This window comes from Triticum aestivum, chromosome 7D (genome assembly GCF_018294505.1).
Source record: "Triticum aestivum cultivar Chinese Spring chromosome 7D, IWGSC CS RefSeq v2.1, whole genome shotgun sequence".
Lineage (NCBI taxonomy): Eukaryota > Viridiplantae > Streptophyta > Magnoliopsida > Poales > Poaceae > Triticum > Triticum aestivum.
Genome location: NC_057814.1, coordinates 177,939,546 through 178,011,634, shown reverse-complemented (window position 1 = coordinate 178,011,634; position 72,089 = coordinate 177,939,546).

Here is a 72,089-nt window from a genome sequence, read left to right as displayed (position 1 = left end):
TAGTTCCAGTGGCCGTCCCGCCGCATGTTCAAGCCCGACGTCGGCGAGAAGTACACTGACAAGACCCATCCGTCCGAGTTCCTCAGCATCTACACCATCGCGATGCCGACTGCCGGAGCTCGCGACGACAAGGTGCTTGCCAATTACTTCCCGTTGGCACTGAAGCCCAATGTTATGTCCTGGTTGATGCACTTGCCGGCGGATTCCATTTCTTCTTGGTTGGATCTGTGCCATGAGTTCGTTGGCGCCTTCACTGGAGGCCACCAAGCTCATGGCCAGGCTAGTGATCTGCATATCATTCCCCAGAAGGAAGGGGAAACCCTGCGCAAGTACATCCAGAGATTCAGCCGGGTGATGTACAACATCCCCGACGTTCATCCCGCCGCTGTGATCAGCGCGTTCCATCAGAACGTGCGCAACCGCAAGATGCCCAAAGAGCTGGCGATGAGCAAGGTTAAGGATGTGGCCGAACTCTATGTTCTGGCCGATAGGTGCGCCCGGGCTGAAGAGGGAAGGTGTCGGATGTGGGGTTCCGGCAAACCCTTAAGGTTCGAACACTGGGGTGCGCGCGAAGTCTCTCCCTCCTACCGATCTACGCTCTAGCTCGCTAAGATCTCACGGACGAACTCGACGAACTCACAACACGGAAAGACATGGGGTTTATACTGGTTCGGGCCATCATTGTGGTGTAATACCCTACTCCAGTGTGGTGGTGGTGGATTGCCTCTTGGGCTGATGATGAACAGTACAAGGGAAGAACAGCCTCCTGAGGTTGAGGTGTTCCTGAGCTTGTGAACTTGTGGCGTGAGGATTCGATGCCTCTACTGTGTGGTTAACTCTACTTATATAGGCCCTGGTCCTCTTCCCAAATATCGAGCGGGAAGGGAGCCAACAACGGCGGGCAAATTTGAAGGGGGGCAGCTAGTACAAGCTATCCTGACAAAAGCGGTCTTCGCCTGCGAAAAGCTCTGGGGTGACACTGTCTTGGGCTCCACGATGACCTCCGCCTTGCCGTCCTCCTGGTCTTGGTCTCGTTGCACCAATATGGCAACCTTTGCCTGATGCCTCGGTACTCTTCGCTTGCGCTGGCCTCCTTAGCACCAAAGAGGAAATAAGGACACTGCGCGCACTGGCGCCCGCCTGGCACCCGCTTGGTGCTGTTCGTCATGGCTCACGTCACGAGAGCCTCGTGAGGTTTGCCTTGCCTTGATATCTCCGCTCCTCGTGAGCTTTCCTGGCTAGGCCGCTCCAGAGGAGGTCTTGCGTCGTCCGCCTCGCGAGGCTTGGACTCTCGCGAGGGTCTTGGGTGCCTTGTTGACGAAGATGGGACGTACGGCCTGCTGCTTAGCCATGCTGTGGGCCGCAGGCAGGCAAGTCTGGGGACCCCCATTCCCAGAACGCCGACAGAAGGAAGTACCCCGGTGAGGACGCCAGCGCGGAAACCGACTCTACGGATGAAGACACCGCCGCCCCGACAAAGAAGGGCCGGCGTCGCAACAGGAAACGCAAGGGCAAGGCTGTGCTTGCCGTTGAAGGGTCTGACAACACCGGCGCTGCCAAGAAGGTCAAGGTAGACGACCCCGGCAAGGAGATTGTCGGGTGCGTCGCCTGCCGGGCCTTAGCAGCAGCCGACAAGCCAGGGGGCTCCGGCAAGCAGTACTGCAAGATCCACCGCACCAAGGGCCACGACCTCCAAAACTGCTGGCAAGCCGAGCTGCTTGCTGAAAAGCAAAAGGCCAACTATGAGAGGCGGGACAAGGAGAAGGGCCAGGATGGTGCCGAGGGATCCAGCAAGAAGCGTGGTGGCCAAGGAGGCCGCCGCAACAAGGACAGCCAGCAAGAGAGGCCCGCCCGGGGCTGTGACAAGAAGCAAGAAGACGATGATCATGACGAGGACGACGAGTCCGGCGAGCAAGAGTTCCAGAAGGCTACAGAGGCCATGTGCGTCGACGGCGGTGCATCGCTGCATACTTCTCACCGCCAGCTCAAGCAGTGGGCGCGTGAGATTACAGCAGCGGAGCCGTCGTTCGACGCTCGGAAGCCGCTGAAGTGGTCCAGCACGCCCCTCATCTTTGACACCGAGGACCACCCTGACCGCACAACCACGGTCGGGTGTTTGTCGTTGTTGGTCTCGCCAACGATACGCAACCTCAAGGTGAACAAGATGTTGGTCGATGGCGGGGCCGGCCTGAACTTGATCTCGCCCATCGTGATCAAAAGGCTGCAAATCCCTGATGGAAACCTCGAGGAAACGGGCACGTTTCAAGGGGTCAATCCGGGGAGGAGCCAGCCGAAGGGGAAGGTCATGCTGCCCATGACGTTTGGAGGTGTGTTGAACCACAGGACGGAGAGGATCGTCTTCGATGTGGCCGAGATCCCCTTGCCCTACCACGGGATCCTCGGCCGCCCGGCACTAGCCAAGTTCATGGCGGCGTCGCACTACGCCTACAACATGCTAAAGATGCCCGGGCCGTTGACCATCATCTCCGTCCCCTCCGACAAGAAGGATGCGCTGATTTGCGCCGACCAACTCTACCAGGAAGTAGTTGCAGCAGCTGCCGCCAAGACACTTGCTCCTGCCGCTGAAGCCCCGGGAAGGAAGAAGAAGCTCGGCAAGACCTCTCGCACCCACTCCGGCAAGCGCACCTCCTCGGAGTGTTGTGCTACCATCGAGGATGTGCCAGAGAGCTCTACCGGCAAGAGCAAGAAATCCAGAGCTGAGCCACCGCAGACCAAGAAGGTGTCCGTCAGGGAGGATGGCACGGGAGGGGCTTTCACCATAAGCTCCACCCTCGACAGCAAATAGGAACGCGCGCTCGTCACCTTCCTGCTGGCGAATGTCGATGTGTTTGCGTGGCAAGCATCCGACATCCCCGGTGTTCCCAGGGAGGTGATTGAGCACCACCTAGCTGTCTGTCCTCATGCGCGGCCCGTCAAGCAGAAGGTCAGGAAGCAGGCTCTGGAGAGGTAGGAGTTCATCACAGAGGAGATCAGGAAGTTGGAAGTGGCGGGTTTGGTGAGAGGAGTGCTCCATCCGACGTGGTTGGCCAATACAGTAGTGGTGCGCAAGGCAAACGGGAAGTGGAGGCTGTGTATTGACTACACAGATATCAATAAGGCTTGTCCTAAGGACCCCTTCCCATTGTCGCGCATCGACCAGATTGTCGACTCCACGGTCGGGTGTGATCTGCTGTCATTCCTCGACGCCTACTCGGGCTACCACCAAATCTTCATGACAAGAGAAGATGAAGAGAAGACAGCATTCATCACCCCATGTGGTATGTATTGCTTTTTACGGATGCCTTTCGGGTTGAAGAGTGCTGGCTCGACGTTTGCAAGAGCAGTCCAAATTGGTTTTGAACCCCAGCTCCATAGAAATATGGAGGCATACATGGATGACATAGTGGTCAAAACCAAGGACAGGGCAACTCTTGTGCAAGATCTGGAAGAGACATTTGCCAACCTGCGCAAGATCAACCTTAAGCTGAACCCTGAGAAGTGTGTCTTCGGCGTTCCGTCCGGCAAGCTTCTCGGATTCTTTGTGTCGCAGCGGGATCGAGGCAAACCCAGACAAAATCAAGGCTATTGAATAGATTGAGGCGCCCAAGCGGACCAAGGATGTGCGTCAGCTCACCGGCTGCGTCGCCGCCATGCGCCGATTCATCTCCAAGTCCGCCGAGTGCGCCCTTCCCTTCTTCAAAATCTTGAAGAAGGCAGGCCCGATGGAGTGGACCCCAGAAGCTGAGGCAGCGTTGCAGGATCTGAAGAAATACCTTTCCTCCACGCCAATACTGGTTCCGCCTAAACCACAAGAACCGTTGCTGCTGTATCTAGCGGCAACGAATCAAGTGGTCAGCGCCGCACTGGTGGCACAGAGGGAGGTCGACAAGGAGGCAGTGGCGACGACAGAACCAGCGGATGGCGAGCCCAAGATGCCCCCGGCAGTGTCTGACGCCATCAGGGCAACGCGCGCACAGTCAAGCGAAGTGGTGCAGAAGAAGAAGATGATGCAGCACCCGGTTTACTTTGTCAGCTCCCTCTTGCAGGGGGCTAGGTCGAGGTATTCCGGTGTGCAAAAATTGCTCTTCGGCCTCCTTATAGCCTCGAGGAAGCTGCGTCATTACTTCCAAGCCCACGAGATCACTGTCGTCACCTGCCTCCCGCTACAACGGATACTGCACAACCCAGATGCAACCGGAAGGATTGTGGAATGGGCCTTGGAGTTGTCGAGCTTTGGGTTGAAGTTTGAAAGTACCTCAACAATCCAGAGCAGAATCTTGGCAGAGTTCATTGCAGAATGGACCTCAACACCTGACGAAGAAATCCAAGAGATCGCTCTCCCCGGCAAGGAAGCGGACCGCGACTGGATCATGTACTTTGACGGGGCTTTCTCGCTGCAAGGCGCCGGTGCCGGTGTGCTGCTTGTTGCACCCACCGAAGAACACCTCAAGTACGTGATCCAGATGCACTTTCCAGGGAGATGTCCACAAACAACACTACTGAGTACGAGGGGCTGCTTGCCGGTCTCAGGATCGCGGCAGACCTCGGGGTGAAGAAGCTCATCGTCAGGGGTGACTCGCAGCTTGTCGTCAGACAAGTCAACAAGGATTACTAGAGCCCATTGATGGAGGCCTACATAGATGAAGTGAGGAAGCTGGAGGAGCGCTTTGACAGTATCCAAGCAGAGCACATTCCCCGAGCGGAGAACGACATCGCCGATTACCTGTCGAAGCGTGCTGCATTCAAGCTACCTATGGAACCAGGTACCTTTTTGCTCCGGTTAACTCAGCCATCTGTCGAACCGTCAATGGGGCGGAACAAGTGGAGGAAATCAGGTCCCGGCAAGTACTTTCCCGCCGAGCCCCCTGGGGCTACTGGCAAGGATGCTGTGACACCCAAAATTTCATTTGGATTTTTCAAAAAATTTACTTGACTTGAGGGAGGTGATTTAAAAAATTTCTTCAAAAGAACCCTCCCTTTCAATATATTGTTTTTGGCAAGAGTTTTATTTGGATTCACCCAAGACTTGTTTTGGTCTTGGAGGTTCTTGTTTTTTTTTGGACTCAAACCAAAATACTTTTCACTTGGGAAAAATGTCTTTTGAAAATTTCTTTGAAAATGCCCTATAGCTTTTGGAATGATCTTTTCCCACTTTCAACAAATCTCTCTTGCCATGACCTTAGTGCAAATCCACTCTCATAGACCTTTCCTCACCTTTAGATCATGTTTTACTTCAAATCCAGCAAGTTGAACCTCTCCATATAAATTTTCCCATTTATTTCTTATCAATAACAATTTCTGCCATATATCTTGATCCTTGGAGGTTTACATAGGAACTGCTCCTTCTACTTTAATTTTTGCCCCCAAACCTTTTTCCCTTCCTAGTCCTTTGAACCCTCAACCAAGATCCATGAAGATCCACTGGTCTCCAGTTCAAAATTTTCAAACTATACTTGCTGCAAGTTTGGACCAGATTTGCCAAATTTGATGAAATTCATTCAAATCCTTCTCCAAAAATTCTGAGTAAAATCAGACAACCTCTGGGTGCATTGAGTGGTCACCTCACCAAGCCCCGGCTCCAGGAAAAGTTTTCTTCACACCATATCATTTCATTGAACACCTTCAGACTACTGTCAATATCAGGTTCAGTCAAATTCAGTTAACAGTGACTGAACCACTGTCGTTTCTTCAGTGTCTGTTGTCAATCACACCAGTGCCCCGGCGTCGCCGCGTTCCCTGTCCCCTCCCCATTGTCCTCTGCGCCGCACGAGCACCTGGAAGCTTGCGGACATCGGCGACGAGCAGCAGAAGGTGCGTCGCCCCGTGACCGACGCCAGCGGCGGCTTTGCGGCCGTCAGAAGAGTGGCGCAGCGCAGACGGCGCCGTCCGGCGCCGCCCAATCCACCGGAGGTCGCCGCGTGGTCTTCCACTCCCCAGTGCGCGCTGCCACCCTCGTCGTGAACCGCTGGGCGTGGAGCGCGCTCTCTGCCGCCGTCGTACCAGTACGGCGACCCCGACGAGGACCGGCGCCATTACGCCATGCCCGACCGAGTCTAGCAGTAAAACGGGACCAGTAACTCCCACTGATGCTGCCTGGCCACCTAATACCCCTGCCAATCCACTGCCTCGCCGTAATTGCTCGCCAGAGATTCTCCGTTCATGGCCACCCCCCTCGAGCCGCCTATAAATAGAGGCCCCGAGCTCCAGCTAGTGCCCACACCACCTCTACACTCCACCAAGACCCCGCCTAGCCACTGGAAGAGCCCCGAGGAAGTCTCCTTCCTCAACTCCGGCCGCCGCGACCCGCCACGGGATCCAGCTCAATTCGCTCCCGTGCGTGCACCTCTGCCTCCCATCTCTTGCCAGTAACTCTCTAATGCATCCCTCCTTCTGACCCGCGCTTCAATTCGAGGTTTGCAGCACACCACCGGAGTTCCCCACCATCGCCCGAGCCGCCGTCCGCCGGAGAAAGTGTCGCCGTCGACGTGGTGCTCCCCGACGCCCAAGTCAACCACCCACCGACGCGGAAGGACACGCTGATACTCTTGGTACACTCCGATCCCCCTGACTCGCCGTGGTTCGACGCCGGCGACCACCGCAGCCTTCGGGCGCCGGCGAGGTCTTTCAAACCTGACATGTGGACCCCCCACGTCAGCCTCTCTTTCTTTCCCCGCGAACTGTTTTCTGTTGGCGCCTTCGGGCAGAGTACGTTTTCTCTGTGGGCTTGCGCGTTTCCATTCGAACCGTTTTCTGTTTTCTCAGTTAAACCCCTGGAACTTTTCTGTTTCATTACAGATGAGTCCCTGGACAGAAACCCTTATAACTTTTTAATAAAAAGTGATTTTTGAGTGATTCTTTTTCTAACAGTCTTATAATTTTGTCTAGTTTTTTATGGGATTTATTTGAAAAAAAATTGAGACAACTTTTATGCACGCGTTGGTTTTCACGTTAGTATGCATTTTCGCTATACCGTAGGTTCCGGAAGAGGTGACGGAGCCGCGAACTTCGCCGAGCTAGACTCCGACTTCTCCGAACCAGGCAAGCATGTTTGAACCTTTGATATGATGGATGTTTTGCATGATTTCGTGAAAGGTTGTGCACGACATATGAGCATCGGTGAGTACCTAGTTGCATGTGAGGCAACTACCCGGGTGTTCCTAAGTACTGTGATTTCTGTTGAGAGATGGCCTAGTTATGTGGTGTCATGAAGGGCAGTAAGGTGGTATTGTTGTAGCATGCCAGCCTTACGTCATCCGATAAATTCCGACATTAACGTGGACGGAGTCGCGTTATCGTTCTTCCCCTTCCGTGCTACCACTTGTTTTCTGCCAGAATGCGGTTTAGTAAGTTGGTAACCTCTTTCCGTGTACACACCAAATAGAGGGGCCGGGATGAGGGTTCCATGGCCCTGGATTAAAGCCAGTCATCCGGTCAGGGGGCGTGGGTGTTTCCGGTTGGGACCGAGAGGGGAGCACCCCTTAGAGCGCGCGTATATAAATTTGACCCCATGCTACGTGAGGTTGTAGCCTCCCCGTCTCAAGGTTTTTCTTGAACGTTGCCGAGGGTGATTCCTGGCTTCGGAATGTTGAATGGGTGTGTACTGGTTAGATGTGTTTCTTCCAAAACACCGTAAACGGAACTAGTCCCCGTGACTACAGAAATCCGTTGGCTGTGGTTAAAGTACAAACTCTGCAGAGTCAAATCCTTCCGAGCCATCATATCCATGATCAAGTATAGTGATCAGTGTATCCTTATCTACGTCAAGCCCTCGTGGTTTATCCTTCCTTCCGGTAAGCGAGCATGAGTAGTAAACTGGGCTGAACGTTACTCCTGTGGATGGACTAACCCTGTTGTTTATCTCATGCCTGATTATTCCCTGGATATGATTTAAATTCTTGAGTTACTAAGATGTTAAGTTATGAAGCCCTTTATGTGATGTCGCTCAGACGTCCGACTGTGGCATGTTTGTTATTTACTTTCGTATAAGCCCTTTATGTGATGTCGCTCAGACGTCCGACTGTGGCATGTTTGTTATTTACTTTTGATATAAGCCCTTTTTGCGATGTCGCTCAGACGTCCGACTGTGGCACGTACTATCTTTTATTTTCTATTATAAGCCCTTTATGTGGTGTCGCTCTGACGCCCGACTGCGATATTGTTATTCTTGCATTTTCCTCTCGAGGAGTCATTCAGACCCTCGTTTGGCACCCAGTATTTAATTTGGGATTTCGGGAGGACTACCGCCCGACTTCTCTTTTATTCCCTATGCATTTTTGTCTCTATGTCTGAATGCACTTGTTAATCTGTTCATATGCTTCATGTTTACATTTGTTATATCTTATGTCCGAACTGTCTTGCGAGTACTTTCATAGTACTTACCTGGCTTGTTGATTTGGCCAGATGTTGACGAAGGCGATCTCTTGGATGAAGAGTTTGATAGTGCGTCCGACGCCTAGAGGAGTCCCAGTCAGTCCCGTGCGATCCTGGAGTTTGGTCACTTGTGTTATATACGCTTCCGCCACCCGCAATAAGTCTCCTCGAGCCTCACTCTGACGCTCGAAGAGCTGTAGTTTTCAGGAGTCATATCACCCACTTCGCGGTGATATTTCCACCACCGTTGTTATCGTGAGTTAGTAGTTATGCCACCCTATCCGCCGTTATGTTTTATCGGCGTTCATGTAATAAATTGTTGAGCAGTCTCTGCTCAACCTTGTATTATATTCAGTACTCCTGGTATTTTTCTTCTGTGACCAAGATATTGTCTACCAGTGAGAAGGAATTCTTCTTTACAGGTCCGTAAAAGGGATTGGTCTCTCAATAAATATTTTATTGAAAAACCGGTCGTGACAGATGCTGCCGTGGACGCTGAGCCTGCCAAAGAGCAACTGGCTCCGGCAGGGCATCAAGCCCTGCCGTGGAGACAGCCGCTCCCATGGCAGAGGAAATGCCTTTGGTCCTTGCCGTCGAGCCCGAGGCTCTGGCGTGGGCGCAACATACTGTCTGATTCCTCCAAACAGGGGAACTTCCCGAGGAGCAGGAAGAAGCGGAGAAAGTAGCCCGTCGGTCTGCCCTGTACCAGTTCGTCGATGACGTCCTGTACAGGAGAAGGCCGAACGGTGTGAAATTGAAGTGCATCCCTCGGGAGGAAGGACTGGAGCTGTTGGAAGAGATACATGGAGGCATATGTGGCTCCCACATAGGGTCGAGGGCCCTTGCCGGCAAGGCGTTCCGGCAAGGTTTCTTCTGGCCCACCGCCCTCCAGGATGCGATGATACTAGTAACCAAGTGTGAAGCGTGTCAGTTCCATTCAAAGAAGCTTCATCAACCAGCTCAAGCCCTTCAAACGATCCCTCTCTCCTAGCCATTGTTGGTCTGGGGGCTCGACATACTAGGCCCTTTCCACCATGCTATCGGGGGCTTTGAGTACTTGTACGTCGCAATTGACAAGTTCACAAAGTGGCCAGAGGTGGAACCAGTGAGGAAGGTGACAACACAGTCAGCCGTCATGTTCTTCAAGGGACTAGTCTGCCATTTTGGTGTGCCAAACAGAGTCATCACTGACAACGGCACGCAGTTCACAAGCCATACCTTCATGCAGTACATTCAAGACCTCGGCAACAAGGTCTGTTTTGCTTCCGTGGCACACCCCCAAAGCAACGGCCAAGCAGAGAGGGCGAATGCTGAAGTGTTGCAAGGCCTGAGAACGAAGACCTTTGACAGGCTGCACAAAAGCGGAAGGCGCTGGATTGATGAGTTGCTGGCGGTTCTTTGGTCGATCAGGATGACGCCAAATCGAGCCACCGGTCAGACACCCTTTGCCCTAGTATATGGGGCGGAGGCAGTTCTCCCCACGGAACTCATATACGGGTCACCTTGAGTGCTCGCTTATGATGAGCTTGAGCAAGAGCAGTTGCGTCAAGATGACGCGACGCTCCTTGAGGAAGATCGTCTTCGGGCGGCTGTGAGAGCAGCATGCTACCAGCAAGCCTTGCGCCGCTACCATAGCCGCAAGGTTCATGCCCGAAGCTTTGAGGAAGGCGACCTTGTTCTTCGGCGCATTCAGTTGGCCAAGAATTCCAACAAGTTGACGCCAAAGTGGGAAGGCCCTTATCGGGTAATACGAGTCACCAGGCCTGGCGCAGTCCGCCTGGAGACCGAAGATGATGTTCCAGTGAGCAACTCCTGGAACATCGAGCATCTTCGCAAGTTTTACCCATAAGGCGCGGCTTGCCGGGCCCCCTGACAAGCCACCCTTTTGTACAAGCCTTGCCGGCAAGGCATGTAACCCTTTGTACAAAGCCAGGCGCAGACCCTGAGCACAAATAAATGAAGCGCTGGCGCCCTAAGTTATAGCATGCATGCTAGGTCGAGTATCTTCCTTGGTTAGGGTTGATAGTGCTTAGCGGCGACTAACCCCTAGCCTAGAGGTCGAGTGCGCGTCTCTCTGTTCTTTTCTGCCCTCCTTTGGTTCGCAGGGCACATGGGCACTTCTGCTGAGCTACTTGGAAGAAAGGGAACGGACCGGCGTCCCGACCCCGGCAAACCAGAGTTGCCGGGGGCTGCAAGTACAAGGATCCAACCGCAGCAAGACAAGGTTGCCGGGGGCTGCAGATCTAGATAAGTCTTTCATCCTCTGTCATGCATTTCGGAACGGAACTGGGGCATGTGAAACCTCGTTTTATCTCCAGGCTACCGTGCTCCCCTTTTTCCTATACCTAAGGATTATCTCCTGGGTCCGGATTTGGTTGTAGCCACGGCGGCAAGGAGATAGAACAAGGAGCCTAAGCCCACTTCATCCCTGCCTCCGCCAAGGGCGCGAGAATGGTCGAGCGAAGTGAGGGGGACGGCAAGGCCTGTTGCCGGGCCAAAAACGTTTATCTTAAATAGTAACAAGGATTCGCTCCTTGTCGCGGGGTCCACCCACGAACGGAAAACCCGGCAAACATCCTTTTTATTAAAAACATCCCATACAGGTACAGTTCATACAGAATGAAAAACATGAGCAAGGGGATTACAAGTTCTAAATTTAACGAAGGCCCGAAGGCTTACAAACTAAAAAAGAGATGAGATGCCCGTAATCCCTTTCTTGTCCCTCTCCTCAGGAGGCAGGTCAAGAAGGCGAAAGGGCAAAAGGGGCACCTAGGCGAGCTACGAGCAGCAGAAAGCACCAAGAGAACACCTCGGTGGCTACCCAAGGGTGGGCCGGTGATGACGGTGCCGGGAAAGGAGCTGGAAGACGAGGCCGCAGGTCGCCGGACACACAACGAAGGCGTCGGTGTCCGCGTACTCCGAGTTGACGGCCTTGCCGCCCGCCCTCTTCCTCTTCCGCAGCCTCCCGATGCCAGCCGCCCAAGGAGACGGCCCCGAGAAGTTCAAGGAGCTGGCCCCTCCCCCGGCGAAACTCCACCGGAGGAGCGGCCAGGTGCAGATGCTGCTGCTGCCGCACCCGCCCAGGCGCGGGGCGTCCGATGCCTAGTCGGACTCGTCCCCGTTATCTGCCCCGCTGTCTTCTCGTCACTTTCGCTTGAGGAAGAGCTTCCATCGTTGGAGTATCCGTCGGAGGAGCTCTCCACGCAGCACTTCAGGTGAGTTCCAAAATCTCCGAAGACCTTGACGGAGAGCAACCTGTCCTCCATTAATTTGAAGTAGAGGACGAGCCCCGCCGTCAGGCTGTGGATGCGAGCAAACGTCTTCCATCCACGGCGAAGGTACATGACCCGAGGAGCCGGGAAGTCGACGTCGACCCGCGTGCCCCCATTCCCGCAGCCCCTCATGTGCAACCTGAGGGTCTGGGGCGGGTCACGCTCCATCTCCCGAGCAAACGGGACGAGAATACGAAGATGGCGACACGGAGGCTGGTGCAGCCTGATGAAGAACTCGCGGGGCTGGTCTCCAACGTGGCCCTCCGTCGGGAAAGGCATCATTGGCGGGGGCGAGGCCGACGCGCCGCCCCGTCCTCCTCTTCCCCGAGCACCACGACCTCTGCCACAGCTTCGCCCATGGCCTGCCCCCCTTCCCCTCGCGGCCGGCTCCACCACCGCGGGCTCAAGAGGAGGAGGGACAGGCTGTCAAACGGCGACCCTCGCCGCCACCGTCGAGGGACCGGGGTTCCCCTTCTCCATGGCGGACGAGAGGAAAAAGCACAAGCAGGAGGAGATAGAAGATGGAAGAATGCGGGATGCCATCCCCCCTTCCCTCTCCTTATAAAGGGGCAGGGTCGGGGCTCGGCCACCCCGCTCGGCCAATCCAGCCACCAGAGGCGCAGGGAATCGATACCGACCCGCTGCCCCAACCAGCGACGGCCCGGTTTCTCGTCTCCACTGCCAGCCACCCCAAGCGCATGGAGGACGCGTGGCGAACGTGCAGAACCGGGGGGACGGGTGGTCATGTGGCAACACAGCCCATTGGAGCTAGTTAGGAGCTAGTTATGCGGGTTTAATAGAGGGGTTTGATGGAGGCGAGGAGGCGTGTTCAGCCGGGCGTGCAGCGGACGGCGCAGTACTATTCGATTTGACAGCTACTACTAGTATATTATAAAAAACAAAGAAGAGTAGTAGAGATAGAGATAAGAGTAGAATTCAATGGGGGACTAATCCAACGATATAGTTTTTGTTGACATGCACTAACATTTTGTTAGTTAAATCTTCAGTCAAATTCAATGGGGGACTAATAAACCACGACTGATGTAGTACTAGTGTCGGTGTACAAAAGAAGGGGCACACCTTTGTACCCCTTTACCTGTGCACGGACAGTCAGAGCCGCGCCCGCGGCCACACCAAGCAGACCAGGGGAGGTGAACCGAGGTAAAACCGAAGCCCAAGATAGCCAGAGCAACGCCAAGGCCGAGACCACAAAGAAGCAGAGAGGTGAAGCAGGTTCCCCCGGCAAGATCCTTGCCGGGGGCAGCCTCAGCGGCCCCGGCAAGACCCTTGCCGGGGCGGCTCGTCCAACACCAGCGGAGCGCACCACCCTTGAGCCCACGGTCTCCAACACCATCAACCACGTTGGGCCAGGGCTCAGGAGGCACCTCCATGGTGTCATGCAGATATTTGTCAAGACTAAAGAATATTCAAGATCAGATGAGGATTAAAAGACAACGGTCCTCGGCAAGATCCTTGCCAAGGAGAGCCACAAGACCCCCGCCAAGATCCTTGCCGGGGACGACAGCGCGCCACGGCAAGACCCTTGCCGGGCCACCCGGCAAGGCCCTCACCAGCCAAGTCTCCACCACCGTTCGCATGCAGCTGCCAGCCCGACCAGCTGGGCGGGCACCTGCGTGGCAACATGCAGCTTCCAAGCCAACTCAGCACATGCCTGCGTGGCGGCATGCAGATCTTCGTGAAGACCCTACCACCGCGCCACCTCAGCTGCCTACCTGCCTACATGGCGCCGCACGCATCGCTGGCCAGGGCGCGTGTCGAAGCGAGGAGGAGTGGCGACGGACGGGACGGGCCTCGCTCCCGCCCCCGATAAAGCTAGGGGACACCTCAGCGGCGCATTAAATGTGTCTTGTCCTATAATACGAGCGATAAGCTCGTAGTACTATACGCCTTTCCACCTCCTGTGTGCCACTGTGGCAGCCCCTTTCGACTATAAAAGGAGGCCCATGGCTTACTGGAGGGGGATTCGTCTCTTTGGAACCACTCAGCTACCGTAGCTAGTTCAAGGGCTCAAGCACACTCGATACATCCACCAAAGCAGGACTAGGGTTTTACGCATCCTCGCGGCCTGAACCTGGGTAAATGATCCTTGTGCTGATTACTAATCCTGCTCTTCTCGCAACCCTGCGCCCCGGCAACCGTAGTAGGGATTCTTGTGATCCCATAGGTGTCGTTCCACACCGACAACTAGTGTAGAGGGCGGCGCTGCACGCGAGTCTCGCGGCAGTAAAGCAACCATCACATCCCTCTGTCTTGATTGTTCTAGAACACAGGTGAGGTAGCAGCAGTGTACTGTTCATGCGAATCCTACTGATATTGGCCGTTGGATTTAGAAGATCAACGGTTATGATAGATGTTCTTAGTCCTACTTAAAATTGGTACACTATATAGTAATATATATAGTAGTATAGATATAGATATAGAAACCCGCGTGGAATGCGAGAAACCAACTCCGGCCACACACCTCCGTTCAGGAGCAGGACGCCGGCCAAGCTCCTCCTTCCACCATTTTGTCCACTCTTTCGGCGGCATCCGACGAGCAGGAAGAGCAGTTCTCCGGCATAAAAGCCGCCTGGGTGGCCCGCCAAGCCTGGCAGCTCGCTTCTCCACCTACCTAGCCTAGCCCGTCGGAGGTAGTTGCCGCACTAAGCCAGCGCGTGGTTCCGCAACTGGCCTCTCCAATACAGCTCGAGGAAGAGTGCCGACTTGCTCCACGCCGGCTTGTCAGGGAGCACGGCGGCATGGGCATCGTCGCTGCCCTCGACACCGCTGCGTCGTACATCGCCTCCAGTGTCTGCGACTGCGCCATCCGCCGTTGACGCGCGCGTAGCCGCGACATGCAGGCAAAAGAAGCCACCGCAGATGTTGACGAGGTGATGCGGCTACGCGGATGTGGACGAGGTGACGGGTAGCACATCCCGCCCGCCGCCATCATCGAGGAAAAGTAGAACACGGGAGGCCGCTGCCGATTGTATCCCATGAAGGCCACCGCCGAGGCAAAGCCGGCGAATACAACTGGTGTCTTGCTTGATTCTTCTTCTGCCGGATGCTGGAGGAGGACAAAGAGGTCGGGCAACGACCATTTGGATTAGGTATCTTAATTCTACCAGGCTGGTTGTAATGGGAGTATTATAGGTAGTATCATGCATGCCAACTACTCCCTCCGTTCCTAAATATAGGAGTATTATAAGAGCATGGTTAATAGTATAACCAGCTGATGGCTACATGACACTGCCACGTAATCTATAGCCAACCTTGTAGCCTTCCAAGTATAATACTCCCTCCGTCTAGGTGTCATCTTACGAAAACCAAATAATCCCAAAATACTTAGGCGCAGTGCATTAACTTCTACCTCGTTTCTTGTTTCTTGACATGTCAACCAAAGAGATGTGGGTGTGCATGATTTTAATGACTTGAGACTAGCAAACACGACATGCAGTGGTTAGTTCATTGCATGCAATGCTATTAATTAGCAAATAAACATTAGGTTCTCTCGTCTCTTCCGAAACTCGAACAATGATGATGGTACTACAGTCGATAGTGTACTACTAGTAAGCAAAGCTTCTCCTCATTTGCGAGTAGACCGGACACATCAAAAGTAGTGCATTGTCTCCAAAAAGGGTTGACCATGTCCATGGCTACCATCCCGTGCTCCGTCATTCAGTGTGTGCTTCTCGTCGTTCTGCGAGTTGATGGGACACATCAAATTTAATACGTATTCAGTACTCTCTCCAAAAAGGGCCGACCATGTCCATCAGTCCATGGCTACCATCCCGTGCTCCGTCATTGAGTACGTGCAGTATTCACGTGCCATCGAGGAGGAAAAATATTACTACGTAGTACTAGGTGCCATCGTAGTGCACGACTCACTTACGCACTGCTTATCTCCATTTTCTTGCATGACACGTGCACCTTGATGCTAGATGTCCCGCGTGTTGGCAAAAGGATGAACAAAGCTCATGTCAAAAAAAAGAGTGGAAGAACATAGATTCCCAACGACCGAGAAGGAGCAAGGAACCTCGTGGTGGAGCGTCTGCACTCATAGTATTTTATATATTTAGCAACATAAAATCAACCAATCATGTCCACAGTAGACCGAAAGAGTACGAAACACGGCAGCCCAGTGTAGTTACATCATATTGTATGTGGCCAACCCACTCTATCACCATATTTCTTGGCCTCCGTGCGACACCTAGCTCTAGTAATCCACCAGCCCGTATCGCTTCTCGCTCCTTGTCTCTCTCAAAGTGCGGCAGGCTGGCGTTTTTGTCGTCTATTGAGGACGGTTAACTCATCACATGTTAGCGACATGCCAAGAGCATTCTAAAAAAATTACTGTACTCTATTGTTATGCCAAGAAGAGGAAGCGCTTTGACTGACGGACCAAACGAGAGAGGCGTGCCGTGCCGTGAGTGGGTCCAGTTTCTCATTTTGAACTTGTTTGGTGTAGTAGTAACACTTGGTTTTGACTATTGGTAAGATTTTATATACTCCCTCTGTCTGGTGAATAAGTCATCTTAGATTGTGCACCGTGACCAAGGAAGAGGGGAAAACGAGAGAAATTAATATTTATTTGCTAATTAATAGCATTGCATGCAATGATCTAACCATTGCATGTCATGTTTGGTAGTCTAAGTCATTGAAAACATGCACGCCCCACATCTCTTATTGGTGGATATGTCAAGAAACAAGAAACATGGTGGGAGTTAATGCACCGCGCCTAAGTATTTTGGGATTATTTGGTTTTCGTAAGGTGACTTATACACCTAGACGGAGGGAGTAGGGCCTAATGTATTCTTCGAGGATTCCTTTGACTATTGATAAGATTTTATATAATTTGAAAATTATATCATTCGAAGATCCTTTCACGTTCCGTTTTCAAAAAGAAAAAAGATCCTTTCACGTACGAATTTGACTGTATGCTTTGAGCAACTTGCATGTCCTATACTGCTCCTGTTTGGATACTCTAACTTAGCTAGAGGTTAGACTAACTCATGACTAACCCTGAACTAACTGTAGCCAAAGAGGTGTTTCGGTGACAGGGTTAGATTGACAATAAGGGCACTTGATGGAGAGAGAAAAGTGATTTTTCAGTGGGCCCAAGGAGGTACTTACTGTGGGAAAGGTGAAGTGATGGTTGCTTCGCCCGAGCAACTTATTACTCTGGGAATATGGGAGTACCAGCGGATTCAAGGAACAGAGAAATGATGGTTGCTTCGTCCGAGCAACTTACTGTGGCGAAGGTGGGGCTCTATGATTTGACTGCTCACTAGTCATTACTAATGCGGCGCAATGACTAGGGTGAATCTTTCCCTGCAGTTGTGCACTCAATATTGCTGCACGGCAGGTGGAGCCGGATGAAGGATGTCCCACATGTCGGCGAAACGAAGTTGAATTGTTTCTGGCATTGCTATCAATCCTTTAGGATTTTTTTATATGTACGCATAATTTTAATGAAATTGTACTGTGATGATATGAAGGTTTCAACTTTGGTTCCCGCAGGAAAAAAAAGGTTTCAACTTAGGATTCATGTGTCCTCTTGCCTCAAGATTATCTCGTTACAACATTCCATCAAATACAAATGAATCTACTACCATGGTTGCTACTGCATCTGAATGGTTCACATATTAGCGCCAATATTCACATCACAACTGAAGACAAAGTTGTGAGAAGGTGTACAAATAAAGAAAAATATATAATTGATCGATGTTGTTCGTAGGCATGGGTCCATTTCCTGGCCACAGTGTTCATTGCTTGGGAGCTAGTTTCACCCAGCGCTGTAGCCAAAAAGGGGGTGCACGGAGGACACCACAATCCGATCATTTTGTGCAGCTCCACTAAAATCGAGCTGACCATCCCTGTTTGCAAAGATATCCAGTCAGTGTGATTACAATAATAGTGGAACTAGATGATGAAACATAACACACACAAATAGAAGCCGATCACCTCTGTGATCTCTCCTTAGGACTAACTACTTGTTGGAGAAGATTAGGCAGGAGTTGGATGAGGAGGATAGAAAAACCAATCTCCCTTTCTGCAGTCCCACAGAAATGTAAAAATGTTGCCCGTGTGACATTTTGGCAGAACTGCACAAAACACTCTTAAGAAAAAAAGTGATTTGTGCAGTTCACCAAAAGGTCGCAATAGCAACAAGGTGAAATGGCTAGCCCTATTTGCAAAAAAGAGGTAGAAAGGAAATAGTTACTGGCGAATAACACGAGTTGAAGACACATACGCCGACAAAAAAGAAGCATATTCCATGTAATAAGGGAAAGATAGCAGCATGGTGGTTTATCAAAAATGGTTTGAGGACGAGATTGCAAGATGGAAAGTACGCCGGCCGAGATACGTTTTAAGCAAACAACTAAAGAAGATCCACATGCAGCAACATGGGGAGATGGGCAGTGGAGTAAGGCCGGAGGAAGCTGTACCTGAGGGTCGTCGAGATGTTACTAGGAGGGCGCCGGCGGCCGGGATCTGCCCATACTGCGGCAGCGAGCAAGTGGCGAAGGCCCTACCGCGCCGGAGCTTGGTCAGAGAGAACAGTGGATACCACAGATCGGGACGTGCTGCCTCAACACCGTCGAACGGAGAAACGATGCACATCATCCCTTTCCGCCGGCGGACGGGATGTGGCCGGATCATTGACCAACGGTGAGAGAGAGAGGCCACCGCCGCTTTGCGTGAGATGGTGTGACGAGAGACAAACCCCGGCAGGCAGGCTCCGTTGTATATAGTGGAGCAGTTTTTTCCATTTTCCCCACGGCAATCATTTTATATTCTGTACTATGCGCCATTGAGGAATATATAACTTCATTTAATACAAACAAGTCAAGTCAAACTTTGTTCCGTCTAGGTGTGGTACCCGACCCTCCTTCGAGTAAACAACAGCTACACGCGTCAAATTATCACGTGGGCTGCCTTTTCATACAGAAACGAACTCCACCGTGTACCCGCGCGGGTGTGGCCGGGAACGAGACGTGAGTACGTGCGTCCTGCGTGCACCTCTTATTTAGGTGCAGGTATGTACGTGGGTGGGTGTGAGAGAGATGGTTTGTGCGAAACCGAGGCAATGTGTCGATGATATCTCAAACAAAAAACATAACATATGCAATGTGTGTGAAACAGAGTCATGGATATATCATATATAGAGGGAGCGATCCACGAGAAGAGAGTGGAGGGATCATCGACGTGAGATATCGATAGAATCAAAAACAGGGATGAAGTGTGTGGCTACGCGGTCGATAAAGAGTGCCATCAAATTTGTGTTTGCCCATGTCAAAGATACAGGGCGGCTGGCCTACTGGAATTTGAGAGGGCAAAGGTGCAGTTTTTCTCAACGTTCGACTAGCGGTGGGGGGGAGGGGGCAGAGACCTAACTATAGAGAGGTAGATCGACTAGTATATGTGTGGAGAAGAGAGAGACCTAGCTATGTATAGAGGGAGATTGATCAGCATCCATGGATATGTGTAGCAGAGGAATAAGGTTGGGAGAAAGACAAAGGTAGAGTGTCGGAGGGTTGGTGGTGGAGTGGCGTCTCACAAATGGTGGGAGAGGCCTACTAGACAAACGGAGGGTACGAGTCCCGAACTGTGCGTCTAAGGTTGATGGTAACAGGAGACAGGGGACACAATGTTTACCCAGGTTTGGGCCCTCTGTATGGAGGTAATACCCTACTTCCTGCTTTGATTAATCTTGATGAAGATGAGTATTACAAGAGTTGATCTACCACGAGATCGTAATGGCTAAAACCCTAGAAGTCTAGCCTGTATGATTATGATTGTGATTGCCTCTACGGACTAAGCCCTTCGGTTTCTATAGACACCGAAGGGGACTAGGGTTGTACAAAGTCGGTTACAGAGAAAGGAATCTTCATATACGGGCACCAAGCTTGCCTTCCACGCTAAGGAGAGTCCTATCCGGACACGGGAGAGAGTCTTTGGTCTTTGTATCTTCACAGCCCATCGGTCCGGCCTACGTATCATAGTCCGGACACCCGAGGACCCCTTAATCCAGGACTCCGTCAGTAGCCCCTGAACCAGGCTTCAATGACGATGAGCCCGGCGCGCAAATTGTCTTCGGCATTGTAAGGCGGGTTCCTTCTCCAAATACTCCAACACGGTCTTCAAACACAACAAACGTGTCTGGCTCTGCAAAACAAGTACCACACACAACCGTAGAGAGTATAATATTTCACGAGTCCAATCTGCTGACAACTTTTTGTAGCGTGACATCACGTCTCTGCCCGGTTTATTATTTCGAACCATTTTTCTTCCTACCGCTTCACATTTCAAGATGCGGTTTCTATTGGCACGTCTTGTCACAGCAGAGATCGTGTCCCCTTATTACGGGATTCTCATCAATACGGGCGTGGGTAATCCAACCGTGCCTTCTGCACAGCCCTTGGGAACAGGCAAGTTTTAAGGCGAGTGGGGAGGCGCTTGATATTCACTGACCTTATAAGGAGACAAGGATTCATTTCCTTCACCCACGCCTTCTCTCTCTGCCCTCCCATTCTCGAGCTCCAGCGCACAAGTCCTCATCTTTTCCGCCTCAAGAAAGCACTCGACCATGTCCGGATCTGGAGCGCAAGGCAAGTGGATGGCCTCCTCCGTCAAGGAGAAGGACATCACCAAGCTTCGGGAGGCCGGGTACCTAGCGAAAGAAATCGGCCACCGGCTTTCGGCCAAGGGGCAGATCGTCCCCACCCTGAAGCCCAATGAGAGGGTGGTGTTCATCCCCCACTTCGTCCGCGGGTTAGGGTTTCCTCTCCACCCTTTCATCCGCGGACTCATGTTCTATTACGGGCTAGATTTCCATGATCTAGCCCCAAACTCTTTCCTCAACATCTCGGCATTTATTGTCGTGTGCGAGGCCTTCCTCCGCATTCCACCCCACTTCGGACTGTGGCTTAAAATCTTCAACGTGCAGCCGAAGGTGGTGGATGGCCAACACGCAGAGTGCGGAGGTGCCATGGTGAGCAAGATGCCCAATGTCTCACATGGCCCAAAGGTACCTTTGTGGAGACCGTCAAAGGGTGGCAGAAACTGTGGTTCTATATCACAGAGCCCCGTGACGCCACTTGGGCTGCAGCTCCCGAATTCAAATCCGGAGCCCCAATGCGGCTCACCTCCTGGCTAGAGAAGGGCCTGAATTGGTGTTCGTCGAACAAGCTGACAGCGCTGCAAACGCGCATCCAGAGCATGGTGGACAAGAACATCAAGCTCGTCAACGTGATCCAGGTGATGCTAGTTCGCCGGATCCTTCCATGCCAGAGCCGGACTTGCCATTTATGGGAGTTCAATCCGGCCGAGCACCAAACCTTGCAACAGTTCTTCGGAACTACGCACAAAGATATCTGGAAGGTGCTCTTCAAAGGCAACGAGACGCCGCCGGAGACAATCGAGGACCATGGGCACGCCGTGGCCCATCCCGCCAGTGCGGTAAGTCTTTCGCATTTCAAGGTGTATCTTTTGCTTGCTTGTTCAGGGAAGATACCTAAGCCTCGCCATTTATTCTTTCCAGGGCTGGACAAAGAAGGCGGAGCGGATTCGGTGTCCGGCTCCGCTGCCCGAGGAACCAGCCATCCCGCTTCTGATGAAGATGCTGGTCCCGGCGCCTTACCAGGCGCCGGAGAAGAAGGCCAAGGGGGCCAGAAGTGGCCTCCGCCGCAAGGGTGCTTCGGACATGACGTTTGAAGACAACGAGACTCACTCCTCCGCCGCCGAAGACAACAACGAGGAGGAGGAAGAAAGTAACTCCCCCCTGAGGGGGGAAGGAAGAAGAGGTCAACCTCCATAAATCTGGAGGCAGAGGCGTCGAAGAGGGGGAAGGGCTCCCTCGCGGATAACTCCGCATGGGACGTCGACAGCAGCCCAGAACCGGGCCCCCGAAACAAGCCCCTGGCCGAATCGTGACTACTAAAAAACCCGGATGCGTCCATATATCCGGCCTCTCTACTTCATAGTTTTAACGTGTCGAATCATGCACTTGCAGTCCGGCTCGTTCCGACCTCAAGCGATCCTCATCTTCAGGGAATTCACTGGACCCGAAGGTAATGGACAGCGGGTCCCTTCCGGTGGCCTCCTCTCCCAGGGCCATGGATGACACCGAGGTGTTGTCCCGCAGGATCCCAGGCCAGGGAGAGACGCAGGAGGCCACCAGGGCGGTGACAGAGGATGAAACCTCGGCCGCCGGACACATGGGGGAGCAAATCCCCATGGAGACTGGAGATGGGGACCGTATCCAGTGCGGCCCTCAGCTGAATACCATTCCGGAAGCCAGTGCGGCTCCGGATTCAGGCGAGCAGCCTCCTTCAAAAGAAGGAGGTGCACCTGTTCCGCCGGTGACCTCTGTCCAACCAGAGGCACCGGATACTCTACTGGAAGCACTGCGAGGTGCTTCCATTGTTGAGGAACACCGTATCCTTATGGGTATGGTGGTTGAGAAGGTTCAGTCCGTTAAGAGCGGACTGACCAAAGCCTGCACAAGCCTTCTAACAGGTTTTGAGGTAAGCATCGCAATTATGTAAAAAGAATGTCATAGTATAGACAGTAGCCCCTGAGACACTGTTCGGTGTTTGAAAAGAAAAGCCGGACAGAGGATCAAGTAATTTTCACAGGAAACTAACTAAATATGTCTTATGTGAATAAGAAAGTGTCGTTGTTGGCCGCAACCTCTCATGCTGCTGAGGTCTCCGGACTAAAGCAGAATCTGGAGCGGGCCGAGGAGGAGCTCGGCCATGTAAAAAAGCAGCTAGAGGACAAGCAAGGTAAGTGATGACCTTGTGTATATCCGGAAAAGGATGAATAACTTGTGCTGACCATAGTGCCATGATATTTGTAGGAGCGGCGATTGAGGTGGAAACCCTTAGGAAAGCGCTGGCCGAGGCCAAAAAGAAAGCGGCAAAGGAGCAAGCCTCCCGTGAAAAACACGAGGCTGGGGTTGAGGAGGTCCAGCAGGAGCTCCAGGACGCTGTTAAGAAATGTGAGTCCTTGGAGCGCAATATTGTGGATCAAGAGACTGAAATCGCCAAGGCTCGCCAAAAAGCGCAAGAGGCCCGGGTTGAAGCCCAGGGCGCCCACCAGGAAATCCAGGAGGCCAAGAAAGTCGCGGCGGGTAAGGCTTTTATTATGCAAAGCAAGTATGTGAAGAAGAGGTATCTCTTACTAACCCGGATTTGAAGTTCTCCAGGGGTGTTTGCGGATCTACCGTGCAGTGTGTCTGACGCTGCGGAATTCTTCTGAGCCGAATAGGGGAGCTCAACGGAGAAGCTGTTCTGGTCGCAATACCTTGCGCCAGAACATCCGGTGCCCTTTAGCGATCAGCTAAAATAGCTGGTCGAACTACATAGGGTGGCCGAACTAGCCATGAAGGACTTAATAATCCGGCTGTGGCCTGCCGAAGCCATACCCAGCAGCTACTTCGGGCTCGTGAAGCGGCTGGTCAATGCCTGCCCTTGGCTTCACGCCATCAAGCGGTCAGTTTGTATCGAAGGTGCGCGGATGGCCTTCACCCGTGTCAAGGTGCAGTGGGCGAAGATGAATGCCGTCAAGCTCACGACCGAGGGACCGCCCGAGGGTAAGGAGCACTGCACGCCCGAGCGGTATTTTAGCGATGTCCTGGAGGGATCCCGCATTGTGGCGGAGCAATGTGCAAAAGATGTAATCTTTGAATGAGTACATTCATGTTATCTCGCCTTGTATTATGAAACAAAGTTGATTATGTAATATAATGCTTGTTAAAATTTTACCTCCTATGCGGCCGTGTTTATGAAATCTGAGAGTTGACCAGTCGTCGGCTTCAGCCCCCATGTAGGTAGTACGGGGGTGTTCGGGATGGAATCCAAACACTCTTGATCCAATTGTTTGGTCCTTGAAGGAGGTGTTTAGCGCAACGAGCCAGGCAATCGGACTATGTGGCTTTATCACCCTCACGTAGCCATAGGAGTTTGACAATAAAAATTTGGGCGCAGCCCCTTGTCGGGGAAACGACACCTACGGGATCACTGGAATCCCTTCTACGGTTGGCGGGCGCGGGGTTGTGAGAAGGGCAGGTTTAGGAGCTCGCACAAAGATCGTTTACCCAGGTTCAGGCCGCGAGGATGCGTAATACCCTAGTCCTGCTTTGGTGTGTATTTCAGAGTGTTCTTGATCTAGCTACGGTGGCTGCGTAGTTCCAAAAAGCCGAATCCTTCTACTGGTCGCCTCAGGCCTCCTTTTATATGCAAAAGGGGTCGCCACAGTGGCACACAGGAGGCGGAAAGCTCTACAGTGCGCGAGCTTATGCCCGGCATTACAGGACAAAGCGCATTAAATGTGCTACTTAGGTGTCCATTAGCTTTATCGGGGACGGGAACGAGGCCCGTCCCGTCCGTCACCGCTCTGCCTCGCTTCGACACACGCCCAGGCCAGGGATGTGTGCAGCGCCATGTAGGCAGGCAGGCTGCTGAGGTGGCGTGGTGGCAGGGCCTTCACGAAGATCTGCATGCCACCACGCAGGTGCTTGCTGAGTCGGTGTAGAGGCCGCCCGTCGCCATGCAGGTGCCTGCCCAGCTGGTTGTGCTAACAGCTGCTTGGGGATGGCGGTGGAGTCTTGGCAGGCGCGGGCCTGGCTGTGGCCCTGCTGATGCCCTCGGCAAGGGTCTTGCCGCCGTGGCATTGCAGTCGTCCCCGGCAATGCGCTTGCCAGGGGTCTTGTGGATTTCCTCGGCTAGGATCCCGCCGAGGGTCGCCGTCTTCTGGTTCTCATCTGATCTCATGTATTCATGATCTTGACAAAGATCTGCATGCCACCACAGAGGTGCCTCCCGAGCCCTGGTTCCAATGTGGTTGTTGGCGGCGTTTGGAACCCTTGGGCTCAAGGGTGGCTCGCTCTGCTGGCGTTGGGCAAGTTGGCCCGGCAAGGCTCTTGCCGGGGCCGCAGAGGCCGCCCCGGCAAGGGTCTTGCTGGGGGAGTCCACCTCGCCCCTTTGCTCTTTTATGCTTCTGGTCTTGGCGTCGCCTTGTTTGTCTTGTGCTTCAGTTTCCCTCCAGCTTCCCTCCTCTGCCCTGCTATGTGCGGCCGCGCCGCGCGGCTCTGACTGCCCGTGCACAAGTAAAGGGGTCAAAAGGAGAGCCCCTACTTTTGTACACCGACAGGAGCCCCTGGGTCTGGGCCACACATAAGTGCGACGCGTTGTTGGGCCAGGCCCAGAACAGTGCGCGGGCAGGTGGGGCGGATTTTACTGCAGTAACTTCTCGTCCGCTGTGCTTCTCCACGACCCGCGTTGAACATGTGATGTGGAGAGTCGTGTTTGACGTGGGGTCATGCGTGGGGCGGTTCCCGCACGCATGCGTCACATCGCAGTTAATGGGAAAAGAGGTGGCCCGCGCCTTCCTTGTAAAAAGGAATAACCGCGGGCGCACTGCTCATTTACCCTCCGTGCTTTCCCCAATCTCGGAACCGCCGTCCCCTTCTTCCTCCTTCTCAAGCTCTTACCTTCGCTCGCTGCCGCCACGCCTTCGCCATCCTCCATTCCTCGCCTCCCGCAGCCGCCATGGCACCCAAGACTAGCAGAGGCAAGGGAGTGGCCAAGGACGCCGGGGAGAAGGAGCCGGCGGAGAGCGAGTTGGCGGTGCGGCGGACGCAGCACGCCTACTCCCGTCGACAGTTGACGCGGTCGAACTCTGGGACTACTTCAAGCACCTGTGGGGGTGCAAGATGGGAAGCGAGACGACGGAGCATCCGGCCACGCGCGTCATCCCCGCCGCCTTCGCCAAAGCTGGCCCGAATCGGTACCCATTCTTCGTCGATTACTTCTCCTGTGGGCTCTGTCCCCCTTTCTCCGATTCCTTCAACGATGTCATGCATACCTATGGCTTCCGCCTTCTAGATTTTACTCTGAATGCTGTGGCGTGCATGGCCCTTTTCGCTCATCTCTGTGAGGGCCTCGCCGGAGTGCATCCCAACAGGGTGCTCTTCCGCCACTACTTCTTCCCTCGCATCCAAAAGGGGGCGCCATTTCCGGTTGTGTCGCCTGGATCCCAAGGACCCAGGAGAAAAAGGCATATCCGGACGGCGCCCAGAAGTAAAGGTGGGAGGAGTGGCGGGGCCAGTGGTGCTGGATTGAAGAGAAGGATCCGCAGGAATTTTGCCGGGTCCGCCACGCACCGCCGGTCTGCAGGAACGACTGGAGTGGTGTCAACGTCAACGACAAGAAGCTCACAGTCGACACCACCAGGATTCTTCGTCTCACTGAGGCCGGGCTCACCCTTCAGATGATCGGGGCAGATTTCATCCGCCGCCGAATCGCTCCGCTGCACAACAAGGGGAGGCCGGCCTGGCTCTTCACGAACGCCGCCGACATCATGAGGCTCCGCCACAGCCTGGACCACAACCTCACGGTGATGGGGCACGCCCACTTCTGCCAGCGGCTCTTCCAGCTCGACGTGAACCGCGACGGCAAGGTCGAGCGGTCCGGCAAGGCCGCGAAGGCCGGCAAGGTCGCCAAGGGGCCCTTGTTTAAGTTGCTGGCGGGGGTGGTCCCGCTGAGCAACAACTCGCATCAAAACGACATCATTGCCATGATGCCGGAGTTCAACGCGCACGGCCTCGTCCTAAATTGGGCCGAGCCGCCGGAGGATCAGGTGCAGGAGTTTTTTGACACCCTGGAGGAGAAGTACGTCCGCGATGAGCCACGGCTCGTCCAGGACACCACCCAGGCGGAGCTGGACTACATCGCCGCCAGGGCGGCGGAGGCGGAGCTCACCAAGGAGGCCGGCAGCGCCGGCGGCGTGGAGGATAAGGTCGCGGCGGCCGCGGAGGAGAAGGAGCTTGCCTAGTGGGCGGAGTCCGCTGGGGAAGCCAGCAGCGCCGGCACTGGGGCCCCTCTCGTCGAAGATGTGGTCGATGAGTCATCGGAGGAGGAGACTGAGGCTGTCGACCCTCCGGTCATGGGGAGAGGGCGAGTCCTGCGACGGGCCACCTCTGGCGAACCGGTCCGGCCCGGCAGGGCCGTACAACCGCGGCAAGCCCAGGAGGGGTCCGCGCGCCAGACAAGGGCCGCGGCGGCGAAGAAGTTGGTGAAGGCCGCGGTGGCGAAGAAGAAAGCAACTGCCTCTTCTTTGTCCAAGCGTCCTCGGACTCCATCAGCTTCCCCTCCTCCGGCAGATGTCGACGCGGAGGTCGTCTTCGATTTCGGGTCCCTCAGCCCAAGGAGGAAGAGGAAGGCGGCAGAGGAGGAGGTGGAGGACGAGTAAGCATCTTGTCCCTTTCTGTCATCTCCATCCCCTTAGACCATGCCACTTATCTTGATTCATTTTCATCTTTGCAGGGATGCGGAGACGCTGGCCCAGCGGGTGAAAAGGACCAGGGCTTCGGCGGGCGGCCAGCCCCCGGCAGGCGCTTTCGGCACACCGCTGGTGGTATTGAGCAGCCCGGACAGCAGCCCCCGGCGTAAGTTCATCACTTGCCCTTCGTCAACGTGTGTTGGGGGCAAGATCCCTTGGTGCTAATCTTACCGTGATTGTAGGAGGAGGACAACAGCAGGTGGAGCCATAGAGGGCTACCCCCAACACGCCGCCCCCATCGACCACACCGCCCCGGGGGGCGTCCCCGGCAAGGGAGCCAAGCACCGAGCCCATGCACACGGAGGAGGAGGAGGCGAACTCGGGCGCTGGTGGCTTCGCCTCGGCGCCAAATGTTGGTGAGGAGGGGACCTCTGCTTCCCAGCCCGGCACTGGTAAGTCACTCGCCTTCCGTCCCTATTCTTTTTCTGTTCTTTCTGAATCTTGGTCTTGGCTTCGCCTCATCCCCTTCTCGGTATCCAAATCCTCCCTCGGTGGATCCGGAGGATATAGACATCGTCATCGAGGATGTCGCCAAGGATGTCGCGGTGGAGGCCGAGAAGATCGCCACCGAGGAGGCCGCTAAGGGTGCCGCTGAGGACGCCGCCAAGGGGCCTGCCGGGGAGCCCGGCAAGGCTGCTGCCGAGGAGGCCGGCAAGGCCGCTGCCGAGGAGGAGGTGGTTGACGACCAACCTTCCTCCTCCGCTGCCTCTGGCTCAGGCAGGTACCTGAGGGTGAGCGATGACCTGTTCGTCCACCTCCCAGGGACGGCGAGTGCCGGGGCGCCCATCGAGGGGGAGGTGTTCGATGACGAGCTACTCGCCGCCGCCGGGATTGAGGTCGTTGACAAGCCGAGTACCGGTGGCGGCGGTTCCCAAGAAGAGCGGATCCTCCAGGCCATGGGCGCCAACTTCCAGAAGCTCCGGGCGCTTCACCGCGCTCGCCTGGACAAGGCCAAGTCCAGGATGGCGGTGGTGGACAAGGCGGAGGCGGACCTCGAGGGGCATGTTGCCGAGGTGCAGGCTTGGTTCCGCCAGGCCCACAAGGACCTGAAGGCCGCCCAGGACGCTGGCTGAGCGTGACCTGGCGCTCGTCATGAAGCAGGCCGACATCGAGAAGGCCCAGGAACTAGGGAAGCAGGAGGCCGCTCGGCACCAGCAGCAGGCTGCGCTAAACTCCCAGGAGGAGGACCTTGCCGCGCGCGAGGAGAGGCTCGCCGCAACGCTCCGCGGCAAGGATGCGGAGGTGGAGAAACTCGTCGTGCACCAGACCCAGGAGCTGGAGCAGAGGCACAAGGAGGCACTCAATGCCCAGGCTCTGGTTCACGCGGTAAGGTGAAGGAGCTGGAGGTGGAGCGGGACAAGCTGAAGGACCAGGTCCTGAAGCTGTCCAAGGAGAAGGACACGCTCAACGGGCCCTGGTGGAGGCGCAGGGTGCAGTCCTCGGCAAGGCCGAGCAGCTCCCCAAGGCCAACGACTCCATCAAAGACCTGAAGCGGAAGCTGGAGGGTCTTGAGGAGACGCTCTCGGAGGCCAAGGCCCAGGAGGAGACCCTGGCCAAGGATCTGGAGGCCGAAAAGTAGCAGCGGAAGAACGAAGCCGCCAACCACAAGGATTTTGTGGAGGGCGAGACCCGCTGGATCGGCCGCCTCGAAGACGTCGCCGGCAGGATCACCACGCAGCTGGCTACCATGGGGATGCCAAACGTCAGGTACACCCCGGAGCGCAACGTGAGCCCCAACGCCAAGCTGACCCTGTTCTTCGAGGGTGTTCTTGGAGCCCTGGAGCATCTTCACTCGCCCGGAGGCTTTGCCGGGGTGCCATGACCAAGGTCCTCACCAAGGTGGCGCACTAGAACCCCAACCTCGACTTCGACGCCGTGCTGGAGAGCTTGCCAGAGGATGCGGACCTCGCGACGCTCAAGGAGCGTATCAAGCCTATCATCAGCCGCATCGACGGAATCCAGAGGGTGGAGGGCATGCGCCGGGACTAGGCACCCCGTTTCTCATCGCTGCTGCAGGTTCACGGCCAAGACAATTTCTATCTTTAGTTAGAACCACAACAACAATTGATGTAATATAACTCTGCAGTACTTTTGATATTATGCATGTTACTTTCCTGTTCAATCCCCCCTTTGTATGTTCACCTACGTTAATTGGGTAGGCTTGCCGGCGCGTATCCCAGGCCATGGCGCCTTGAGGACGGATCCCCAATAGCCTGCCGGGTATGCTTGCTGCCAGGCAAACCACCTTACCACTCTCAACGCGGCCGCTCGAACTGTCGAGCTTGACTCGAGTCAGAATCGAGAGCGTTGCCAATTGCGGAAGGCTACCATGCCGTTCTCGACGTGGCCGCTTAAGATATTGAGTGGACTCGAAACAGAGTAAGGGCGTTGCCAATAGCGGAATGGCCCCATTGCGTGCAGGTTTTCCATACAAAGAACGAGATCTCTAAGGGGAATAACCTTATATAAAAAGGAAAAATTTAAAGTTCGGCATGACTTAGCTTTCCTGTCGCCGCACTAGCGCCCTTCGCGCTTGCAGACGGCGCCGTTCTCTTGGCCGTCTTCTTCTCTAGAAGCCATGGCCACGAGGAACAGCTAAGCTGGCTGCTAAACCAGATTATCACAACTGCGTCCCCTACCTGGCGCGCCAAAGATGTAGGGGAAACGACACCTATGGGATCACTGGAATCCCTTCTACGGTTGGCGGGCGTGGGGTTGTGAGAAGGGCAGGTTTAGGAGCTAGCACAAAGATCATTTACCCAGGTTCGGGCCGCGAGGATGCGTAATACCCTAGTCATGCTTTGGTGTGTATTTCAGAGTGTTCTTGAGCTCTCGAACTAGCTACGGTGGCTGCGTAGTTCCAAAAAGCCGAATCCTTCTCCTGGTCACCTCGGGCCTCCTTTTATATGCAAAAGGGGTCGCCACAGTGGCACACAGGAGGCGGAAAGGTCTACAGTGCACGAGCTTATGCCCGGCATTACGGGACAAAGCGCATTAAATGCGCTACTTAGGTGTCCATTAGCTTTATCGGGGACGGGAATGAGGCCCGTCCCATCCGTCGCCGCTCTGCCTAGCTTCGACACGCGCCTAAGCCAGCGATGTGCACAGCGCCATGTAGGCAGGCAGGCTGCTGAGGTGGCGCGGTGGCAGGGCCTTCACGAAGATCTGCATGCCACCACACAGGTGCTTGCTGAGTTGGTGTAGAGGCCGCCCGTCGCCACGCAAGTGCCTACCTAGCTGGTTGAGCTAACAGCTGCTTGGGGATGGCGGTGGAGTCTTGGCAGGCGCGGGCCTGGCTGTGGCCCTCCTGATGCCCTCGGCAAGGGTCTTGCCGTGGCGTTGCAGTCGTCCCTGGCAATGCGCTTGCCGGGGGTCTTGTGGATTTCCTCGGCTAGGATCCCGCCGAGGGTCGCCGTCTTCTGGTTCTCATCTGATCTCATGTATTCTTGATCTTGACAAAGATCTGCATGCCACCACAGAGGTGCCTCCCGAGCCCTGGTTCCAGTGTGGTTGTTGGCGGTGTTTGGAACCCTTGGGCTCAAGGGTGGCTCGCTCTGCTGGCGTTGGGCAAGTTGCCCCGGCAAGGCTCTTGCCGGGGCCGCGGAGGCCGCCCCGGCAAGGGTCTTGCCGGGGGAGTCCACCTCGCCCCTTTGCTCTTTTATGCTTCTGGTCTTGGAGTCGCCTTGTTTGTCTTGTGCTTCGGTTTCCCTCCGGCTTCCCTCCTTTGCCCTGCTATGGCCGGCCGCGGCGCGCGGCTCTGACTGCCCATGCACAAGTAAAGGGGTCAAAAGGAGATCCCCTACTTTTGTACACCGACACCCCTAGTATCCGAACTAGGGTGCTATAAACACCTGATCGGGTAAGAACCGATTCATCGCATAATGCGGAAAAAATTGCTAAAGATTTGAAACCTCTGAAGAGCTGACCGGCTCACGCCGCATCATGACGGTCAGTTTTCGGCTTTCTCTACTGAGGTGCTCATCCGGATAAACCAGGACACAATCGCAGTAGTTCTCCCTTTACTACCCTAGCCGATATAGCGGAACATAAGGTAGTAAGCACAGGAGTCGGGAAACCCAACTATTGACCAAAGACATGATTCGGAGCCAATGCATATAATGCTAAATTCGGGGTGCCCAACTATACTGTAAAAAAGGGTTCGGACTTTGTTGCCGCATTGTGGGGCGCAGTGAAGCCCCTGGCGGATTAAAGCATACCAAAGTGTACGGGTGCAATAAGATTAAAAAGGAAGAGTAGCAAGCTAGTACTGCAGAAGTTGGGGCACAAACTGTTTCCATTATAGTTTGATTAATATGTCAAAGCGTATTTTATACAAGTAGTGCAATAAGCAGCAAGGCTATTTAATATGCCACGACCAAGGGTGAGCTGCGTGCGGGTCCTGAAAACAGGTAGAGTGATCGTTTAAAGAGACCACCTAGAAATTTCCCTATACGTCCGTGCTTCTTGCCGTCTTGGTGTATCTATCCTTCGAAAGGACCGGTGATCAGGCCATCAGGGAAGGCGTGTGGAAAAGAAACCTGAAAAGGAGAAAAAAGAAAAAGTGAAAGTATGTGTGTCCAGGAGAGGTCGAGCCGTATTATGGATCATTATCTAGTTATGCCTCCGTCTATGCCCATGGTATTTTGAGTGCGTAGTTATGCACGCGCGGTACGAACGCCGCCACTTGGTCGGGACTGGGACGGAGGCCAAATTGCTAGTCGAACTCTTGACGAGCTGAGTTGTCCTGCTGTAGGGTAGTCCAGACTCGTTTGACAGTGTCCGGGAGCTCGGCCGCCGAACTAAGGTTCTGCTTGAAAAGGCCGCTCTGTACTTCTGCTGCTAAAGAAGCGGTGTGCTCCTCAGTACGGAGGGAGCATTCCGTGTTTCCATTGATTGTTATGACGCCGCGTGGTCCGGGCATCTTGAGCTTGAGATAAGCGTAGTGTGGCACTGCGTTGAATCGAGCAAATGCGGTTCGTCCAAGCAGTGCGTGATAGCCACTGCGAAAGGGATGATATTGAAGATCAACTCTTCGCTTCGGAAGTTGTCCGAGGATACGAAGACAACCTCTAGTGTGATTGAGCCCGTACAGCGGGCCTCTACACCTAGTATGACTCCTTTAAAGGTAGTCTTTGTGGGCTTGATCCTTGAGGGATTAATGCCCATTTTGCGCACTGTATCCTGATATAGCAGGTTCAGGCTGCTGCCACCATCCATGAGGACTCGCCTCAGATGGAATCCATCAATGATTGGGTCGGGGACCAGTGCGGCTGAACCGCCATGACGGATACTGGTCGGATGGTCCCTGCGATCGAAAGTGATCGGACAGGAAGACCATGGGTTGAACTTTGAGGCGACTGGCTCCATCGCGTAGACGTCCCTGAGCGCGCGCTTGCGCTCCCTCTTGGGGATATGGGTAGCGTATATCATATTCACCATTTTAACTTGGGGGGGGGGGGCTTCTTCTGTCCCCCTGTGCTCGGTGGCCGGGGCTCCTCGTCATCGTCCTCGCTTTGTGACCCCTTCTCCTTGTTCTCGGCATTTAACTTGCCAGCCTGTTTAAAAACCCAACAGTCTCTGTTGGTATGATTGGCTAGTTTGTCTGGGGTGCCATGAATCTAGCATGGGCGATCGAGTATGCGGTCCAAGCTAGATGGTCCCGGATTGTTTCTTTTGTATGGCTTCTTCCGCTGACCGGACTTGGAGCAACTGAATCCGGCGTTGACTGTCGTGTCGTCGGTATTGTCACCGTTGCTTTGACGCTTGTGCCTGTTGTGTCGGGGCTTGCCGTTGCTGTTTTTGGCCTCAGAGGTGCCCGCTTCGCTTGTCGTGTTATTGCTACGGGCTAGCCAACTATCCTCGCCCGCACAAAAGCGGGTCATGAGTGCCGTGAGGGCTGCCATGGACTTCGGATTTTCTTGGCCGAGGTGACGGGCGAGCCATTAGTCACGGATGCTATGCTTAAAGGCCGCTAGGGCTTCGGCATCCAGACAGTCGACGATCTGGTTCTTTTTAGTTAGGAATCTAGTCCAGAATTTCCTGGCTGACTCTCCGAGCTATTGAACTATGTGACTTAAGTCATCAGCATCTGGAGGTCGTACGTATGTGCCTTGGAAGTTGTCGCAAAAGGCGTCTTCCAAGTCCTCCCAGCTGCCAATAGAGTTTTTAGGCAGACTGTTTAACCAATGCCGAGCTGGCCCTTTGAGTTTTAGCGGGAGGTATTTGATGGCGTGGAGGTCATCTCCGCGGGCCATATGAATATGGAGAAGGAAATCTCAATCCATACCGCGGGATCCGTTGTTCCATCGTATGATTCGATATTTATGGGTTTAAACCCTTCTGGGAACTCATGCTCCATTACTTTGTCAGTGAAGCAGAGGGGGTGTGCAGCGCCTCTGTATCGGGCCAAGTCGTGACGTAGCTCAGATGTAGTCTGTCTGCGGTTTTCGGCCCGAGCGTGGTTATGCTTGACACGTCCGGCCAGATGGCTGTCGTCGCGTGTCAGGGCACGCCCCCGCGATCCGTAGATCGATCTGGTCTGACCTGCTCTGTTCTTTAGGTCCTGCCGCAGGTCATACGTATAAACCCTGAGCTGTTTCATCTCTGCCTTTATGATGAGGTAGGACGGGCTGGTGTTCGGCTTGAGGTGTCGCTTTATCCCGGCCGTGTGGTGGTCGATCAGCCACATTACGCGCTGATGGTACGGGCTCCAACGCCTCATCATCGAATTGGGTTAACAACTTCCGCTTCGGGTAACTTTTGGTTGGGCGTTCAAGGCCGTATTCCTCGGCTGCCAGGACATTAGTCCATCTGTCGTTGAGCAGATCTTGATCAGCTTGAAGCTGCTGCTGCTTCTTTTTCAGGCTCCTTGTCGTGGCTATTAGCCGGCGCTTAAAGCACTCCTGCTCGAGAGGTTCCTCAGGCACGATAAAATCCTCATTGCCAAGGGTCACCTCATCCTTGGAGAGCGGAAGATAATTACTGTCCTCCGAGTCTTCGTGTATGGCCTGTTCATCAGGGCTAACTTGCCCATCTTCCCGTTCGTCCTGCTCGGAGGCTGGCTCTACGGGGTCTTCTTGGTCTTCGGCACCGTCTGGAGTGTTGTTTTCTCCCATGCCGGTATTGCTGTCTTTTCCACGACGTGACTTAGAGTGGCGCTGCTGACGTCGGCGTTTTAGCTATGTCTCAGGAGGTTTATCCTCGACTGGATCTTCTTTGTCATCACCGTTAGTTTCCTTAGGTGTATCCACCATGTACACGTCTACGAAGAAGTGGCCGTCCAGCGCCCGGTAAACGGCGGGTTTTGGCCCTGCTCCTCTTCGACATCGTCGTCCATACCGTCGATGTCTTCGGAGCCGTAATCGAGCATGTCGGTTAAGTCTTCAACAGTGGCTATGAAGTGGGCGGTGGGTGGGAAGTGAAATTCTCCATCATCAGCCTCCAGTTCGAACCGGATATGATTCGGCTGTGAGTCCCCCACTAAGGAGAGTGTTTTTAATGAGTTTAGCACGTCGCCTAAAGGCGAGTGCCGGAAGATGTCCGCGGAGCTGAATTCGATGATCGATGCCTGATCAAGCTCGACGTACGCGGACGCACCTAGTTCGGAACCTATAGCAAAAACGAGTCTGAGGTTCCGGTGACATAGACTCCACTCGAGGTTGGGTCTGCGTGCGGCTCCGACGCCGCTCAGTCTGCAGCTTTAATGTCTACTACGCGACCTTCTTCTTGTAGACGTTGTTGGGCCTCCAAGTGCAGAGGTTTGTAGGACAGTAGCAAATTTCCCTCAAGTGGATGACCTAAGGTTTATCAATCCGTGGGAGGCGTAGGATGAAGATGGTCTCTCTCAAGCAACCCTGCAACCAAATAACAAAGAGTCTCTTGTGTCCCCAACACACCCAATACAATGGTAAATTGTATAGGTGCACTAGTTCGGCGAAGAGATGGTGATACAAGTGCAATATGGATAATAGATATAGGTTTTTGTAATATGAAAATATAAAAACAGCAAGGTAACTAATGATAAAAGTGAGCGTAAACGGTATTGCAATGCTTTGAAACAAGGCCTAGGGTTCATACTTTCACTAGTGCAAGTTCTCTCAACAATAATAACATAATTGGATCATATAACTATCCCTCAACATGCAACAAAGAGTCACTCCAAAGTCACTAATAGCGGAGAACAAACGAAGAGATTATGGTAGGGTACGAAACCACCTCAAAGTTATTCTTTCCAATCAATCCATTGGGCTATTCCTATAAGTGTCACAAATAGCCCTAGAGTTCGTACTAGAATAACACCTTAAGATACAAATCAACCAAAACCCTAAGGTCACCTAGATACTCCAATGTCACCTCAAGTATCCGTGGGTATGATTATATGATATGCATCACACAGTCTCAGATTCATCTATTCAACCAACACATAGAACCTCAAAGAGTGCCCCAAAGTTTCTACCGGAGAATCACGACGAAAACGTGTGCGAACCCCTATGCATAGGTTCATGGCCGGAACCCGCAAGTTGATCACCAAAACATACATCAAGTGGATCAATAGAATACCCCATTGTCACCATGGGTATCCCACGCAAGACATACATCAAGTGTTCTCAAATCTTTAAAGACTCACTCCGATAAGATAACTTCATAGGGGCAACTCAATCCATTACAAGAGAATAGAGGGGGAGGAGCATCATAAGATCCAACTAAAATAGCAAAGCTCGCGATACATCAAGATCATGCCAGATCAAGAACACAAGAGAGAGAGAGAGATCAAACACATAGCTACTGGTACATACCCTCAGCCCCGAGGGTGAACTACTCCCTCCTCATCATGGAGAGCGCCGGGATGATGAAGATGGCCACCAGTGAGGGATCCCCCCCTCCGGCAGGGTGCCGGAACAGGGTCCCGATTGGTTTTTGGTGGCTACAGAGGCTTGCGGCGGCGGAACTCCCGATCTATTCTATTCCCCGATGGTTTTAGGGTATATTGGTATATATAGGAGGAAGAAATACGTCAGGGGAGCCACGAGGGGCCCACAAGGGTGGAGGGCGCGCCCAGGGGGGTGGGCGCGCCCCCCTGCCTCGTGCCTTCCTCGTTGCTTCCTTGACGTGGACTCCAAGTCTCCCGGGTTGCTTTGTTTCCAAAAATAACTTCTCCAGAAGGTTTCATTCCGTTTCGACTCCGTTTGATATTCCTTTTCTTCGAAACACTGAAACAAGGGAAAAACAGGAACTGGCACTGGGCTCTGGGTCAATAGGTTAGTCCCAAAAATAATATAAAAGTGCATAATAAAGCCCATTAAACATCCAAGATGGATAATATAATAGCATGGAACAATCAAAAATTATAGATACGTTGGAGACGTATCAGCATCCCCAAGCTTAATTCCTGCTCGTCCTCGAGTAGGTAAATGATAAAAACAGAATTTTTGATGTGGAATGCTACTTGGCATAATTTCAATGTAATTCTTCTTAATTGTGGCATGAATATTCAGATCCGAAAGATTCAAGATAAAAGTTCATATTGACATAAAAGTAATAACACTTCAAGCATACTAACTAAGCAATTATGTCCTCTCAAAATAACATGGCCAAAGAAAGTTCATCCCTACAAAATCATATAGTTTAGTCATGCTCCATTTTCGTCACACAAGAATGCTCTCATCATGCACAACCCCGATGACAAGCCAAGCAATTGTTTCATACTTTAGTAATCTCAAACTTTTTCAACCTTCACGCAATACATGAGCGTGAGCCATGGACATAGCACTATGGGTGGAATAGAATATGACGATGGGGGTTATGTGGAGAAGACAAAAAAGGAGAAAGTCTCACATCAACAAGGCTAATCAATGAGCTATGGAGATGCCCATCGATTGATGTTAATGCAAGGAGTAGGGATTGCCACGCAACGGATGCACTAGAGCTATAAATATATGAAAGCTCAACAAAAGAAACTAAGTGGGTGTGCATCCAACTTGCTTGCTCACGAAGACCTAGGGCACTTGAGGAGGCCCATTGTTGGAATATACAAGCCAAGTTCTATAATGAAAAATTCCCACTAGTATATGAAAGTGACAAAACAAGAGACCCTTTATCATGAAGACTATAGTGCTACTTTGAAGCACAAGTGTGGTAAAAGGATAGTAACATTGTCCCTTCTCTCTTTTTTCTCTCATTTTTTTTGGGCCTTCTCTTTTTTATGGCCTTTCTCTCTTCTTTTTTTATTCCTCACTTGGGACAATGCTCTAGAAAATGATGATCATCACACTTCTATTTATTTACAACTCAATGATTACAACTCAATACTAGAACAAAGTATGACTCTATATGAATGCCTCCGACGGTGTACCGGGATATGCAATGAACCAAGAGTGACATGTATGAAAGAATTATGAACGGTGGCTTTGCCACAAATACTATGTCAACTACATGATCATGCAAAGCAACATGACAATGATGAATGTGTCATGATAAACGGAACGGTGGAAAGTTGCATGGCAATATATCTCGGAATGGCTATGGAAATGCCATAATAGGTAGGTATGGTGGCTGTTTTGAGGAAGATATAAGGAGGTTTATGTGTGAAAGAGCGTATCATATCACAAGGTTTGGATGCACCGGCGAAGTTTGCACCAACTCTCAATGTGAGAAAGGGCAATGCACGGTACCGAAGAGGCCAGCAATGGTGGAAAGGTGAGAGTGCGTATAATCCATGGACTCAACATTAGTCATAAAGAACTCACGTACTTATTGAAAAAATCTACAAGTCATCAAAAACCAAGCACTACGCGCATGCTCCTAGGGGGATAGATTGGTAGGAAAAGACCATCGCTCGTCCCCGACCGCCACTCATAAGGAGGACAATCAAAGAACACCTCATGTTTCAAATTTGTTACATAATGTTTACCATACGTGCATGCTACGGGACTTGCAAACTTCAACACAAGTATTTCTCAAATTCACAACTACTCAACTAGCACAACTTTAATATCACTACCTCCATATCTCAAAACAATCATCAAGCATCAAACTTCTCTTAGTTTCAACACACTCATAAGAAAGTTTTTTACTAGTCTTGAATACCTAGCATATTAGGATTAAGCAAATTACCATGCTATTTAAGACTCTCAAAATAATATAAGTGAAGCATGAGAGTTCATCTATTTCTTCAAAATAAAACCACCATTGTGCTCTAAAATATATAAGTGAAGCACTAGAGCAAACGACAAACTACTCCGAAAGATATAAGTGAAGATCAATGAGTAGTCGGATAATTATGCAACTATGTGAAGACTCTCCCATTTAATAATTTCAGATCTTGGTATTTTATTCAAACATCAAGCAAAACAAAAGGAAATAAACTGACGCTCCAAGCAAAACACATATCATGTGGTAAATAAAAATATAGCTCCAAGTAAAGTTAGCGATGAACGAAGACGAAAGAGGGGATGCCTTCCGGGGCATCCCCAAGCTTAGGCTCTTGGTTATCCTTGAATATTACCTTGGGGTGCCTTGGGCATCCCCAAGCTTAGGATCTTGCCACTCCTTATTCCATAGTCCATCGAATCTTTACCCAAAACTTGAAAACTTCACAACACAAAACTCAACAGAAAACTCGTAAGCTCCGTTAGCGAAAGAAAACAAAACACCACTTCAAGGTAATATAATGAACTCATTATTTATTTATATTGGTGTTAAACCTACTGTATTCCAACTTATCTATGGTTTATAAACTATTTTACTAGCCATAGATTCATCAAAATAAGCAAACAACACACGAAAAACAGAATCTGTCAAAAACAGAACAGTCTGTAGTAATCTGTAACTAACGCAAACTTCTGGAACTCCAAAAACTCTACCAAAATAGGACGACCTAGAAAATTTATTTATTGATCTGCTGCAATTGGAATCAGTATTTTATCACGTTCTGGTAATTTTAAACAATTGTTTTCATGAACAGAAAGTTTCTGGAATTTTCAGCAAGATCAAATAACTATCATCCAAGAAGATCCTATAGGTCTTACTTGGCACAAACACTAATTAAAACACAAAACCACATCTAAACAGAAGCTAGATGGATTATTTATTCCTAAACAGAACCAAAAAGCAAGAAACTAAAATAAAAATTGGGTTGCCTCCCAACAAGCTATATCGTTTAACGCCCCTAGCTAGGCATGATGATTTCAATGATGCTCACATAAAAGATAAGAATTGAAACATAAAGAGAGCATCATGAAGAATATTACTAACACATTTAAGTCTAACGCACTTCCTATGCATAGGGATTTTGTGAGCAAACAACTTATGGGAACAAGAATCAACTTGCATAGGAAGGTAAAACAAGCATAACTTCAAGATTTTAAGCACATAGAGAGGAAACTTGATATTATTGCAATATGTAGAAGCATATGATCCTCTCTCATAATAATTTTCAGTAGCATCATGAATGAATTCAATCATATAACCAGCACATAAATCATTCTTTTCATGATCTACTAGCATAGAATTTTTATTACTCTCCACATAAGCAAATTTATTCTCATCAATAGTGGTGGGAGAAAACTCAACAAAATAACTATCATGTAAAGCATAATCCAATTGAAAATTAAAATCATGATGACAAGTTTCATGGTTATCTTTATTCTTTATAGCATACGTGTCATCACAATAATCATCATAAATAGGAGGCATGCTTTCATCATAATAAATTTGCTCATCAAAACTTGGGGGACTAAACATATCATCTTCATCAAACATAGCATCCCCAAGCTTGTGGCTTTGCATATCATTAGCATCATGGGTATTCAAGGAATTCATACTAAAAACATTGCAATCATGCTCATCATTCAAATATTTAGTGCCAAACATTTTAATGCATTCTTCCTCTAGCAATTGAGCACAATTATCGGAATCGTTATTTTCACGGAAGATATTAAAAGGATGAAGCATATGAGGTACCCTCAATTCCATTTTTTGTGGTTTTCTTTTATAGCCTAAACTAGTGATAAAACAAGAAACAAAAAGATTCGATTGCAAGATCTAAAGATATACCTTCAAGCACTCACCTCCCCGGCAACGGCGCCAGAAAAGAGCTTACTTGATGGGGGTGTGAGTGCCGCTTACCTAGCCTCCCCGGCAACGGCGCCAGAAAAGAGCTTGATGTCTACAACGCAACCTTCTTCTTGTAGACGTTGTTGGGCCTCCAAGTGCAGAGGTTTGTAGGACAGTAGCAAATTTCCCTCAAGTGGATGACCTAAGGTTTATCAATCCGTGGGAGGCGTAGGATGAAGATGGTCTCTCTCAAGCAACCCTGCAACCAAATAACAAAGAGTCTCTTGTGTCCCCAACACACCCAATGTAAATTGTATAGGTGCACTAGTTTGGCGAAGAGATGGTGATACAAGTGCAATATGGATAATAGATATAGGTTTTTGTAATCTGAAAATATAAAAACAGCAAGGTAACTAATGATAAAAGTGAGCGTAAACGATATTGCAATGCTTTGAAACAAGGCCTAGGGTTCATACTTTCACTAGTGCAAGTTCTCTCAACATTAATAACGTAATTCGATCATATAACTATCCCTCAACATGCAACAAAGAGTCACTCCAAAGTCACTAATAGCGGAGAACAAACGAAGAGATTATGGTAGGGTACGAAACCACCTCAAAGTTAATCTTTCCAATCAATCCATTGGGCTATTCCTATAAGTGTCACAAACAGCCCTAGAGTTAGTACTAGAATAACACCTTAAGATACAAATCAACCAAAACCCTAATGTCACCTAGATACTCCAATGTCACCTCAAGTATCCGTGGGTATGATTATACGATATGCATCACACAATCTCAGATTCATCTATTCAACCAACACATAGAACCTCAAAGAGTTCCCCAAAGTTTCTACCGGAGAATCACGACAAAAACGTGTGCCAACCCCTATGCATAGGTTCATGGGCGGAACCGGCAAGTTGATCACCAAAACATACATCAAGTGGATCAATAGAATACCGCATTGTCACCACGGGTATCCCACGCAAGACATACATCAAGTGTTCTCAAATCTTTAAAGACTCAATCCGATAAGATAACTTCAAAGGGGAAACTCAATCCATTACAAGAGAATAGAGGGGGAGGAGCATCATAAGATCCAACTAAAATAGCAAAGCTCATGATACATCAAGATCGTGCAAAATCAAGAACACGAGAGAGAGAGAGAGAGAGAGAGAGATCAAACACATAGCTACTGGTACATACCCTCAGCCCCGAGGGTGAACTACTCCCTCCTCATCATGGAGAGCGCCGGGATGATGAAGATGGCCACCAGTGAGGGATCCCCCCCTCCGGCAGGGTGCCGGAACAGGGTCCCGATTGGTTTTTGGTGGCTACAGAGGCTTGCGGCGGCGGAACTCCCGATCTATTCTATTCCCCGATGGTTTTAGGGTATATTGGTATATATAGGAGGAAGAAATACGTCAGGGGAGCCACGAGGGGCCCACAAGGGTGGAGGGCGCGCCCAGGGGGGTGGGCGCGCCCCCCTGCCTCGTGCCTTCCTCGTTGCTTCCTTGACGTGGACTCCAAGTCTCCCGGGTTGCTTTCTTTCCAAAAATAACTTCTCCAGAAGGTTTCATTCCGTTTCGACTCCGTTTGATATTCCTTTTCTTCGAAACACTGAAACAAGGGAAAAACAGGAACTGGCACTGGGCTCTGGGTCAATAGGTTAGTCCCAAAAATAATATAAAAGTGCATAATAAAGCCCATTAAACATCCAAGATGGATAATATAATAGCATGGAACAATCAAAAATTATAGATACGTTGGAGACGTATCAGGCTTGCGTGGCGGGGTTGAGCTTCCCGTCCTCGGATGGCGCGATCTGCTCTGGATCTAGGGCCAGAGCAGTTACAGGCGCTATATCCTGGGTATGGTCCGATGACAGATTTAAGTCATGTTCATCGCGGTGACAGGGAGCGGCTGTCGTGGTCTCGAATCCATCGAAGATCAAGTCTCCGCGGATATCAGCGACGTAGTTCAAGCTTCCAAATCTGACCTGATGGCCAGGGGCGTAGCTATCGATCCGCTCTAGATGGCCAAGCGAGTTGGCCTGCAGTGCAAAGCCGCCGAATACGAAGATCTGTCCGGGGAAGAAGACCTCCCCCTAGACAACGTTGTTGTATATGATTGACGGGGCCATCGAACCTCTTGAGGACGGCACAGCGGAACTCTCAATGAAAGCACCAATGTCGGTGTCAAAACCGGCGGATCTCGGGTAGGGGGTCCCGAACTGTGCGTCTAAGGTTGATGGTAACAGGAGACGGGGGACACAATGTTTACCCAGGTTCGGGCCCTCTCTATGGAGGTAATACCCTACTTCATGCTTGATTGATCTTGATGAATATGAGTATTACAAGAGTTTATCTACCACGAGATCGTAATGGCTAAAACCCTAGAAGTCTAGCCTGTATGATTATGATTGCGATTGCCTCTACGAACTGAGCCCTCCAGTTTATATAGACACCGAAGGGGACTATGGTTGTACAAAGTCGGTTACAGAGAAAGGAATCTTCATATCCGGGCACCAAGCTTTCCTTCCACGCCAAGGAGAGTCCTATCCGGACATGACAGAGAGTCTTCGGTCTTTGTATCTTCACAGCCCATCAGTCCGGCCTACCTATCATAGTCCGGACGCCCGAGGACCCCTTAATCCAGGACTCCCTCAACGAGTGCAATATCAATAAGAGAGGGCGGTGATGTCTGTCTGTCTATGCACGTGCGTGTGAGAGACGGGTCGGGAGGTATGCAAGGATTATGAGGGGAGACGATATGGTTGTGGTAAGCATACGTAACTACATAGGAAGATCAACTGTCGTGTGTCCGAGAAAGGGAGAGACATAACTAGTGAGTTAAGTCTATCGGTGCGTGGGGAAAAGAATTATAGTCGACCTAGCTATATGTAGGGAGATCAGTACGTATACATGCATGCATGTGTTAGAAGCAAATAAGGTCCGGAGAGACAGACAGGGGGAGAGGGGTGCGGCTAGGAGGTGGTGCAAGAGGCCTACTATGTCGAGGGGGGAGGAGTGTGCGACTATGAGATCAATGAAAAGAGGGGCGGGAGTGTGCACCTGCGTGGAACCGTATTGGACATAGGGCATGGACGGTGAGAAGAGAATAGGGGAAGTATGTGTTTGTGGTAGGCACACTTGGCTAGAGAGGTATATCGACCGGTGTGTGCCGGAAAGAAGGAGTCGGGGGGCCTACACACACCGTGGGTGAACAACCTAAAGAGAAATAACGAACATGCGCGATGGAGGGGACGCTGAGGGAGGGTGAGAGGGGGGCGGGCGTGTTCATGCATGATAGAAAATTAGCGCTAGCTAGCTACAAAGAGAAGAGGATCGTGAAGGTGTTAAAGACGAACATAGATCATAATTCATTATAAAAAAGTGGATACGGATACTTGAAGAAGATATCATAATGTAGAACATTGATTATAATTTGGGCTAATGTGTGGCTTTTGCAGCTCAGGGCTAAATACTTGTCATAATGTAGGGGGCGGGGCACTATACTTTGTGTGATAATAAACACGGTGTACGTATGGAACATGGTTTAGATTATGAATATATAGTTAGTACATCAAATGTACTATTATTTGGAATCAACATCAAGTGTATTCAAAAAATTGAATTCGAGTTCATATAGTACACATAGTTCATATCTATCTCTATAGTAATCATGTAGTGTGTTGTTAAGGTAATACACGAATGATGGTTGAAGTTGGCAACAATCATGATTGTAGATTCTTATTGAAATAGAGAAATGAATTCAAATTCAGTTCGAATTGCAGTGGTAGTATAGACATTTGGAATGCACTAAAATGTTGGCATGAGTAGGTTACATGCATTATACAGCCAGCGAAAAAATTTAATTGGACACAACATGGATCCATACTCCCTCCTTCCATATATAGAGGGCCTAATGCGTTTTTTAAGACCGCCTTTGACTATTGACAAGATTAATAGTACATGACATGCACAATGTGAAAATTATATCATTGAAAGCTCCTTTCACACACGAATTTAACGGTGTGCTTTGTGTAAGTTGCATGTCATATATTATTGCTCTAATATTTGGTTGGTCAAATTTAGCCTCAAAAACACATTAGGCCCTATATAGATGGAAGGAGGGAGTAGCTTTGAATAGCATTTGTATAGTAAAACGGGACAAGACTCTCTCTTTGTGTGGTGTGAATAGTTTTTATTTTTTTGTTTTTTCTTCGTCGAGGGAAGTGCGAATTGATTTGGTACGTACAAGTACAATATTACACGTTAGGCTTGTCCCTAAAATTCAGCCCGCACCTTGTTATATCCCGAAAATTCAGATATCGTGCTCCCAAAACTGGCGCCTTCACAACCCGCGCCTTGCTATCCCGAAATTACAACGCGCGCGAAAACTCCCTCCAGCTGCCAAATCCCGACACGAGAAATCCCCCTTCTAACCCTGAGCCGAAAGGGCCGCTAGTTCAAATCGGTGGGGGTACTTTTGTAACACACCCTACATTTTGGACAAGCGCATCCCTAAGTCATGGTTCCCCCCTCCCATCGCCTCTTTTCGCCATTCGAAATCTGGCCGCCATAACCTCTCCGCTCCAGCTGCGAAACCCCACCCTCGTCCGTCCACCACCTCACTGCTGCCCAGCCGGAGCCTCTTCCCCGACGATGTCGTCCACCGCAACAGCTCAACGTCCCTCATCCGCCTCCCTGGATGAGGATCCGTCGTCCATCCCCTCGTCCCGACGGTTCAGCCGCCCCATCCTCCACCTCCAAGGAGCTGCTCCGACGATCGCCTCGTCTATCGCGGCTGCTCCATCCCCACAACGCCGCCTTAACCTGCTCCATCGGAACCGCAACATCCTCACCGACTCCTCAGACGAAGCCGAGGCCTACTCGGCGCCACCAAAGAGGTTGTACACTCATCGCATCGCACCTTCTCCTTAACTCGACCTCCCGGCACCGACGGTGCTCCATCCCGCACCCCCATGGAGCGGCTACCTCGAAGCCGGCGCCACGGGCGACATCTCCATGGCGGCTCTCCCCAGTGTGAGGCCCCTTCGGCAGCGGCGTCCATACCAGCCGGATCTGCTACTGCTGCTCCGGCTGTCGCTCGGTCGCTCGTGCTGCTACTGCTGCCCGGGCTCTCGCTCGCGCTGCTGCTGCTGCTCTGGCTCTCGCTCGCTCGCGCTGCTCCTGTCCCCCTCGCTCATGTTGCTGCTCTGCTCCGATTTAGCTACACTTCAGTCGACTGAATTGACTTTTGGGTCAGTCGATTTTCAGGGGGTGGTGGGTCTCGCCGGAGTTAAGGAAGAACCACCCGCAGCGGGGAGGGGGGCTTGCCGGAAAGGTACCCCACTATCTATCTTAGGGTTCTGGGTGGGGTGCTGCTCGCCGGCGGTGGGGGCGCGGTGGTGGGGCGGTGGTGTGGGGATTGCCGGAGAAAAAGCTTGGCACGGGGGGCTAGAGGGCCGGTCGGGGCGGCGGCGGACAAACGGTGGGGAGTTGTTTCGGGGCGGCGAGGCGGCGACGGACCGGTGGTGGGGAGTTGTTTCAGGGCGGCGAGGCAGCGGCGGACCGGCGATGGGGAGTTGTTTCGGGGTGGCGAGGCGGCGGTGGGGAGTTGTTTCGGGCCGGCGAGGCGGCGCGGGGTTCGGCCGGTGGTGGCTGGCGGCTCAGGGGGGTGCGGGTTGAAGATGAACTGCAGGCCCTCCCTAAACTATCCCATGTGAAGTGCCTCTCTGCTACCATTGCGTTCAGTTTCGACAGTAACATTCAGATTCCAGAGTAAATTTCAGTTTCGACAGTTAAGTTCAGAGTCAACAGTTTTTACCTCATCTGTTGTAGTCAGGAGGTTTTTGGTGATATAAATTTTGCATCTATCACTTTTTGGTAATGCATTTTACATCATCTATTGGAGATGCTATTAGAATCCCACTTGAGATTAATGATGTCTGTCTTGTGCTGCTTCAGCCTTCACCGGAGCTGCTCCAAGGACGGAACGATCCATCACAACAGAGCAGTGCCCAGGACGATGTCTACAGATTCCTCAGATCTTCCTCCACACCTCTGACAGCCACCTCTGCCTCAACTTCTTCAGCGACCAACCCAATGATGCTGAGGTCGACACGGCTACGGCAAAGAGGTTGTACACTTGTCGCATCACTTATTACTCTACATTCATGGCAATCCATTATGGCTATTGTGGTTCAACGGAAAAACATAGCAATAGGAAATTTTCCTATGGCACTCTACTATTCAATTATTCATGCATTTTGTTGGAAGGAATGGAGCAGAACATCCACCTGGACCTACTTTTCAAAATCCTATGCATGAAAACAAGACCAAGTGCATTAGTGGCAGAATAACATTCTAACTGTACACGCTTTCATATGGTTTCACTTTATTTTGGCCATGTTTCTTTGCATTCCTCTGCTCCTCCTTTTCCTGTGAACCAAACACCCAAGTTGACAGAAATCCTATGTTCACAAATGCTCTGTTTCCCATGTGCATTCCTATCCTATTCCGGTGTTTTTCCTCCTATCCCTGCGTTTTTAGAATCATGCAAGCCAAATGAGCCCTTACAGAATTACTTCAGTTACAGGTAGGTGTCGAAGAAAACTTTGTGTGGTTTGTCCTGCTCCTGCCGCGACGTCGTCCACCTCACCTGAGCTGCTCCATCGACAGAAGCATCCACCAAACCAGACATCACGACTCCTGACCGTCTTTCGCCGCCTCAGATCTCCTTCCCTGCCGCCGGCACCCACCGCAACGGCATCACCATCATCAACTCAGCAGATGAATCTGAGGAGTACACGGGTCCACAAGAGAGGTCGCACTCTTTTGATTCTGCTTATGTTATGCATTGCTTAATATTACCTGCTACTTTATTGTCCTGTTCACCTCTTAGACTCCAAGTCAGGTCCAAATTGATGTTCAAACTTGAGTTCTAAATTAGTTGTGGGGCACATATCGAGGCAACAATGAATAGTATCTCTGTCTAATATCTGGTTCACCTAGGGTATGCCTATGTTGTTCATCTTGGGTGGGAAACAAATAGTAAAGCAATCATCATCTGTTTTTTATTAAATTAAAGCAATCATCAGCCTGCTATCATTATTTTTGGATCCATCCACTGGTTGTTACCATTACTCTAGATTTCTGCATGCTCTCCTTACATAATCTCACTATATTTTTTGTATGCATGTCAGATATTGTACACAGTCATGCTGAACATGTAGAGAAAAAGAGAAGAGTTTTGCGCGGCAATACAATGTCATGCAGACATCGCTCCATGGTGGGTTCAATGGCAAACCCTCCCCCCCTCTCCAGATTGTAATCCAGAGGAAGATATCTGTTCTGAGGCGGATTCAGACGCAGCTGACCACTCCTATTTACCCCCCAAGGTGTTTGCTCTAACTTGGCATGATGATGTTAGTCATATCATGCATATGTTGCCTTGCAGTGCCTACTTTCGACATCATATATGTCATCTGCTTAGTTTAGACATGTTCTGTAATGCCACCTGTTTAGTTTCAATATCATATATGGGAATTATGCAGTCTCATGTCTTTTAGCCAGCCATAATATATGTGAAATGTGCAATGCCATCCTGTTTAACCAGGCATCATATATTTGAATGATATCTAGCCCATCCTTTTCTTCATTAAATTTCCATTTGTCGACAATGTTTGTACATTAAACTACTCTTCCTGTGAATCAGCCATTTGAGTGGGTGATGGAAAAATCTGGAGTGAAAACAAGGCCTTCAGAGCAGACAGTGCTACCTGTCGAAGCAGATCTCTTGCTGGGTCCCGATAGCTCCTCAGAGATGGATTCAGAGACAGATGACCAGTCCTATTCCCCCACCGAGGTGTATGCTCTAACTTGGCACAGTTCTACTGCTCATATCATGCATATGGTGTCTTGCATTGCATAGTTTAGACATCATATACACAATATTCAACACCATGTTCTTAGTTCAGACATCATATATGTGAATGCCCTCCGCTTAGCATATAAATCACATATGTGAATTAAATCATGCGATCCTGGTTACTTAGATAACATGTATGTGAATTATGTCATGCGATCCTGTTTAGTTAGTCATCATATCTTTGAATTATGTTATGCTATGCTATCCAGTTTAGATAGACATCATATATGTGAAATTATGTCATGCTATCCGTTTTAGTTAAACAATATACATGTCAATTATTTAATGCCCTCTTTTTTCCACACTATCTATTGCATCTGTCTCTCATACAATGTCTGTACATTCAATTATGTTTCCTGTTTATCAGCCATTTGAATTGGAGCGGGTGATGGCAGTATCTAGCGGAGTAAAAACACGGTCTTCAAATAAAACAGTGCTACCTCTTGGTGGAGATAGCACCCCGGTTGTACATGCACGAGAACCAGCCCTACCACACATAACCCAGACTCTCGCAGACTTTACCCCTACTGCGATGGGTAGAGAACCAGCTTCACCCAATCTAACCCCAACCCCAGCAGATAGTAACCCAGTTCCTGTTGACACAGCACCATCTCCACCACAGAGCTCCCAAACAAGAGCAGTTAGTAAGGCAGCTCCAGTGCCCAAAGCGCCAGTACTACCACGGCGAACCCCAACTCCACCAGTTAGTACACCTATTCCTGTGGAGGAAGCACAACCAGACATTCATAGTTTAGCATCTATCGCATTTGATGTTGTTAAATCCTATATGCGTATCTTCCCATCATGGAAATATTATACTGAAGATGAAGGAAAATGCCAGTTGCAGGTGTTTGTCCAGGAGTTATGTGTAAGTAATGTATGAATTACTTTGTTTTGTCCCATACATTCAACCTCCATGATGGTTATAATACAGCAAATTTTCCCATTTTTCTCTATAGAGAAGGACCGATTTGGAAACTCAGGATGAGGTAACCTGTGCTAATACCTCTGCTATCTTCAAGAATGCTTGGTGGCAGTATCAGAATTACCTGAAGAAAACGTACTTCACTGGCAAAGAAACTCATCAAATTCCCTTACATTCTCCTGAGACACATTTACTGGACGATGACTGGGAACGCCTTGTTCTTTACTGGTCCCGAACCAAGAATGTGGTAAGGTCTATGAGCTCATTTTATTTTAAGTACTATATGCTTGCGTCTTACTGTACTCTGTTCATGTAGAACAAGTTCTTAAACCTGAAGAACAACTGTTCTCATTTAAGATTCCATTGATATCGTGCATACTGCTTTGCTCTTGTATCACTGTATTTACTCATACAAACTTATTTTTTAAACTGAACTATCCAATGGAAACTCCAATGGCACAACAGGTATGTTTAAGCATGTTTCTTTAACAGGTTTGCTCTTATAAATAGCTCTGTTGATTTCAATTTCAATTGTGTATACAGTTGACTTCTCATATCATGCACATTACTAGCATCATAACAGGGCCAATAGTGTTGTTGTACATGTAGACCCGTGGTACCCATCTGAAATCTTGTTGTGCCGTTTAGTTTCCCACACTTTGTATTCTTTCAGTGCTGCTTTCTCTTGAACTGATATGATTTGAACCGTGTCTCTATTTTGATTTGGCAAGACAATGCAGTGACCATAGGACATAGATATATGTTTGTTTGATGCTTTTATAATGTACTACTTGGCAATAGAAGACTTGGTAGTTTAATCTTGTCCACCTTACTAATGAACTGGTTCACCGAAATGAGTTTCATATACTAGTACATGCTAAACCTGTTATGTGTCTGCTTGTTTCTTCTTTTAGAATGCTGACAGAATATCGGGGAAGAGTGCCTTATTAAGCAATGATATAGGAAGTAATGCAGATAAGGTTCAAGATCGTGAGACATCCTTGTTGGTATCCAACAAAGCTGATAAAACAGCTAAGGAAAACTATCTTGAAGACAGTGAGGCAACCACAAAGTCCTGTCTTGGTTTACTGTTCGAGTTACTGGCCACTACCGCTTGCACAAGCTATTCAAACTCACTGTCTGAATCAGTTTGGTTTCTTGAGTCTCAACTACAAGCTGAAAGACATCGATCAGCTGTGCTGTGACAAGAAGCGGAAGGACTGCGGAAGTCCCTGGAGCATTCAGATGCATACTTTCTGGTGCAATAGCAAGCGTTGGAGGATTTTAGCGCCAAACAGGACAAAGCTAATAAGCTTGCTAAGCTTATTGCCAGCATGGTGGATACCCAGGATAACGTTTCTTGAGCTCTTCTGAAGTTGTTTCAGTTATGGACTTGTTTTGCTGCTGCGTTTATTTGCACTGGTTGCCAATGTTGACGGCCAGTGTATGTAATATGCTGCTTTGTTCCCTATATTTGCACTGGTGGCGAATGTTGACGCCTAGTGTGTAATATGTGCAATAGCTGTAATAGGCTAGCGTTAGTTGCTTGCTTATTTATTTCCTTATTGTCTTGTTTAGTTGTTTGCTTGTAGTCACTGCAGTTCCTTTTCCGTGTTTTTTAGTGGCCACAATAACCTAGTTTTGGTAACTAGGCCACAATAATCATGGCAACACACGGACTGTTGTAACCATGGGCCTCCTGCGGGCCGTAGGATCCGTGGGCCTTCTACGGGCCGTAGGATCCATGTGCCTTTTACGGGCCATAGGATCCATGGACTTTCTACGGGTCGTAGATCCATGGGCCTTCTACGGGCCGTATGATCAATGGGCCTTCTACGGGCCGTAGGATCCATTGGCCTTCTACGGGCCATATAATCATTTCGCCAAACATGGGTCGTAATTTCGTGGACCATAACGGGCCGTTAAAAGGCTGTATTTGATAACGCTATGAAAACAGCCCAACGGGTTAACGGGCCATAAACGGGCCGAATGTAACCACGGGTTGTATTTGGCCCACAAACGGAACAGGCCAGTAACGGACCGTATCTAACCGAATTCTAGAAATGAGCCCAAGAATAAATGGGCCCTTAGAAGGCCGAAAGTTAACACGGGCTGGAAACGGCCGACGGAATAATGGGTCGTTAATGGGTATAAAGCGATACACTGTTCATTATGGGCCACTTTCATCCCGGGCCTTTAATGGGCCGAGAGTTACAAAGGGCATCATATGGGCCGAAAGACATCATGGGCCATGCATGGGCCGGAAGTTACAATGGGCTGGAATCATATTGGACGGCCCAGATGAAGCTACTGGGCTTAACTCTAGGGGTGGAATTCAAGCCGAGTCGAGCCAGCTCGACTCGACTCGCTAAAGCTCGTTTCATTAACGAGCTAGCTCGACTCGACTCGTTACTATAACAAGCTCAAATCCAAGATTGGCTCGACTCGTATAACTCGCAAGCTGGCTCGTTTAGCTTGTTAAGCTCGTTAAAGATATGAACATAAAACATTACGAATACGACAAAAAGATTAACTGGGAATTTAACATGTACATATATGGTCATGTACGTGCGAGTCTCCTGGGTGACTAGGCCTTGAGCGGTTTGGCCTTGTGCTTGGATGCAAGGTGTTTAGTGGCTCTTTTTTACTACCCGTCAAGAAACACCGATTCTTTTACCGAGCCTAACGAGTTGTACGAGTACTTGTTAGATCGGCTCATTTAACTCGGCATTTAAACGATCTTAAACTAAAGCTCGGCTCGACTCGTTATTGTTCGAGTTTGAGTCGATTCGAGCCAAGTCACGAGCTACTCGTTTAGCTCGCGAGCTTCGAGCTTTTTTTCCAGCCCTACTTAATTCTGATAGGCCGTAACAGGCCGGTAGTAAGCGGGCCGTAAATGGGCTTTATACGAACAAGCTGTTAACAGGCTTTCCGTGGGTCGGCCCGTTACCTTTTGACCAAGTCAAACGGGCCGGCCTTTTCACCGGAATGGGCCTCTGTTGGGTCGTGCCACGTGTCGACGTGTCATAGGCGCCTCCTGTCCAATGAGTGGATGACATCTGTCCGAACGTTGAGCCGACACGTGTTTCCTCCGGCCAATGAGAATTTTACACATGGAAAATTTCCATTGGTCCGGGCTGTTAACGGGTTATCGGATCCAAAACCGGACCCGATAGCTTAACGGCGTCCCGTTACGGTGGATGCCACGTGTCGGTCACCCTTGACGAAAGCACTTCTATGATGCGTGATTTATCGTAATGGAAGTGGACACTTCCGTGATGATAATTTTGGTAATGTCATGGAACACTTCTACGACAGCACAGGTATGACTATCTTGATTCTGTCATAAATTTGTCATGGATGTACATGCATGACAGAAAATGTGACCTACTATGACAAACACGTATCATCACGGAAGTGTCTTTTTTTGTAGTGTATATGTGTGAATACATAGACAAACAGAGTGTCCCTAGTATGCCTCTACTTGACTAGCTTGTTTGTCAAAGATGGTTATGTTTCCTAGCCATAGACATGTGTTGTCATTTGATGAACGGGATCACATCATTAGAGAATGATGTGATGGACAAGACCCATCCGTTAGCTTAGCACTATGATCGTTTAGTTTGTTGCTATTGCTTTCATCATGACTTATACATGTTCCTCTGACTATGAGATTATGCAACTCCCGAATACCGGAGGAACACTTAGTGTGCTATCAAACGTCATGACGTAACTGGGTGATTATAAAGATGCTCTACAGGTGTCTCTGAGGGTGTTTGTTGAGTTGGCATAGATCGAGATTAGGATTTGTCACTCCGATTATCGGAGAGGTATCTTTGGGCCCTCTTGGTAATGCACATCACTATAAGCCTTGCAAGCAATGTGACTAATGAGTTAGTTGCGGGATGATGCATTACAGAACGAGTAAAGAGACTTGCTGGTAACAAGATTGAACTAGGTATGGTGATACCAACGATCGAATCTCGGGCAAGTAACATACCGATGACAAAGGGAACAACGTGTGTTGTTGTGCGGTTTAACCGATAAAGATCTTCGTAGAATATGTAGGAACCAATATGAGCATCCAGGTTCCGCTATTGGTTATTGACCGGAGAGGTGTCTCGGTCATGTCTACATAGTTCTTGAACCCGTAGGGTCCGCACGCTTAACGTTCGATGACGATTGGTATTATGAGTTTATGTGATTTGATGTACCGAAGGTTGTTCGGAGTCCCGGATTACGAGGAGTCTCAAAATGGTCGAGACATAAAGATTGATATATTGGACCATGTTGTTCGGACACCGGAAGTGTTCCGGAGAGTTTCGTATAAAACCGGAGTGTCGGAGGGTTACCGAACCCCCCCCCCCCCCGGAAGTTATGGGCCTTAGTGGGCCGCAACCAAGAGGTGGCGCCCCCCCCCCAAAGGGGGGTCCGAATAGGACCAAGGGAGGGGGCGCGGCCTGATACGTCTGCAACGTATCTACTTTTCCAAACACTTTTGCCCTTGTTTTGGACTCTAACTTGCATGATTTGAATGAAACTAACCCGGACTGACGTTGTTTTGAGCAGAACTGCCATGGTGTTATTTTTGTGCAGAAATGAAAGTTCTCGGAATGACCTGAAAATCCACGGAGACACGTTTTGGGATTAATAAAAAATACTGGCGAAAGAATCAGCATCAGGGGGCCCACACCCTGTCCATGAGGGTGCAGGGCGCGCCTCCTGCCTCATGGGCCCCCTGGGATTCCACCGACCTCAAACCCAACTCCATATATTCACATTCGGGGAGAAAAAATAAAAAAGAAGGATTCATCATGTTTTACGATACGGAGCCGCCGCCAAGCCCTAATCTTCCTCGGGAGGGCTGATCTGGAGTCCGTTCGGCGCTCCGGAGAAGGGAATCCGTCGCTGTCGTCATCATCAACCATCCTCCATCACCAATTTCATGATGCTCACCGCCGTGCGTGAGTAATCCCACCGTAGGCTTGCTGGACGGTGATGGGTTGGATGAGATTTACCGTGTAATCGAGTTAGTTTTGTTAGGGTTTGATCCCTAGTATCCATTATGTTCTAAGATTGATGTTGCTATGACTTTGCTATGCTTAATGCTTGTCACTAGGGCCCGAGTGCCATGATTTCAGATCTGAACCTATTATGTTTTCATGAATATATGTGAGTTCTTGATCCTATCTTGCAAGTCAATAGTCACCTACTATGTGTTATGATCCGGCAACCCCGAAGTGACAATAATCGGGACCACTCCCGGTGATGACCGTAGTTTGAGGAGTTCATGTATTCACTAAGTGTTAATGCTTTGGTCCGGTACTCTATTAAAAGGAGGCCTTAATATCCCTTAGTTTCCAATAGGACCCCGCTGCCACGGGAGGGTAGGACAAAAGATGTCATGCAAGTTCTTTTCCATAAGCACGTATGACTATATTCGGAATACATGCCTACATTACATTGATGAACTGGAGCTAGTTCTGCGTCACCCTATGTTATAACTGTTGCATGAGGGATCGCATCCGACATAACTATCCATCATTGATCCATTGCCTACGAGCTTTTCACATATTGATCTTTACTTAGTTACTTTTCTGTTGCCACTGTTACGATTGCTACAAAAACTGCTATTGTACTTTTGCCGCCGTTACCATTACTTCCATACTACTTTGCTACTAAATACTTTGCTGCAGATATTAAGTATTTCAGGTGTGGTTGAATTGGCAACTCAACTGCTAATACTTGAGAATATTCTTTGGCTCCCCTTGTATCGAATCAATAAATTTGGGTTGGATACTCTACCCTCGAAAACTGTTGTGATCCCCTATACTGGTGGGTTATCAAGACTATTTTCTGGCGCCATTGCCGGGGAGCATAGCTCTATTCTTTGAGTCACTTGGGATTTATATCTGTTGATCACTATGAGGAACTTGAAAGATGAAAGGACCAAGATTTTTCCCTCAACTACGAGGGGAGGTAAGGAACTGCCATCTAGCTCTTTACTTGATTCACCTTCTGTTATGAGTAAATTTGCGACACCTACACCTGTTATTGATTCTGATATGTAGCATGTTATTGATGATGCCACTTCTGCTATGCATGATGCTTATGATGAAACTACTTCTATGCTTGATAATACTGTGCCATTAGGTGAATTTCTTGATGAACAACTTGCTAGGGTTAGAGAGAATGAAATTATTGAAACAGATAATATTGATGAAAGTGATGATGAAGATTCTCCCCCTAGATATGAATTGCCTGATGTGCCTGAGGGTTATGTTATGGATGAAGAAACTGCTAGAGACCTTTTTGCTTGCAAAGATAGATATGATCTTAAGAAACTGTTAGCTAAGCTGAAAGAAAAGTCTTTGAATGCTAGAATGAAATATGACCCTGCTTTTGCTACTTCACCTATCTGTATTTCTGATAAGGATTATGATTTCTCTGTCGATCCTGAGTTAATTACTTTGGTTGAATCTGATCCTTTTTATGGCTATGAATCTGAAACTGTTGTGGCACATCTTACTAAATTGAATGATATAGCCACCCTATTCACTCATGAGGAAAAAATTCGTTACTACTATATCCTTAAGTTATTTCCGTTCTCATTAAAGGGTGATGCTAAAACATGGTTTAATTCTCTTGCTCCTGGTTGTGTGCGTAGTCCCCAGGATATGATTTATTACTTCTCTGCTAAATATTTCCCCGCTCATAAGAAACAAGCTGCCTTAAGGGAAATATATAATTTTGTGCAAATTGAAGAAGAGAGTCTCCCACAAGCTTGGGGGAGGCTTCTCCGATTACTTAATGCTTTGCCTGATCATCCTCTCAAGAAAAATGAAATACTTGATATCTTTTATAATGGACTAACCGATGCTTCCAGAGACCACCTGGATAGTTGTGCTGGTTGTGTTTTCAGGGAAAGAACTGTTGAGCAAGCTGAATTGCTATTGAATAATATATTGAGTAATGATAATGATTGGACACTTCCTGAACCAACTCCTAAGCCAACTCCGAAGAAAAGGGGTATTCTATTTCTCAGTCCTGAAGATATGCAAGAGGCAAAGAAATCTATGAAAGAAAAGGGTATTAAAGCTGAAGATGTTAAGAATTTACCACCTATTGAAGAAATACATGGTCTTAATAACCCGACACAGGTAGTAAAGGTAAATTCTCTCTATAGATTTGATGAAGGTGATATTCCTCGTAATAAGTCTGCTAGCCAATGCTTGGATGAGTTTGATAATTTTATTGTTAAACAAGAAAACTTCAATGCTTATCTTGGTAGACAATTGAAACGTAATGCTTATATGGTTGAACACTTGAGTGATTATATGTCTAGAGTTAAAGGTGACCTTAAACTTATTAGTAAACATGCTTCTATGGTTACCACTCAGGTAGAACAAGTGCTTAAAGCTCAAGATGATTTGCTCAATGAATTAAATAATAAGAAAAATGATAATGTTGTTAGAGTTATGACTAGAGGGGGTAAAATGACTCAGGAACCTTTGTATCCTGAGGGCCACCCTAAGAGAGTTGAGCAAGATTCTCAGAGAACTAATGTTGATGTACCTAGTCCTTCTAAAAAGAAGAAAAAGAAAAATGATAGGACTTTGCATGCTTCTAGTGAACCTGTTGTTGACACACCTGAGAATCCCAATGATATTTCTATTTCTGATGCTGAAACACAATCTGGTAATGAACATGAACCTAGTGATAATGTTAATGATGATGTTCATATTGATGCTCAACCTAGCAATAACAATGATGTAGAGATTGAACCTGCTGTTGATCTTGATAACCCACAATCAAAGAATCAACGTTATGATAAGAAAGACTTCGTTGCTAGGAAGCACGGTAAAGAAAGAGAACCATGGGTTCAGAAACCCATGCCTTTTCCTCCTAAACCATCCAAGAAAAAGGATGATGAGGATTTTGAGCGCTTTGCTGAAATGATTAGACCTATCTTTTTGCGTATGCGTTTGACTGATATGCTTAAAATGAATCCTTATGCTAAGTATATGAAAGATATTGTTACAAATAAAAGAAAGATACCGGAAGCTGAAATTTCCACCATGCTTGCCAATTATACTTTTAAAGGTGGAATACCTAAGAAACTAGGAGATCCAGGAGTACCAACTATACCATGCTCCATTAAAAGAAACTATGTTAAAACTGCTTTATGTGATCTTGGAGTCGGTGTTAGTGTTATGCCTCTCTCTTTATATCGTAGACTTGATTTGAATAAGTTGACGCCTACTGAAATATCTTTGCAAATGGCCGATAAATCAACTGCTATACCTGTCGGTATTTGTGAGGATGTGCCTGTTGTGGTTGCAAACGTTACTATTTTAACGGACTTTGTTATTCTTGATATTCCCGAGGACGATAGTATGTCGATTATCCTTGGTAGACCCTTTTTGAATACTGCAGGGGCTGTTATTGATTGCAACAAAGGCAATGTCACTTTTCATGTTAATGGTAATGAGCATACCGTACATTTTCCGAGGAAATAACCTCAAGTCCACAGTATCAATTCTATTGGAAAATTTTCAACAATTACTATTGGAGGTTTTGAATTCCCTCTTCCTACTGTCAAGAAGAAATATGATATTCTTATTGTTGGGGACATGCATATCCCCGTTGAGGTAAGCTAGTGTTATTCAAAAATTCTCCGGTTTCATGCGATTCGGAAAGAGTTTGTTAACAAGACTTGATCAACCTTGTTAGCGGATTCCTTTTGATGAGCACGAGATGGATGAAGTTAGAAAGCACAAATATCTGTACCCTCCTTTTACTTTCTGTTATTTAGATTAAATAAAGCAAAAAATAGTATTTTCTGAATTATCCTTGCAATAAAAAATACCCTGGAAATAAAAGTTCTCCAAACGTCCTGAAAATGAAATATGATTTTTTGTAGAATATTTAAGAATTACTGGCACTGAGAAGACACCAGGGGGGCCCACCATTTGGCCACGAGGGCACAGGGCGCGCCCCCTGCCTCGTGGGCCCCACGTGGACCCCCTCCACTTATTCCTGCACCCACTCACTTGATCTTCCTCCAGAAAAAATCCTCCCATAGCTCAAACCCGTGTTCTAGCTCATCTTGCTGCCATTTTTGATCTCTTTGCTCAAAGCTCCATTCACAAAATTGTTTGGGGAGATTGTTCTTCGGTATGTGACTCCTCCAATGGTCCAATTAGTTTTTGTTCTAGTGCTTTATTTATTGCAATTTTTTGCTGCTAAGGTGACCCTGTTCTTGATCTTGCATGTCAAATTTATATGGTCCAAAGTAGTTTTAATGCATGATATAGCCTCTAGGCACTTGTGGGAGTAGTTGCTATCAATCTTGTTGAGTTTGGTTCACTTCTCTTTTGAGTCACTAAAATTTCAGAAATTTTTCAAAGAAAGAAAATGATGAAGAAATTGTTGAGGGGCTCTTCGAGCTGAAGCTCGAAGGATAAGCAGAATGAGGAGAATAAAAAGCCCAAATACAATCTTCCTCGCAACGCGGAGGTTCGGTCGTGCGAATGGCCTTGTGATGCGTTCTTGAGAGCCGCTGATTTTATGATGACTTTTATTACTTGGCTGAGAATGCAGGCCTCACCGACTTCCTCCACGACCAGCGCGAACAGTATCTCCTACTCACTAATATTTTCATGCAAATTTTTTAATTTCCATGCTAAGAAATCACCACCTTCAGTGGAGTTTCACTTATATGATGAGGTTAAGGAGATGTCACTCCATGATTTTTGTCAGGGATACCCTTTGTGGGCAGCATCGAGGAACCACATCGTAGAGATGTGGATGGATTTATTGATAGAATTGTTGTAGGGGAAACGAGAAAAGTTTCCGATGCAAGAATTACTAGTATACATTTCCCTGTTCTACGTTACTTCGCGATATTTGCTAGTAGATGCTTAATTGGTCGCGAGAACAGTGGAAATCTTAGTGCTCCTGATCTTGTCATTTTGCGCCATGCTTTGTTTCGTGATACAACTTTCAGCTTAGGCGCTATTGTTGCTAAACGATTAAGTCTGAACCGTACAAAGGGCCCCATCTTCGGAGGCATCTTTGCTTCACGCCTTGCCGCACACTTTGAGATACCTATTAGGCATTATGAGAGAGAGGAAAAGTTGTTGCCCCCTGTTTTTCTAGATTATATGAGTATGGTAGCACATGACTTTATTATTAAAAATAAGAAGAAGATGCTTAAGTATAATTTGATATTTGATAAAACTCATTGTGAGACTATTACCTTGCCTGCACCCTCTTTAGCTAACATACTTTCAGGCACTTACCTCATCTTGCCCGAGGCCATTTATGCATACTAGAGGCTGACACAAGTTCCAGAGCCTGAGCCTGAGCCACCACTCGACCCTTATCGACAGTCTGTTTATCAGTGGGATCCGGAGGAGATCGCCAACCAGTGGCACCCTGAGGACCCTCCTCAGTACACCAGAGAGAGTAGCTTCGATCCGTGGCCATAGACCAACTTAGGCCAAAAGCCTAAGCTTGGGGGAGTACGTATCTCACACCGACATTACATTCATATTCACACACTCATGCTAGTTGTCGGTGCTCATACTTTTTCATTGTATTATTCATGCTAGTTTATTTTCTTTTCTAAGCCTTCTTCTTGTGTGTCTGAAAAACCTTAAGAAAAACCAAAAAAATTAGTTGTAGCTTTTAGCTAATTTACTTTTCATGCTTGTAGTAGTAGTAGTAGTAATTAAAAGAAAACCCAAAAAGGTTTCTCGTTCTTCTTTTGCTTGTTGGGAGCTTTCCCATGTAAATAGTTTTATTTCTTTTCTTTTCTTTGGGAGTCGAGAGGAGAAGACCATGATGAAAATGTTGAGTGGCTCTCATATGCAGTATTGTTGATTTAACCAAGAACCCATATTACCTTGTCTTCTCCCTTGTATTAAATGCTTGCAGATTCTAGCTTAGTCCAATGCACGTGCACTATTATTATTATCCACACCATTCAGTCGTGCGAGTGAAAGGCAATAATGATGATATATGATTGACTGATTGAGATGAGAGAAGCTTGTATGAACTCGACCTATCTTGTTATTGTAAATATGATTAGTTCATCGTTCCTGATTCAGCCTATTATGAATGAAACATGTTTGCAATGACAATTAAAGAATATAGTTGCTCATGCCATGCTTAATTTGCTAGGAGTTTATACTGGTTTACCTTGCGTGCCAACATGCTATTAAAATGGTTGTGATGTGGTATGATAGGGTGGTATCCTTGATACGTCTCCAACGTATCTATAATTTTTTTATTGTTCCATGCTATTATATATTCTGTTTTGGATGTTTAATGGGCTTTATTATGCACTTTTATATTATTATTGGGACTAACCTACTAACCCAAGGCCCAGTGCAAATTGTTGTTTTTTGCCTATTTCAGTGTTTTGCAGAAAAGGAATATCAAACGGAATCCAAACGGAATGAAACCTTCGGGGGGTGATTTTTGGAACAGATGTGATCCATAGGACTTGGAGTGGACGTTAAGAAAGAAACGAGGAGGCCACGAGGCAGGGAGGTGCGCCTGCCCCCCGGGCGCGCCCCCACCCTCGTGGGCCCCTCGTGGCTCCCCTGACCGACTTCCTTCGCCTATATATACTCATATACCCCGAAAACATCTAGGAGCACCACGAAACCCTATTTCCACCGCCGCAACCTTCTGTACCCGTGAGATCCCATCTTGGGGCCTTTTCCGGTGCTTCGCCAGAGGGGGAATCGATCACGGAGGGCTTCTACATCAACACCATAGCCTCTCCGATGATGTGTGAGTAGTTTAGCTCAGACCTTTGGGTCCATAGTTATTAGCTAGATGGCTTCTTCTCTCTCTTTGGATCTCAATACAAAGTTCTCCTCGATCTTCTTGGAGATCTATTCGATGTAACTCTTTTTGCGGTGTGTTTGTCGAGATCCAATGAATTGTGGGTTTATGATCAAGATTATCTATGAACAATATTTGAATCTCCTCTAAATTCTTTTATGTATGATTTATTATCTTTGCAAGTCTCTTCGAATTATCAGTTTGGTTTGGCCTACTAGATTGATCTTTCTTGCCATGGGAGAAGTGCTTAGCTTTGGGTTCAATCATGCGGTGCTCGATCCCAGTGACAGAAGGGGAAACGACACGTATTGTATTGTTGCCATCGATGATAAAAAGATGGGGTTTATATCATATTGCTTGAGTTTATCCCTCTACATCATGTCATCTTGCCTAATGCGTTACTCTGTTCTTATGAACTTAATACTCTAGATGCATGCTGGATAGCGGTCGATGTGTGGAGTAATAGTAGTAGATGCAGAATTGTTTCGGTCTACTTGTCGCGGATGTGATGCCTATATACATGATCATGCCTAGGTATTCTCATAACTATGCACTATTCTATCAATTGCTCGACAGTAATTTGTTCACCCACCGTAATACTTATGCTATTTTGAGAGAAGCCACTAGTGAAACCTATGGCCCCCGGTTCTATTCTCCATTTTATTAATCTCCTGTCAACTAGCTATTTCTGGCACCGTTTATTTTGCACTCTTTACTTTCAATCCTTATCATAAAAATACCAAAAATATTATCTTATCATCTCTATCAGATCTCACTTTTGCAAGTGGCCGTGAAGGGATTGACAACCCCTTTATCGCGTTGGTTGCAAGGTTCTTATTTGTTTATGTAGGTACGAGGGACTTGCATGTGGTCTCCTACTGGATTGATACCTTGGTTCTCAAAAACTGAGGGAAATACTTACGCTACTTTGCTGCACCACCCTTTCCTCTTCAAGGGAAAACCAACGCAGTGCTCAAGACGTAGCAAGAAGGATTTCTGGCGCCGTTGTCGGGGAGTCTACACACAAGTCAAGACATACCTAGTACCCATCACAAACTCTTATCCCTCGCGTTACATTATTTGCCATTTGCCTCTCGTTTTCCTCTCCCCCACTTCACCCTTGCCGTTTTATTCGCCCTATTTTTCCGTTCGCCTCTTTTTCCCTTGCTTCTTGTGTGTTTGTGTGTTGGATTGCTTGCTTGTCACGATGGCTCAAGACAATACTAAATTGTGTGACTTTTCCAATACCAACAACAATGATTTTCTTAGCACTCCGATTGCTCCTATTACCGATGCTGAATCTTGTGAAATTAATGATGCCTTGCTGAATCTTGTCATGAAAGATCAATTCTCTGGCCTTCCTAGTGAAGATGCCGCTACACATCTAAACAACTTTTTTGATTTGTGTGATATGCAAAAGTAGAAAGATATGGATAATGATATTGTTAAGTTGAAGCTATTTCCGTTTTCGCTTAGAAATCGTGCTAAAACTTGGTTTTCGTCTTTGCCTAAAAATAGTATTGATTCTTGGAATAAGTGCAAAGATGCTTTTATCTCTAAGTATTTTCCGCTTGCTAAGATCATCTCTCTTAGAAACGATATTATGAATTTTAAGCAACTTGATCATGAACATGTTGCACAAGCTTGGGAAAGAATGAAATTAATGATACGTAATTGCCCTACACATGGTTTAAATTTATGGATGATTATACAAAAAAATTATGCCGGATTGAATTTTGCTTCTAGAAATCTTTTAGATTCGGCCGCGGGAGGTACTTTTATGGAAATCACTTTAGGAGAAGCTACTAAACTCTTAGATAATATTATGGTTAATTATTCTCAATGGCACACCGAATGATCTACCAGTAAAAAGGTTCATGCGATTGAAGAGATTAATGTTTTGAGTGGAAAGATGGATGAACTTGTGAAATTGTTTGCTAATAAGAGTGTTTCTTCTGATCCTAATGATATGCCTTTGTCCACTTTGATTGAGAATAATAATGAATCTATGGATGTGAATTTTGTTGGTAGGAACAATTTTGGTAACAACGCGTATAGAGGAAACATTAATCCTAGGCCGTTTCCTAGTAATTCCTCTAATAACTATGGTAATTCCTACAACAATTCTTATGGAAATTTTAATAAGTTGCCCTCTGATTTTGAGACTAGTGTTAAAGAGTTTATGAATTCACAAAAGAATTTCAATGCTTTGCTTGAAGAAAAATTGCTTAAGGTTGATGAGTTGGCTAGGAACGTGGATAGAATTTCTCTTGATGTTGATTCTTTGAAACTTAGATCTATTCCACCTAAGCATGATATCAATGAGTCTCTCAAAGCCATGAGAATTTCCATTGATGAGTGCAAAGAAAGAACCTCTAGGATGCGTGCTAAAAAAGATTGCTTTGTGAAAGCGTGTTCTTCTAGTTTTCATGATAATAAAGATGAAGATCTAAAAATGATTGATGTGTCTCCTATTAAATATTTGCTTTGCAATATGAATCTTGATAATGATGGGACTGGAGATGAGTCAACTTTAGTTAAAAGGCGTCCCAATGATTCGGAGTTTTTAGATCTTGATGCAAAAATTGGTAAAAGTGGGATTGAAGAGGTCAAAAGTTTAGATAGCAATGAACCCACTATTTTGAATTTCAAGGAATTTAATTATGATAATTGTTCTTTCATATATTGTATTTCCTTGTTGCAATCCGTATTAAATTCTCCTCACGCTTATAGTCAAAATAAAGCTTTTACTAAACATATCGTTGATGCTTTAATGCAATCTTATGAGGAAAAGCTTGAATTAGAAGTTTCTATCCCTAGAAAACTTTATGATGAGTGGGAACCTACTATTAAAATTAATATTAAAGATCATGAATTCTATGCTTTGTGTGATTTGGGTGCTAGTGTTTCCACGATTCCAAAAACTTTGTGTGATGTGTTAGGTTTCCGTGAATTTGATGATTGCTCTTTAAACTTGCATCTTGCGGATTCCACCATTAAGAAACCTATGGGAAGAATTAATGATGTTCTTATTGTTGCAAATAGGAATTATGTGCCCATAGATTTCATTGTTCTTGACATAGATTGCAATTCTACATGTCCTATTATTCTTGGTAGACCTTTCCTTAGAACGATTGCTGCAATTATTGATATGAAAGAAGGAAATATTAGATTCCAATTTCCATTAACGAAAGGCATGTAACACTTTCCTAGAAAGAAAATTAAATTACCTTATGAATCTATTATGAGAGCAACTTACGGATTGCATACCAAAGATGGTAATACCTAGATCTATCCTTGCCTTTATGCCTAGCTAGGGGCGTTAAACGATAGCGCTTGTTGGGAGGCAACCCAATTTTATTTTTGTTCCTTGCTTTTTTGTTCTGTTTAATAATAAATATTTGATATAACCTCTGGTTAGATGTGGTTTTATGTTTTAGTTAGTGTTTGTGCCAAGTAAAACCTATAGGATCTTCTTGGATAGTAATTATTTGATCTTGCTGAAAAAGTCAGAAACTTTCTGCTCACGAAAACAATTGTTAAAAATCACCAGAACGTGATAAAATACTGATTCCAATTGCAGTAGATCAATAATCAAATTATCTAGGTCCTCCTATTTTGGTAGATTTGTTTGAGTTACAGAAGTTTGCGTTAGATACGGATTACTACAGACTGTTCTGTTTTTGACAGATTCTGTTTTTTGTGTGTTGTTTGCTTATTTTGATGAATCTATGGCTAGTATCGGAGGTTATTAACCATAGAGAAGTTGGAATACAGTAGGTTTAACACCAATATAAATAAATAATGAGTTCATTACAGTAACTTAAAGTGGTGGTTTGTTTTATTTCACTAACGGAGCTCGTGAGATTTTCTGTTGAGTTTTGTGTTGTGAAGTTTTCAAGTTTTTGGGTAAAGATTTGATGGATTATGGAACAAGGAGTGGCAAGAGCCTAAGCTTGGGGATGCCCAAGGCACCCCAAGTTAAAATTCAAGGATACCCAAAAGCCTAAGCTTGGGGATGCCCCGGAAGGCATCCCCTCTTTCGTCTTCGTCCATCGGTAACTTTACTTGATGCTATATTTTTATTCACCACATGATATGTGTTTTGCTTGGAGCGTCTTGTATGATTTGAGTCTTTGCTTTTTATTTTACCACAATAATCCTTGCTGTACACACCTTTTGGGAGAGACACACATGAATCGGAATTTATTAGAATACTCTATGTGCTTCACTTATATCTTTTGAGCTAGATAATTTTGCTCTAGTGCTTCACTTATATCTTTTAGAGCACGGTGGTGGTTTTATTTTATAGAAATTATTGATCTCTCATGCTTCACTTATATTATTTTGAGATCTTTCTAGAACAGCATGGTAATTTGCTTTGGTTAAAATTTTGGTCCTAATATAATAGGCATCCAAGATAGGTATAATAAAAACTATCATAAAAAGTGCATTGAATACTATGAGAAGTTTGATTCTTGATGATTGTTTTGAGATATGAAGATGGTGATATTAGAGTCATGCTAGTTGAGTAGTTGTGAATTTGAGAAATACATGTTCTAAAGTTTGTGATTCCCGTAGCATGCACGTATGGTGAACCGTTATGTGATGAAGTCAGAGCATGATTTATTTATTGATTGTCTTCCTTATGAGTGGCGGTCGGGGACGAGCGATGGTCTTTTCCTACCAATCTATCCCCCTAGGACCATGTGTGTAGTACTTTGTTTCGATAACTAATAAATTTTTGCAATAAGTATGTGAGTTCTTTATGACTAATGTTGAGTCCATGGATTATACACACTCTCATCCTTCCACCATTGCTAGCCTCTCTAATACCGCGCACCTTTCGCCGGTATCATACACCCACCATATATCTTCCTCAAAACAGCCACCATACCTACCTATTATGGCATTTCCATAGCCATTCCGAGATATATTGCCATGCAACTTTCCACCGTTCCGTTTATTATGACACGTTCCATCATTGTCATATTGCTTTGCATGATCATGTAGTTGACATCGTATTTGTGGCAAAGCCACCTTCATAATTCTTTCATACATGTCACTCTTGATTCATTGCATATCCCGGTACACCACCGGAGGCATTCACATAGAGTCATATTTTGTTCTAAGTATTGAGTTGTAATTTTTGAGTTGTAAGTAAATAAAAGTGTGATGATCATCATTATTAGAGCATTGTCCCAAGTGCAGAAAGGATGATGGAGACTATGATTCCCCCACAAGTCGGGATGAGACTCCGGACGAAAGAAAAAGAAAAAAAGAGGCCGTAAAAAAAGAGAAAAAGACCCAAATAAAAAAATGAGAGAAAAAGAGAGAAGGGACAATGTTACTATCATTTTACCACACTTGTGCTTCAAAGTAGCACCATGATCTTCATGATAGAGAGTCTCCTATGTTGTCACTTTCATATACTAGTGGGAATTTTACATTATAGAACTTGGCTTGTATAGTTGTATATTCCAATGATGGGCTTCCTCAAAATGCCCTAGGTCTTCGTGAGCAAGCGAGTTGGATGCACACCCACTTAGTTTCTTTTGTTGAGCTTTCATACACCTATAGCTCTAGTGCATCCATTGCATGGCAATCTCTACTCACTCACATTGATATCTATTGATGGGCATCTCCATAGCCCATTGATACGCCTAGTTTATGTGAGATTATCTTCTCCTTTTTGTCTTATCCACAACCACCGTTCTATTCCACATATAGTGCTATGTCCATGGCTCACGCTCATGTATTGCGTGAAGATTGAAAAAGTTTGAGAACATTAAAAGTATGAAACAATTGCTTGGCTTGTCATCGGGGTTGTGCATGATTAAATACTTCTTGTGATGAAGATAGAGCATAGCCAGACTATCTGATTTTGTAGGGATAACTTTCTTTGGCCATGTTATTTTGAGAAGACATGATTGCTTTGTTAGTATGCTTGAAGTATTATTATTTTTATGTCAATATTAAACTTTTGTCTTGAATCTTTCGGATCTGAACATTCATGCCACAATAAAGGAAATTACATTGAGAAATATGCTAGGAAGCATTCCACATCAAAAATTCTGTTTTTATCATTTACCTACTCAAGGACGAGCAGGAATTAAGCTTGGGGATGCTTGATACGTCTCCAACGTATCTATAATTTTTTATTGTTCCATGATATTATATATTCTGTTTTGGATGTTTAATGGGATTTATTATGCACTTTTATATTATTTTTGGGACTAACCTACTAACCCAAGGCCCGGTGCAAATTGTTGTTTTTTGCCTGTTTCAGTGTTTCGCAGAAAAGGAATATCAAACGGAATCCAAATGGAATGAAACCTTTGGGAGAGTGATTTTTGGAACAAACGTGATCCAGAGGACTTGGAGTGGACGTCAAGAAAGAAACAAGGAGGCCACGAGGCAGGGAGGCGTGCCTGCCCCCCTGGGCGCCCCCCCCCCCTCGTGGGCCCCTCGTGGCTCCCCTGACCGACTTCCTTCGCCTATATATACTCATATACCCCGAAAACATCCAGGAGCACCACGAAACCCTATTTCCACCACCGCAACCTTCTGTACCCATGAGATCCCATCTTGGGGCCTTTTCCGGCGCTCCGCCGGAGGGGGAATCGATCACGGAGGAAAAAATTCGTTACTACTATATCCTTAAGTTATTTTCGTTCTCATTAAAGGGTGATGCTAAAACATGGTTTAATTCTCTTGCTCCTGGTTGTGTGCGTAGTCCCCAGGATATGATTTATTACTTCTCTGCTAAATATTTCCCCGCTCATAAGAAACAAGCTGCCTTAAGGGAAATATATAATTTTGTGCAAATTGAAGAAGAGAGTCTCCCACAAGCTTGGGGGAGGCTTCTCCGATTACTTAATGCTTTGCCTGATCATCCTCTCAAGAAAAATGAAATACTTGATATTTTTTATAATGGACTAACCGATGCTTCCAGAGACCACCTGGATAGTTGTGCTGGTTGTGTTTTCAGGGAAAGAACAGTCGAATAAGCTGAATTGCTATTGAATAATATATTGAGTAATGATAATGATTGGACGCTTCCTGAACCAACTCCTAAGCCAACCCTGAAGAAAAGGGGTATTCTATTTCTCAGTCCTGAAGATATGCAAGAGGCAAAGAAATCTATGAAAGAAAAGGGTATTAAAGCTGAAGATGTTAAGAATTTACCACCTATTGAAGAAATACATGGTCTTAATAACCCGACACTGGTAGTAAAGGTAAATTCTCTATATAGATTTGATGAAGGTGATATTCCTCATAATAAGTCTTCTAGCCAATGGTTGGATGAGTTTGATAATTTTATTGTTAAGCAAGAAAACTTCAATGCTTATGTTGGTAGACAATTGAAACGTAATGCTTATATGGTTGAACACTTGAGTGATTAAATGTCTAGAGTTAAAGGTGACCTTAAACTTATTAGTAAGCATGCTTCTATGGTTACCACTCAGGTAGAACAAGTGGTTAAATCTCAGGATGATTTGATCAATGAATTAAATAATAAGAAAAATGATAATGTTGTTAGAGTTATGACTAGAGGGGGTAAAATGACTCAGGAACCTTTGTATCCTGAGGGCCACCCTAAGAGAGTTGAGCAAGATTCTCAGAGAACTAATGTTGATGCACCTAGTCCTTCTAAGAAGAAGAAAAAGAAAAAATGATAGGACTTTGCATGCTTCTAGTGAACCTGTTGTTGACACACCTGAGAATCGCAATGATATTTCTATTTCTGATGCTGAAACACAATCTGGTAATGAACATGAACCTAGTGATAATGTTAATGATGATGTTCATATTGATGCTGAACCTAGCAATAACAATGATGTAGAGATTGAACCTGCTGTTGATCTTGATAACCCACAATCAAAGAATCAACGTTATGATAAGAGAGACTTCGTTGGTAGGAAGCACGGTAAAGAAAAAGAACCATTGTAACGCCCACGATGCGGCTATATCTCCCACGTGTCGAGGCACGACTTAGAGGTATAACCGCATTGTGGTTTAGTCGCAAGAAGGGTCATCTTCACACAATCCCATGTAATGAACAAGAATGGGATAAAGAGTTGGCTTACAATCGCCACTTCACACAATACATAAATAAATCATACATCAATCAGAGTACACACATAAGTCCGACTACGGAACCAAAATAAAAGAAGATAACCCCAAATGCTAGATCCCTGATCGTCCCAACTGGGCTCCACTACTGATCAACAGGAAACGAAACAACACAACGAACAAGATCTTCATCGAGCTCCCACTTGAGCTCAGTAGCACCACTTGCACTGGTATCCTCGGCACCTGCAACTGTTTTGGTAGAATATGTGAGTCACGAGGACTCAGCAATCTCACACCCGCGAGATCAAGACTATTTAAGCTTAAGGGTAGGAAAGGGTAAGGTGGTGAGGTTGCAGCAGTGACTAAGCATATATGGTGGCTAACATACGCAAATAAGAGCGAGAAGAGGAGCAACGGAACGGTCGTCAACTAGTAATGATCAAGAAGTGATGAACTCCTACTTACGTCAAACATAACCCAAAAGCCGTGTTCACTTCCCGGACTCCGCCGAAAAGAGACCATCACGGCTACACACGCGGTTGATGTATTTTAATTAAGTCAAGTGTCAAGTTCTCTACAACCGAACATTAACAAATTCCCATCTGCCACATAACCGCGGCCACGGCTTTCGAAAGATAATACCCTGCAGGGGTGTCCCAACTTAGCCCATTATAAGCTCTCACGGTCAACGAAGGATATTCCTTCTCCCGGGAAGACCTGATCAGTCTCAGAATCCCGGTTTACAAGACATTTCGACAATGGTATAACAAGACCAGCAAAGCCTCCCGATGTGCCGACAAATCCCGATAGGAGCTGCACATATCTCGTTCTCAGGGCACACCGGATGAGCAAGACGTCGGGTTGGCATAGACCCTGGTTGCCCAGGGGGCGCCGGACATCGCTCGGTTTGGACCAGCACTCGAAAGAGAACTGGCCCGGGGGTTAAAATAAAGATGACCCTTGAGTCTGCAGAACCCAAGGGAAAAAGGCTTAGGTAGGGAAATGGTAAAACCAAGGTTGGGCCTTGCTAGAGGAGTTTTATTCAAAGCGAACTGTCAAGGGGGTCCCATAAATCACCCAACCGCGTAAGGGACGCAAAATCAAGGAACATAACACCGGTATGACGGAAACTAGGGCGGCAAGAGTGGAACAAAACACCAGGCATAAGGCCGAGCCTTCCACCCTTTACCAAGTATATAGATGCATTAATTAAATAACAGATATTGTGATATCCCAACATATCCATGTTCCAACATGGAACAAACTTCATCTTCACCTGCAACTAGCAACGCTATAAGAGAGGCTGAGCAAAAGCGGTAACATAGCCAAACAACGGTTTGCTGGGAAAGGTGGGTTAGAGGCTTGACATGGCAATATGGGAGGCATGATATAGCAAGTGGTAGGTAGCGCGGCATAGCAATAGAGCGAACAACTAGCAAGCAAAGATAGAAGTGATTTCGAGGGTATGGTCATCTTGCCTGAGATCCCGCAAGGAAGAAGAACGAGTCCATGAAGAAGACAAACGGATGGAGTCGAACGAATCCTCACAACTCCGGAATGAAACCGAAGCTAACAAGAGAAGCAACCCGGAAAGAAACAAACAACATAGTAAACACACAATCATAAACATGGCATGATGCACAGTCAAGTATGATGCTTTTCCGGTTTAATGAGGCATGTGATGGGAAAATGCAACAAACAATACTACAAATTAAGTGGAGCTCAATATACAACAAGTTGCATATTGAAGAAACACCACATCAATTATTTAGTTCTCTCTCGTTTATGTACCCAACAATATTAAATGTTGTTAAACATGGCAAGGGGTGAAGCATAAGTAAACTTACTATTTAGGCAAGTTTAAATGAGGCCGGAACAACAAACAACAATTCCGGAAAATCCCCATATGCATATTTAGCAATTTAATGGAAACAACAAATATAAACATTTTAAATGTTGTTATCATGATGCGGATGGCATATGCACGTTTTAAGAAATTTTATGAAAAATGTTGACATGAGCATGTTATGAAGCATTTGGTCACCATGGCGGAAGAAAGGGGTGCCACGGCAACGAATCCGAAGATGATGCCACGGCAACATATCGGTACCGGTAACTCGATTGAGATACCGATGCAAAAGAGAAGTGTGCGGATGTGTGGAACACGCAAGAGATGGTGGGGTGCTCCCGGTAACCGGGTTCCCACGGGTCGACGGCATGGCAAACTAGGAGAAACGTGCAATGACAACTCGAAACGGTGCAACCACGAGCATCTCATACAACACACATGCATTCGTTCACGAGCGTCGCCTCGGGGTTATACCTTCGAAGCGTGCGTTTTCGGGGCGGATCGAGTCGGTGCGATGTAGAGGAAGTAGACGTTCTCGGGATGGTCGTTGTGGAAGTAGTGGCACACGGCGATGGTAGTGGAAGTAGTCGTACAGGTTCGTTTCAGATAGGAACTTGACGAATCAGAATAACTCGGGGTCGATGGTAGTTGTACACGACAAGGGTAGTCGAACTTGACGCTTGCGTTACGCGGGGTTTTGGCGACGGTAGTGGTACATCTTGTAGTGAAACTTGAGCGTACTAGTACACATTCCGAAAGCGGTTCACGACGATGGTAGTCGAACTTGGTGATCCGAAGGGGTACTTGGCGAATGACGGCCGTCGTGGTACTTGGGGGAAAAATCCCGGAGACGATGCTTGGCGGTCCTGGTATGGTCTTGGCGTCCATGTAGTCGATCTTGCCGATCTTGACGGTCCAACACAAAACATCACAAGGGGCCTCAGGGCGGCAGCAGCAAGGAGACGATGGTGTTGGTCAGCGGCAGGGCTCGTGGAAGGAGAACAAGCAGGGCAAGCATGCGGCCCTGCGGTGGAGTTTGAGCATGCCCTCGAGGCATCCACAACGAGGAGCACGGGCGGCCATGGGTGCTGGGATGACGCCGAGGTCGTGGTGGTCTAGAAAGGAACCACCCAACGTCCTGGACGCGCTATAGATGGTCGGCCATGGCAAGCAGAAGGCGGGGCGAGGAGGCTTGCGGTCGATGGGGACGGCGCGGAGCAGAGGAGGCGGAGCTCCTGCAGGGTGCAGCCACGGCGAGGGGGGAGGTCGAGGCCGGTGGCGCTGTAGCATGACGACACGGCAGCCGGACGTCACGGCGGGCGAAGCAAGGAGGCAGAGGAGCGGGACTCCGGCGATGAGGTGTAGCGGCGGAGCTTCGAGCCCGGCCGGCAGCGGCCATGGAG